We start from the raw sequence: 72,089 nt of genomic DNA on the forward strand, positions 1-72,089 counted from the left end.
TTTTAGCAGCCTTGACCAAATTATGCCTAGCAAGATCTACTTGGTCATGCTACTCTTGCAACCTTTTCCTTGCATCTGGACTCTCTCCCATGTATCCACTCAAAATTGTATGAGGAGTCAGTGGTTGCTGGCCTGTTGCCAACTCAAATGGTGAGAACTGACTCGATGCACTCTTCTGCATGTTGTAGCTGAACTGAGCTGAGTCCAATAGCCTTGGCCAATTGGATTGGTCTAACCAAACAAAGTGCCTCTGATAGTCTTCCAGAATACCATTGATCCTTTCAGTCTATCCATCTGTCTCCGGGTGATGACTCATTGACATGAGTAACATTGTCCCAATCAGTTTGAACAACTCTTTCCAAAATGTGCTGGTGAACCTTGCATCCCGATCACTAATGATACTCAGTGGAACACCCCAATACTTCACCACATTCCTGAAAAAGTAATCTGCAGCATCCTCCGCCTTACATGGTGCCTTGCACGCTACAAATGTGGCATACTCAGAGAATCTGTCAACTACAACCATAATACTTGTATACCCGTTCACATCAGGCAATCCTGTGATGAAATCCATACTTACACTTGCCCATGGTCTTACTGGAACGGGAAGTGGTTGCAACAAACCTCCTGGAGGTCTGGTCACCGCCTTGTCCTGCTGACAAATGAGACAACTCCTGACATACTCATCTACATCCTTTCTCATAGTCTGCTAGTAGAACCCTCTCTCAAGCAATGCAAGGGTCCTCTTCTGCCCTGGATGACCTGCCCAAGGACTATCATGACATTCATGTAGGACTTCCCTCCTTACATTCTTCCACTTAGGAAGGTAGACTCGATCCTGGGTAAAGACCAATAACCCATCTTGAATACTGAACTTGCGAGTCCTACCCTTTGATGCTTGCTTGAACAATTCAGCTGCCTGAGGATCCATTTGATATCCTTCCTTGACAGTCCTCATGACCTCCTCAGATAATGTCACACGGCTAGCCCCTGGCTGAGCCCCTTGATCCTCCTCAATAATAGCTAACTGTCCCTTTCAACTTAGAGCATCTGCCACCACATTTTGCTTTCCTGGATTATACAGGATCTCAAAGTCGAACTCTACCAGAAACTCCTGCCATCTGGCCTGCGTCGGTGTCAACTTGGCTTGAGTCTTGAAGTAAGTTGAGGAGACGTTGTCTGTCTTCACAATGAACTGTGTCCCCAAGAGATAATGTCTCCAAGTCCTGAGACAATGTATGATCCCTATCATTTCCTTCTCATGGGAAGGATAATTCTTCTCCCTGTCCTGCAACTTCCTAGACTCATATGCAATGGGATGTCCATCTTGCATTAACACTCCCCCAACTGCATAATTCGAAGCGTCACACTGAACTTCAAATGACCTTGTGAAATCAGGTAATGCCAACACTGGTGAGGATGTGAGTTTCTCCTTCAGTCCCTCAAATGCATTCTGACACTTATCCGACCACCACCATTTTCTGTCCTTCTTCAAGAGATCTGTCAAAGGGGTCGCAAGCTTGGAATACCCTTCAACAAACTTCCTGTAGTAGTTTTCCAAACCTAGAAACTACCTCACTTCATGAACATTGTTCAAAGGTTCCCAATCCCTGATGGCTTGCAGTTTCTTTGGGTCTGGACGAATCAAACCGTGACCCACTACATGACCCAAGAAGTGCACCTCTTCTTGAGCAAAGGAACATTTTTCCTTCTTCACATATAGTTTGTGCTCCCTGAGTAGCTCAAAAAATTCTGCTAATGTTGCTTGTGTTCCTCCATATTCTTGCTGTATACCAGGATGTCATCCAAATACACCACCACAGACTTATCCAATAAAGGGCGAAACACATCGTTCATGAGTGTGCAAAATGTTGCTGGCGCATTGCATAGCCCAAAGGGCATCACCATGAACTCGTATGACCATATCTTGTCACACATGCAACCTTCTCTTCATCCCCTATAGCAATCCTCACTTGATAATAGCCCTGCTTTAGATCAAGCTTGTTGAACACCCTCGCTCCTGATAAGCGATCAAAACAATCTGCAATTAGTGGGAGGGGATACTTGTTCTTGATGGTTAACTTATTTAGAGCTCTGAAGTCGATGCATAACCTCAATGTTCCATCTTTCTTCTTTTGAAACAACACAGGAGCTCCATATGGAGAATGAGATGGTCTGATATACCTCGCCTCAAGCAATTCCTCCAACTGCTTCTTAAGTTCAACCATCTCAGGCCCTGACAACCGATATGGTGCCTGAGCAGGAGGCCTTGCCCTCGATATTAACTCAATCTTATGATCTATAACTCTTCTGATAGGGAGTTGTGCGGGCAACTTGGCCGGCATGAGGTCTCCAAAATCCGATATGACCTCCTCTACTTCTGTTGGAATCGGTGTCTCCTTGACTCCTTCTAACTCATCCCAACCACCAAGTAGTGCTGCCAAGAACATGGGTTCCTTATCTTTCTTTCTGGCTGCCTTCTTCATGCTCATAGCTGAACTTCAGACCTTATCAAGGGAGCATAACACCATGATTACAGACTGTCAGACTTTGGCAGCAGAGGTGCAAAGGTTAATCAAAGAGGTTGATTTTCTGAAGGCAGTCTTCAATCAAGGAGGAGGAAGCAAGGCCGGGCACAAGAGGAAGCCCCCTGAACCCTATGATGGAAAGAGGGATGACAAGGTGCTGGAAAATTTTGTATTTGATATGGAAAGATTTCTGAAATCTCTTAGGGGTTACACCGATGAGGAGAAGCTTGATGACACTCTCTTCTAAACTAATATTACTAACACCTTGTGGAAAGAAAGTCTTCTTTATTTTGCAGGAAAGTTTTGAAACATTATCTCAGGAGGTACATTTGGCAATAGTGTGGATCAATAATATTTGTCATAAATCGATTAATGTAATGACAATCTCTTTGGTCAAGCAAGATCTGATTAAACAGAAAAAGTAAGATCTAATAAATATTAAGTATACTGGGTCTCAGGCAAGACTTGGGTCTATATAATATAGGACTTGGGTCTCAGGCAAGACTAGAGGTTTTCTTGCTCTGTTCTTTCCTACCAGTGCCCATTTGAACGAAGAACAATGTAACTTTTATTTATCTAATACAGTATAAAGGCTTCAGTTGTTTATCAATAAAATAATAATAATAATAACAATATTACTATATTAATAATAATATATAATAATAGTCAATAATAATGATTTCCACACTTCCCAAATTTTGGTTTCCCTTCAAAATTTGGGCTATGAATTTTTGGAAAAAAAATTGGCCGCCATTGTTTGGGTACCTGATTTCACATCGGGTAGCCAATCTAGTATCAAGTACCTAATTAGGCTTGGTATTTACCAAAATTGTTTGGTCAACTCAAAAAACATGTTTGAGATAGGTTTCAGTGACATTCATACTTCAAGTAGCCATTTGACAATTTTTTTCCATCAAAATTCAATGAAACGAAAAGAGTTTTTTTATAACACTCTCAAGATTCCATCGATATAATTGCTATCAAATTCTGAGTTTCATTAGTATTGATTAGTTAATTTTTAATGAAGATGTCTGCAAACTGTTGATTGACATACTAATTGAAAAATAATTTTAAATTTTAAATGGTATAACATTTTTAAAATCCAAAATTTGCGTCACATTCTATGCTTCGCCTAATATAAGAAAAAAATAAAATTGTAAATTTTTCAATTAGTTAAGGTGGTTAGACACAAAAGTTTTTTTATTCTGGAAAAGTTATAGTAGAAAATTTATATTTAATTATTTATTAGGAATAAAAATACCCAAAAATATATGTCACATCCGAGCATGAGTCTACTTTTTATTATCTATAATTATATTAAAATATTATCATTTGATTTTGATTAAGGTAGTTAGACATACATTTTCTTTTCTTTTTTGCCCTAAATTTTTTGTAGTACTGCATTAAAATCCAAAATTTTGATAAATCAAATAATATTTTCTCTAGATAAGACCTAGTAGTTTAGAAATTACATTCAATTTCGTACAGATTATTTTCTTATAACTCTTTGATATAAAGCCTATAACTACTTTAAAATTACATGTCAAGTTAACATAACCCTAATTTGTTGGTTTTCCACTGCCACTTAAGGTCATAGTTTGGTTGACCATGATCCTGCACATACCCAGGTATGTGAATATAAACAGGGCAACCAAAAATTCTAAGATGACTTAATTCAAGTTTAGTTCATAAACTTCTTCAAATTTTATGTTTTCTAGTATTGAGTGCGAGCATCTGTTTTGAATGTATACAACAATATTGGTGGCTTCTATCCATTATGAGAATTGTAGGTTTTGACTATGAAGCATGGCCTTTGATGCTTCAATAATGGTTCTATTTTTTCTTTTGGCTACCCCATTCTATTGAGGATTATAAGGTACTGTATACTCCCTCTTAATCCCAATAGAGGTACAAAAACTTTAAAAATTTTAGAAGTATATTCTGCCCCATTGTCTGATCTTTAGGGTTTTAATTCTTTTTGACATTTGATTTTCCACAATTTCTTTGAATTATTTAAATTTTGATAGAACCTCATTTGATTCTTTGACTTTTAGAAAATAAATCCAAGTTTTCCTAGCTTGTAATCATCAATGAATATTATGTAGTAAGAGTAACCTCCTAGAGAAAGTGTTGGCATAGGCCCACATAAGTCAGAGTGAACTAGTTCCAGAACTAATTTAGACTTCTGTTCACTAGGAGGAAAAGGTCTTTTAGTGTTCTTTCCTAAAGCACATCCTTTATAGGTGCCTAAATGCTTTGAATTTAGGCTAGGTGTTCAAGTGGTGATTTTCTCTACATTTGGAAGTGAACTAAATCTAATATGTCAGAGTCTTATATGCCACACTTCATTAGAATTTGTCATTTCGTGGTTAAGAGCTTTCTTTTGAAAGTTGCATGGTTTATATAGGGTCCCATCTCTAGTCACTATGGTGATAACATTTTTAAGATTTGAGTTTTTAGGCCAGTACAAAACTTTATCTTCATTGAAGGTGATTTGAAACCCTTCATCAACTAGTCCAGAAATTGATATTAGATTTCTTTTTATGCCCGATACAAAGAGATTATCTTTTAATTTTAGCGTGACTTGAGTCCTCGGTTGTATAAAATAAAATAGGTCCCAATTCCTTTAATTGGATAAGTGGAGTTGTCTCCAATGGCGACTCCTTTAGTGAGATAATTTTTGAAAGTTTCAAACTTATCTCCGAATCCTGTTATATGTCGGGAAGCACCACTATCTATTATCCACACATTTTCATTTGATTTCATCTCACTTGATAAGGCAGAGTAGAATGATAGATTTTCATCTTTCTTTGTTTCGGCTAAAGAAGCTTAAGATTTTTTCCCTTTCTGGACAATTTCTGAAAGTATGTTTGAATTTCTCACACTTATAACATTTAACTTTGGAGAAGTCATTTCTTTTTTAATTATTATTCTCTTTCCTTTTTTCATATTTCTTTCCTTTGAATTTCTTCAATTTCCCTTTGTTGTTAGAGACTGAGAAGAGAGCTTGATTTTCTCCCTCTTGATTTGAGATGAACCCTCTAGAGATTAGTCTTCATTCTTCTGATGTGTAATCATTTTTTAGTTGATCAAAAGATGGTATTGAAGGTATGCTGACAACTTGGATGAATGATTCCCAAGATAAGGTTAATCCTCTAAGTGTTATTATTGATAGTTCTTGGTCTTCTATTTTGCTTCCAATAGAAGACAGTTGATTTTTAATTTTGGAAATCTTTCCAAAGTAGGATGAGATTGTTTCTCCTAAATTCATTTTAGTATTCATTAGTTGATTTTTTAATGTAATCAATCTACTTGAGTTGTTGATTTCAAATGTATCCTTAATTGTCTTGAGTACTTCAAATGTCTTTTTTAGATTTGAGATGGATGGAAGAATATGATCTTTTATTGAATCCACAATAATTTTCCTGGCTTTATTATTTTGTCTTTTCCAAGTGGTTTTTTTTGCCTCATCTTCAAGTATCGAAATGTCTGATTCAATAAAAAATTCTAATTCTAATTCTTCAAGAATTGTAATAATTCAAATTTTCCAAGAAAAGAAATTTGCTGGTCCTTCAAGTTTGTCCTCTAACATTATTTGACATGTTGTCACCTTTTGATTCAAGATTAAATTTGAGAGTCTCTCTACCAACTTGGCTTTGATACCATGTAAAGTTTAATAGATCTTATTGGTGGAGACTAAGCAATTATCTTTTCAGACTTGAGAGGAATTAAATCTGGAGACCTTGAAGTTTACTATAAGAAAGCTTGATGATTTATGTAAATTCAAGATATCTTCCACACACACACACACACACACACACACACACACACACACACACACACACACACACACACACACACACACACACACACACACACACACACACACAGAGTAGTATTCTGATATAAATTTGAGATTAAATATGCCAATGTTATTGATGAATGATTTGCAAATTGAATAGAACTCTCTCTCTCTCTCTCTCTCTCTCTCTCTCTCTCTCTCACACACACACACACACACACACACACACACACACACACACACACACACACACACACACACACACACACACACACACACACACACACACACACACACACGCACGCACAAATATATATATTGAAGCATAATCACCTAGGGGCATGATCCTACGTGATCATGTCTCAACATAACCTTAACTACACCATTTGATAACCACACATGACAACCCAAAACTGAATCAATGTGATAGATAAGACAAGGTGGCCGATATTAATCGGTGTGTTAGGCAAGAAGATGTAACTGATATTAATCGATGTGTAACCACCTGATAGTAATTATGTGAATGTAAACCAAGACACTTGATAATAATGGGGGTGAATATAAGGCAAGACTCCCGATGGTAATTGGTGAGTAAGAACAAACATGGATAATATGATCTCTAATTCTATTAATGACAAGGTAGGAAGAATAGACTCTCATCGATAATCAATATTTGCAGTATAAGGTTATGACAAATTTTATATATATATATATATATATATATATATATATATATATATATATATATATATATATATATATATATATATATATATATATATATATATAGAAGCATAATCACGTAGGGGCATGATCCTACGTGATCATGTCTCAACATAACCTTAACTGCACCATTTGATAACCAAACATGAGAACCCAATACTAAATCGATGTGATAGACAAGACAAGGTGACCGATATTGGTGTGTTAGGCAAGACAATGTAACCAATATTAATCGATGTGTAACCACCTGATACTAACAATGTGAATGTAAACCAAGATAAATAAATAAATAAATAAATAAATATAAATATATATATATATATATATATATATATATATATATATATATATATATATATATATATATATATATATAGAAGCATAATCACGTAGGGGCATGATCCTACGTGATCATGTCTCAACATAACCTTAACTACACCGTTTGATAACCAAACATGAGAACCCGATACTAAATCGATGTGATAGACAAGACAAGGTGACCGATATTGGTGTGTTAGGCAAGACAATGTAACCAATATTAATCGATGTGTAACCATCTAATACTAACAATGTGAATGTAAACCAAGACACTCGATAATAATCAGGGTGAATATAAGGCAAGACTCCCGATGATAATTAGTGAGTAAGAATAGACGTGGATAATATGATCTTTGAATCTATTAATGACAAGGTAGGAAGAATAGACTCTCATCAATAATCAATTTTTGTAGTATAAGGTGTTCACACACACACACATATGAATAGTCAATACTTCATTAGATGTTTCAATTCACTAAACAACTAACATTCTTAAAATTTAGTCTCTTATATTTGTTGTTTCTACTGCTCATTTAGTAGTAGATATAAAACATGTGCACTATCCATATAAAAACACACAATACAATACTTGATGCCGTAATACTATATGGAGCGGAAAAAACTATATGGAATTTCCCTTGCACATTCAAACACAAGGTCATGTATATTCTGCCTTGGAAGATAAGTTGTATATCTGTTGTATTTCTTATAATCTAAGAGTTAAATGGATGAATGTCTTTCTATTTTTTATGCTGAATTGAGCAACTATTTTGTGGTTAATTATTAACTCACTCAAGAATAAGGAAAATTATAGTTGTCCTATTTTATATAATGTAAGTGTAAAGTTTCAATTATATATCTTAAGGAGATCATGGAAGTGCAATATTGAGTTTCTCTTGAACAATATACACACCGACATAAAGAGTAGTTTATTGTTTGAATGAAATCCATAGAGAAGGTGCTTGCTGCCAAAGTGGTGGGAAGCAGCTCTGTGGTTGCGATTCCATGTTACCTGCCACTAGGAAAGGGTAAGGAGGAGAGCAGTAAATATGCGCTCAAAATTGAGTGAATGCATGTTGCAAAGAGGTCAAGAAAGTACCTTCTTGTCCATAGTGGGAAAGACAGGTCAAGAAAATACCGTATGTTGACAACATGAGACAAATCCAATGGACTGTGTCCCTAGTGAAAAAGCCTATCTACTAATGAATTTTATTTGTAAATATAGATTTGTTAATATCATAAGGCTAGTGTTTACACAATTATCAAAACTTAAAACTTACCAAAGAAAGTTGAAAAAAAAAAGTCTTTATATCATAGGCTAGTGTTTACACAATCATGAAAACTTAAAACTTACCAAAGAAAGTTGAAAAAAAATTAAGTCCTAATATCATAAGGCTAGTGTTTACACAATCACAAACTTAAATCTTACCAAAGAAAGTTGAAAACAAATTAAGTCCCTCCTAATAAGTTTTAAATTTCTCCATTCATGTCTACCATAATTTAATTTTTTTTATCAATATCTACTATTTAAAAAAAAAATACTAATTAAAAACTTATAATGAAAAATCTTTAAATTAGGGTTCAATCGCTCTGAAGGCTTTCTAAAAAGCTATGTCTCACTTCTCCAGTTATAAATTTTGAATCTTAAGATCCCGTAAAATGTTTTCGTCTGTCCATCTTCATCTATTTTATTTAAATCAAAGAAAAAAATCCGAAGTTCTTGAATGCTATTTAGGTACACGAGTTTTTCATCGACCTTTCTCCTTAAGATTTGTGGGCTATAGCTGTTTTCCAGATTAAGTGTATTTGAGCCAAGAGGAAGTCTGCATGCAGCATAATCACCCGCCGGGTGGTGTTTAGAAGCATCCAAGCGAAACAAAATCAGTCAAATTTGTACTCAACTAGAATCAACCTTTGTCAGCAGGCCGTTTGCTTGAGTAGCTGGTAAGAATTGTAAGATGCATTCTGTAAGCTGACTTTATGTCTCTGTGTTCCCGTAAAAATTTACAACTTAAACTTTCCTAACATTGCTACGTTTTCTTTGACAATCGTACTTTTCAGGAATATGGTAGATCTTCTAATGTCAAAGTAATATATTTCCTCTATCATCCCGTTATTCTTGTTTGTTTCTTTCAATCATGATGTTTTACAGATGAAACTAATGAAAAATTCGGAAAACATATATGTTCGGATATAGTTCTTTAATTAAATTGGTTATTTTTTACACTGGTACCTCTTTATTCATAACCTGCGGCTATTCAACTTAATCACACCATGTGTTAATGTAGCACAATTCTTAACCCTTCTTAATATATTGACTGCCCTATTCATTTGCCTATCCTGGGCTGTTATGCTTTGATAAGCAGAAAATGGTGAAGTCTTATCAATAAGATCAGTTTCTTGAGCACTGATATCTTCCTTATGGTGGGGGCATGACAATTTGTGCCTCTAGGATTTCATAAATGCATGAATTAGGCCTAAATTTTTTCCTAATATTGTTCAATGTATCATTTTTGCCTATATGTACAGTTCCAAAATCATATCACTTACACAGATATATCAGGACTCCCTTTTGTTAATTGTGTGAATTCTTAAATGCATCTTGGAACCCAAGTTGTGTTGGGTGTTTTATATTATTGTTTTGTTATTTTCGTGTATTTTTTTAATATCAGAGATATCTAATGCAAATTCGAAGAAATAAAATCTGGCATTGCTGTGTAGGAAAGCTTGTTATCACCTGTGTTATGTATTGTCAGCATTTATATTACTGATTTTATTCATAAACAAAAACAATTATAATTTCAATAATTTATGTTTGAAAGTAATTGTTAGTGGAAAATACTGGGAGGAACAGAATGCCTTATGGATTATAAGAGTGCATATATTTCGCTCAATGTATAAAACATGTAAATGAGGGAGCCATGTCATTTCAAGAGTTCGTAATGATGATATGATGCATTTTGGTTTTGCAAAGTTCCTGTTTAAGATTAGAAAATGTTATATTTTCAGAGTTGCGTCCTTGGTGGTTAAGGAATTCTAATTTAATTAATAATCAAATAATAGAGGAAAATCTATGTTTTTAAAACATTTTGGAGATATTTTATGTCAGACTTCTAATTTATATACTTAATCCTCGTGTGCTCCTCTGGTACCAGCGTTTTATAACTACAATACATTTATAGTCTTGAAGACTCCATGTAGATTTTTATTTTCTACTTTGTCTAATATGATTTGTTGAAGTTAATGTTGCATGATTACATGTCCATCATTGCTTTAGGATGCTAATACTTGGTAATAATCATTGGAATTTAATAATAATTTATTGAATGTAGATAGTCCTTGATTGTTTGATTGGGCAATGCTCTTAGGATCTGGTTTCTCTGTTTGTTTGTAATATATATGGTATGGGTGAGAATTAAAACATTGATGTTTTCTGTGCTTTCTTTGCAGTTTTTAATATTTGCAGCTTTGCAATCATGTCTTCACTGAGAAATGCGGTAAAGCGGCGGACTCATAAGGAACGTGCCCAGCCGTATGTAACCTTATCTCTAAATGAAATAAAGTGAAATTCATTGTTCAGTTTACATCTTCTCAAGTTTATTGTTTGAAATGAGATTTTCAAATCACAAACAGAATTCAGAATTTCTACATTTTTGTTTATTTAGGGCTGCAAGGAACAAACTTGGATTACTAGAAAAACACAAGGACTATGTAGTTAGAGCTCGTGATTTCCATAAGAAAGAGGAAGCTATCCGGGTATGTACTACAGCATGGCAGCATTTTTTTCTCACAATGAATTCTAGCAGTCGTGTATAAACTATAAAACATTGAAATGAAGTAAACCATTTTGGTTTAGTTTTAAAAATTCATGTTATTGACAAAAGCCTGTATCCTTTATGATGTATTTCTTGTTCAATCCGTTCAGATGAAATTGTTTACTGCACAGTCCTGTAATTGTTCAAATACATGCATATTTCCTCTTTTGTTCTCTTTCTGATGGTTTGCAATTTCAATGCAGATACTTCAAGAGAAAGCAGCTTCGAGAAACCCTGATGAATTTTATTTCAAGATGATCAAGACTAAGACTGTGGATGGAGTCCACCGCCCAGAGTAAGCATATGCTTTCATAAAATTTCACTCTACTTTAACCCAGATTAGTTTGGTGGAGATTTTAAGCATTTATTTTGTTATTTAGGAGCCTTGCAAAGCATTATTCAGCAGAGGAAATGTTATTGATGAAGACTCAGGACATCGGGTATGTCCTTCAAAAAGTACAGAGTGAAAAGAAGGTATGTGCATTATCATCTGCATCATGTTATTTTTACACATTAACATATTCACTTATTGTTTGGCAATGACAATCCAAGTTTGTTACGAATTATGCAGAAAGTTGAACGGCTTTCCTCTGTGCTGCATTATATCAATAATCCTCCTTCAAACAAGCACACTTATTTTGCCGATGACAGGTAACAATAGTTACTAGGTGTTTGCATGTAAAATGATACATTTGGCGTTGCAACAAGTTTCACAAGTTTTCTACATCCAATTGCATTGTCAACATTAATACTTGCTTTTATAAGGCATTCAACTTATTCTTAATTAAAGAGAGATATAGTTCCGAATTATGAAATGTTAATAATCCATAATTGAGTAAATAGTTTAGTGACTCTTTGCTTTGACTCTGTCTTTCCATCACAATTTAAATTATCGTCAGTTTTTATCTGAAACTTTAATGGGCTTATCATTTTGAAAGTTGCATGGATATGGATATGGATATGCAAATATAGGTACAGTATAGGACAGATAGGGCCATTTTTTAAGACCCCCAATATGGATACGGTTGGATATGTCAGTCAGAAAAGCAACTACACATATTTCATAGAATTTTCTGAGTTATTAGAGGATATTTTCATTACTTGAAAAACAATACATACATGTCATTGCTACATATATAATTAAAGATGACTTAACTATTACAATATTTTAAAATTGATAGAGATGCTCTGGAAGATAATCCAAAAATGGTTAGCTGAAATAGAAAAACTTTTCTGTTGTATTCTTCATTGGGTGTAGGTTTTTGTTTATAGTTATACCAACAAAAAAGGGTTGCATGATTGAAGGTTTTTTGAAACCTTTAAAAAAAAAATTAAGGATGATTTATGTCAAATTTTTAAAAATTAAATCACGTAGTATTTGGCATAGCCGGAAAAATAAGGATTTTTTGGCATTTGTGTGTAGGGAATCTAATGTATATGAATATCCATACATGATATGGATATGGATATGGATATGGGGATATATGTGCCCAAGGAGGAGCAGGGGAGTTTCCGGCTACTCTGATCATTTTATTTGTCAAAATTGGTCAAGCTTTGTTCTTTGCCAATGTTATGCTATTTTTAAGCCATTGATTGGGCGATGTAACTGTTAGTTGTCAGACCATGCCAAGCAGATTTTGCTCTCAGAAATCTTCATCATTAATTGTGGAGAGCTAAACATAAGTAACTTAAATAAAAACAGCCAAATTGAGTACACTAATCCACAAACACGTACTGCTTTAAAGTGTGAACAATGAATATACCGAATTAAACTCTCAAACCTTGTTGACCATTTTCACCCTTCTCTGTGCTGTGACCGAACTTATCAACCATTTAAGATTTTAGTACCCACTTGCCATTGCCAGCAATCCCAAAGGGCAGTCTCACCTGGGGAGCACAAGTTTGGAGACCCACTACTCTTCCTACCATGGAGGTTACAAACTTAAAACACAGCAGATCTGAGCATACAACACACATGCAAAGACGATAGTAGAGTAACACATGAATGCATAAACATTAAAGATTCTCATTTATATCACCATAGTTGGAAGATTTGGAATCAGGAAAAACTTGGCAGAGCGAAATTATTTGACTCGCAAAATGGCAGACCCAAATTATGCATAAACATTAAAGATTCTCATTTATATCACCATAGTTGGAAGATTTGGAATCAGGAAAAACTTGGCAGAGCGAAATTATTTGACTCGCAAAATGGCAGACCCAAATTTTTTGCCTTGGCAATAACTCGGCAAATTAAAAAAACTTCTTAAATTTCTTTAGAACACATTTTTTCTGCAAAATTCAATGACAAGACGTATCTAGTGACTCCATAAATGAGGACAGAAGTGTTTCCTAATAAATTTGAATGATTTGGATTGTATCAGCATACAGAAACCTTATGGGTGATAGCCTGATGCAGTAGATAGCTGACAAAATAAAAATAGTAAAACTACAATCAAATACAACGTTATACAGCTTCCTCTTCCCTCGTACTGAAAACTAGGGTAGAGGTAGAGGTTCTAGTTCTTGGAGTCTGCTATGGCTCCTTGCACGGCATGGGAGATTCGACCTCTAATTTGGTAGCAGATGGCAATGACTCCTTAATCTCATCAATGTCATCGAATCCTACATCTGCTTCTGCCTCCACATCCTCCTATGCTTGCTTCTCCAAACCAAGAATCTCATATTTAGTAAATAGTGGAGGCTTCTCATCCTGTCCTATCGAATCACTGTAAGGATCTATCTCATGCAAATCAATGGGATCCTTTGATTTGTACTCTACCCTTCTTGTGTGCAGCCAAAGGTTGTATAGCACGAAGTAAAGGTGATTGAGGTGTATTTGGGCTAATTTGTTTCTCTTCTTTGTGTAGATAGCCTCTAACAAGCTCCAGTTGTGCTCATAGCTGGATACACCACAAGGTTGGCATAAAATGCATAGGAAAAATTCTCACGCCCTGTCATAGAGAGCACAACCCTTATTCAAGTGGAGACATATTAATAGAAAAGCTTGGTGAGGAAATTGATAAAGGACTGACCCATATTTTAAAAGAATATAACTACTAGCAAAGGGCAGACTAAGGTTTATGGAAACTGGACGATGAATAAGGGGACCAACCAAGGTAAATAATTGCCAGTGCTTAGCTAACAAACAACCTTATGTGAAGAGTTGGTTAGGTAGCCGCAGGAGCTATCTCTATACCTGTGATGGGTTTTGTTGGAGCCAAGGGCTTGATGGAGTAGAACCCATGGTGTCCTCTTTACCACAAACTAATTTAAAATTATCTTGTCGCTGATTTTGCGAAAATATGTCTGGAACAGTTGTGATGACTATCTGAGCATGATTGAACGAAGGCAGTTATCCGTTCAGACAGATATGCTAACAATGTAGGTATGTGCTTCAAGCAGTGCATAATCAACTTTAAGAATGCCGCACAAATGAGACACATCATCTGTGTTAGTGATTAAAATCAATGTGGCATTGTATAATCTGATTATGTAACGACAACTATTTGTAACGAATCACAGGTGCAACTGCCGTCCTTTTGTCTCTTATGATAGTTGAAGTTCTTGGGACTATGTTCGATGCTCTCTTTGTATTGATGCTATGTTCACTCCAAAAGACTGCATGGTGTGTTATTGACAGCTGTGTGTACTCAGTTCCATGTCCATTTGGCATTACCGTGTACTTCGATCATTTTCCCTAGTCGAGCATTATAATGACTGGAATCATTGAAGTATGTGGGGGTGAGGAAGATAGTGTGCGACTTCTGACATTTTACTGATAGACTTTCTTTATTGATATTACCTCCGTGATTATATGGGGATTATTCTGTTGTGTATGACGGTGTGTGGGAAGAAAGGCATTCTGTCTTCACAACTTTCTATGAGTGATTGTTGAGTCTTAACAATCTCCATGAAGGATTCATTCCAGATTAAAGCTTGAAAACTTTGTCTTGGGTAATATGTATGACAGTGTGTGTGAAGAAAGGCATTCTGTCTCCAGTACTTTCTATGAGTGATTGTTAAGTGTTAACAATCTCTGTGAAGGATTCATTCCAGATTAAAGCTTGAGAACTTTGTCTTGAGTCCCTTTGATTATTCAATAAAGAGGATCTTTTGATGTGGCTGGGGTTTTTCCTCCAGTATGAGGGTATTTTCAGGGTTATATCTCTGGTGTTCTAGCATATATGTTTTACTTGTTTCTGTTTACTGTTTATTTTATGCAATCCTGGTTCAAAACGTTAACAGTCGCATCCCTTGTGAATCGAAAAGTTGTGACTCCCACACCTTGAAAGATATAAGAGGGAAAAAGCATTTTATTTGTGACGGGGAAGGAAATTAAAAGGGTTCATAAAATAAGCACATATTGACAGATCAATCAATCAGACATAGAGCGATTTGATCCTTTATAAATCAATGAAGGATTGTTCATGGAATGAGCTCATCAGCAATTGCAATTATTAATAAGGATTAATGCTAATAGCGAATTGATCATTGAATCATACAGGTTGAAATATAAGTAGCATATAAATTCTTTAACTTTCCCAACTGAATAAAATTGTCAAACACTTAACTTGTATGTCTGATTTATAATGCTACGGTGATGTAGAATCTTTGATAAGTTCATTTATTCATAGCAATATTCTGATACCCCTGAAAGAATCCTCATTGAATCTTTTTCACCTTTCCCTCAGTAATTTCATGAACCATTTGGCATGCTCCAGTTTATGAAGAATTTTCAATTGGAAATGTAAATGCCGATTTTGAGGTAGATTGTTTGCAAGTTATCTGTTTGCTATTTCGCAGGAATAATAAGCAAGGAATACCTCATTTGAAATGCAAATACAATCCAGTGTTAATAAATAAACAGCTCAGAGATTTTTTTAAAATAAACTGACGTTTATTGACAGAAGTTCTGATGCATGAACGTGATACAGTCAGGGTCAACACTTGACTCAGAGTTCAACAGGGATAAGCATAGAAATTTGACAAGTGATAATGTTAATTAAAGCCAGTAGCTATTTAAACTAGTGTGGGAACCCAAGCTCACCATACAAAGCATCCTATGAATTTACATCCACACCAAGACTCCATTTTTCTGTGTTTGAAACCCTGGTCCAAAACCACATGTCAAGACACCATATCTTCCAAAGGCTTATAAAACACAGCACATCTAAATCACAAATGGAGTTCCCAACCAAGGTCCTCATTAACAATAGAAAAGGTGACTCAACACCAGAGAAGATAGCTGCTACTCCATTTTGCACAAGGGAAAGGAAGCACCAGTCAAGACAAATAAGCATTTGCCGCATTAGAACAATGGCTCACATTTCCTTCAGTAGAGACCCATGTCTTATCTAGGGGCTGGACATAACTGTGCAAAATTGGACAGATTAGTAAGCCACAACTTGAAACTTCTCATTGCAAGTTTTCTTTTGTCTTGATATGCCTTTGTTTTCTGCTCACACCATGATGGAGGAAGCACAGGGCTGGAATCCATCCACCGTAGGTTTCCGGCAAATAAATCTCTTACAATTTGACAACGTTAAAACAAAACGCTTTATTTCAAACACTCAACAATATAGTCTAAGCTTTAACAAATCGAATTATATATTCCCCTCCGCATCGACTTATCTTTCCAAAACAAAGCACCTAAACCCAAATATTTTGATGGCTTCCTTTATTACTCATTTCAGCAACCTGTATTTTTGTAAGTAATATACAACCTGATAAAATATGATTCCGTTTAATTAATCAATTCACTGTAGCTGCTCATACTTTCTAAAATCAACTCGTCATAAAAAATATTATTTCACTGCAAAGAACAATATAATACTCAACAAATGTAAAGGGTAAATAATAATAAATCTCCACATCTGCAAATTTGTCATACATTGGGACTTTTGGAACTCAATATGATACCTGCTGTGAGATTCCCGAATGGAATCTCCAATTGCAACTTGGGGTTTGTCCAACTGAATAATTCCAAGGGTCTCTGTCCTTTAGCTTTCCTGAACCAAAAGCTAAGCTCTCTAGCTTTCCAAGAGAAAATAACAAATCCAAGCATACAGAAATGAGATCCAAGCTGTCTTTGACAACTCACCAAGGAAGCCTCTAGAAGACCTTTCAAAATTTTCACCCCAATATATTTAACTTTGCAAATAAGAAACAATAAAGTGACCTTTTATAACTCTCCGTTGGCATAAAAACCACTCAATAGCATTACTAAATAATTAATGAAGTCATCATTAATGATTTTTTTGACAACTTAAATTGTGATAATTAAATTAAATTATAAGGTCTCAATAAAGGGGACTTCATATATTTATATTATATATAAAAAAGATTCTTGAGAAATATTTATATATTCACACACACATTGATATTGTTGGTGGTTGTTATTGTTGTTGATGTCAACCCTCTGTCTGCTTGATGTTGAGAGCTTGTTGATGACAATGCTGTGTTGATGATGGTATGTGCTGGTGTTACTTGGTGGTATCTTTTTGTGTCAATCCTTTGCTTAGTGTATTTGTGAGACTGTGAGATGAGATGTTGTCATTGATGTTTGTGATGTCAACCCTCTCTGAGTTGGCTATGAATATGTAGAAAGTTTGCTCAAGGCCAGATGTATACCAGACGCGTTGTTGATCTGAAATTGGTATGTCTCAGAAGATGAAAGTGCATGCTGATGTTAGATGGTGGTTGATGGTTACTTATGGCTAAATATTCCCTTTTGCGGATGTCCACCTATTTGGTGTTGAAGTTTACACCATTGCATTAAAGATGCTGCTGTTTTATTGATGATCATAGTTGGAATTTAGAGATGGTGACTATGACATTATTGAGATGAGGACTAGAAGCATGACACTGTTGAGATGAAGATTAGAAGCATGAAACTAACATGGACGGTGGTATGAATGCTATAATGAGCAATTGAGTCTTTTTGATCATTGAAGAATGTGTTCGCAGAGAAATGCTTTGGAATCTGCTTGGAAGAATGCTCCGCATTCCTCTGCATTTATTGGTATGGCTTGCAGTTTGGAACATAGATTGTGTGTTATAAGGATGTTCCATTTCCATCTAATGTCACTGGAGTTCTCGCTGACATTTCTAATGTATGTAGTATGTTGGCTGTTTGGTAGTATGACTGTGTTTTTCTGGTTTTCCAGTTATGAAGAATTATGTGTTGCAATGATTGTGGCAGCTTGATTGTTGAAACAATATGATATATGTTCTTGGGAATGATATTGGACGTTCAAGGAACATCTCTGCATGATCCGCATAGCAGTAATTGTGTTCTTTGGTGCTACATTGTGTTTGGGGTTGGTTTATAGGGTTGCTTGTGGCTATTTGGACAACATGGTTTGTTCTCTTGCTTGTGACATGCTCTTGATTGTAGTGGATGATGTGTTGAGTTGGTCTTGGGTCTCACCTTGCTGTGTTAAACATTAAGTGGTTTCATGTTGAAAATGTGTTTTGGGCCAACTAACTGTTGTAACACGTTACTCTATTCCTGACTTTGAAGGTTGTGCACCAAGTGTGTGCGATGTTTGGGATCACCTTGGATATTGTGTTATGATGTTTTGGGTGCATTCACCACAGTTATGTTTTGGTTGCCAGCTTGTCTGGATTAACCGTTTTCCCTTGTCCCTTGTCTTTTCCAACCTAATTGATGTTTTATGTTGATCCAAATAGTATAAATAGAAGATCAAATTAGTTGCAAAGTGTGGAGAGTGTGTGATGGGGAAGATGTGAATTTGAGGGAGCAACAGTGTGTTGTGGAAGTTATGGAGCTGAATTGACAACGTTTGTTTGAGACATCATGTCAAAATCATCTACATTTTTAGGAGAATGCTGGAAGCAGTTTCCAGAAGGCTTATATTGTTGTACTTCATTTCATGTATCTTGTGTCGAGACAATACGTCTATTCTTTAGGTCCTTTTCTAACTTGCCTTGAAGAAGTGATCTTCAGTTTGCAAGTTATTTGAATATTGCCCGGACCCTAAGACATTGTGACTTACTATCAAGTTTGGTAGTGAGTCTATTGTAATAATTTTCATATATTGTGAGATGATATTCACCTTGGTTTTCCCCTCCTTGGTTTCTTCACATAAATCTGGTGTTCACTAGTGCATTGGTGTTGATTGTTTTATCTTTCACTACTGCTATTCAAGGTTACATTTTTGGAATCAGAGTAAAGGTTAAAAATCTATGTTTCGTGATATTTCAGGTGCGGGGACAGGGGGATGCGTTTTTGGGACATATATTATAGACAGAGAGGGAGATATGTCAATAATTGATTATTAACAAGATCATATGCAAATAAATCACCGATTCCCGAGTTACAACAGTAGTATAACAACATAAATGGTAATAACAGCAGTACAAATTTGTTTAACAACATTATAACAGTAATCTCAAACATCAAAACCACGGTCTATCAATATAAATATCCAAATCAAAATATCTCAAACATGTATCCAAAAGTCTCACAACAACAAAAAATAAAAGGCTATAGGGACAACCTATGAAAGAAAGCTTCATTCTAGCTATCAAATATTTAAATGCTCAAAAACCTGAGTTACTACCTCCCTCTAGCACAAATGGATAATCCAATGAATGTTAAATTTTAAATTCAATGGCCTTAAAGTCTCTCCCTCTCTCTCTCTCTCTCTATATATATATATATAAAACATTAGTTGAATTGTTTTTCGTCCTAATAATTAAATATTTAAAAGCTATTAAAGGAAATTTATAATAATAATATTTTTTATTAAATATAAATTTTCTAACATGTGTTTACTAATATAAACATTAAAAAACTTAAATTAAATAATAGTTTTATAATTCTTATTTCATAAAATTTGTAAACAATTAATCATGAATTTCATTGCCAAATATTATATCATGAATTCCTGAGTCACAGGATTCGGTGAATCTCAAGCATGAGATTTAGATTTTGCCGAATATTAATTTTTCCTAAAATATTTGATGAAAATCGTCAGTATTCGCCAGCAAAAATTGGAGATCTTTTTTATTGCTGTAAATATTTAAAAACTACTACTGTAGGCATTTGGCAACATATTTTATAGGGTTTTGGAACCATTTTTTCGGCCTTGAAATGCATAAAATTGTGAAAACAAAGAATTCAACAGAGGTTTCAATGAAAGTTTGTATAGTCTTGTAGCGGTGGAGTGTGCACATGCGAAATCTCTAGCTCTTGTAGACGAGTGTGCATAGGCTCTTGCAAACGACAATGATTTTCCTTATGCCTGCAATTTTCCGCTCCCGTGTCTGCGAAGTCCTCAAATGTCTCTCAACATCATAGTCTTTCTTAAATTTATTTTAATGTAATAGCCTTTGTTAACTTTATTTAATAATGCTATGTAATATTAGGTTCGTTTCATTGTAATGTATAAATGAATTCTTTGTTATATTAAATTTAAGTACAAATGAAATAATATTCATGAATCTTGGTTTATTTCTTTATAATGTAATAATAGATATATTACATTATTCATTATAAATAAATTTTTGTTTTATTAAATTTGTTGATTATAAATGAAATGTTTAAAAAAATATATTATTTTTTAAGTAATATAATTGATTCTTTGAATTTTAAAATCTTTGACTAGTAGGTCATTAGATATATATTTAATCAGTCTATTAAATTAATGTAAAATAAAAAATTTGTTTTATACTTTATAAATGTGTCATCATGTTTTATTTTTTAATTATTTTGATAATTTATAGGATATATTACATATATTTTTAAAAATAATTAAAAATATACAAGGCAAATTTAATTCGATTTTTTTCTCGAATTTTTTCTCTTGCCGAACTCCGTTTGAATTTTATAGTCGTCGAACTCGAACTCGAATTCGAACCTTGTGACTTAGATGAATTCTATCATCTACAAGCACAATTTCAAACCTTGTGCCCCCCCCTCCTATTTGTTTTCGTATAACATAGTCTAAAATTGTTAAGGGACTGATTCAACCCCACCAAGTCTAAAATATGGAGTCTATGTTTACTTCCAAGATATACAAATTCCTGAATGATATTGATATATATATATTCACCTACATGAAAGATAATTATTTCATACATAGAATAAAGTATATCTAATATGATTTGCGAGTTTGTGAGGACGGAAGAGGGCTCTGCAATTGGATCTCTATAGAGCCCTCATAGATTTTCTCCGTGCAGGCATTAATGGCATCGTCCTCGCCGGGGACCAAGAAGATGGAGCATTTAAGGCACCTGATCTTGGCTGCCATTAAAAAAATTAACAACAGGGAAAAGAACGGAGGCATTAATTCCTACAACCATCATTTGCCTCTTCATCGAACCCAGGGTCCTTATGGAGAACAAAGGAAAAATGCAGAAGGAATGATCGAAGGAGGAGGCAAAATCTTGTTCAAGCAGGCTCTCCAGGGCATTCCCTCAGTCCTAGACGGAGCCAAGTTCGTCAAGAGTCCCTTCTCCATCAACGCTTTTGCCCTTCCAGACTGCCAAGGAGATGGAGGTAAGATTTTTTCTTCATCCTGTTTTGTTGTTAGGCCTAATGACTAGATGGTAGTGGAATTGGCTAAAGAAAAGACTGGGTTAAAGAACATGGCTATTCTTTTTGCTGCCATGGATCCTCTTAAATTACTTGCTAGGAATTATCCATAGTTATACTAGCCTGGGAGATAGGGGGACAGCGGGACGAGGGGACAAGTTTTCGAGACGGGGGGACAGAGGGGCCTTGTTTTGGGGATGGCGGTAGGGGACGGGGGGGTGGCAGAGGGAGCAGGGGTATTTGGTACTTAAAATGCTATTTACGAAAATATGTACTACAATTATACAATATAAGATACAAAGATGTAAAAAATTTAAACATTGAACATTGCATTGAAGTTTTCAACTGGAACATCATGATTCATGATCAAATGACAAATAAACAATGAACATTGAACATTGAACATTGAACATCAACAAATAATAAATATTATCTATATATCAGTGTTCAGATCAATAGTATGAGTATCTAGATTCTACTATCTAATAGTAATCAATGATCATATGAGTCATGACATAAAGATGATTACAATAAGTATCATGTGCCATGAATCATGATATCAAAATAAGTATTTAATGCAAACAAAAACTACAAGTCTCCAAGAGTCCAAATCAAAATGCCAAATCAATGATCAATGATCATCCCTTGGAGGCTAGAAGTTGAAACTCATCGCCATTGGAACTATCAGTCTCTCTAAGATCAAGAGCTGAAAAGGGAACACCAACTAGCCCTATGGTTGGATCTAAAGCATCCTCCTCCTCATCAATCCGCGATGATTCCTCAGGCTCTACATCCCATCGTGATGCTAGACTCTCCTTCTACACAGTTGTCTTGTAGTCATCGATACACAACACACTGTGTACAACCACTAGCTTCTCTGCTCTCTGAGAGGTAAGCCTATTCCTCTTAAGAGAGTGGATGGAGCTATATATAGACCAATTCCTCTCAGAAGCCGAGGAACTAGAAACCTGAGATGAAAAATAATTGGCCAATGTGAGACTTGGGAATTAGAAGTTGACCAATGATGATTGAACAATGAACAATGAAAAGTTAAAAGTTGAGGAACTAAGTGCCTGGGACAGCAAACGAATAGCTAGTGCGGTGGTTGTAGATTTCGCTCCATAAGCTGACCACCACAAAATGGGATCCTCTTGTGCCATAGTCTTGATATCCACCTTTGCCGCTTGATTGTAACCCCTAAGAGTAGCAAATTTGGTCCACTCAGTGTGAACCTTAACTGCTGTCTCAAGGTCATACATCCTATCTATGCACTTGAAGAACCCTTCCTTCAGTTGAAAGAATTTAAAAAGTACAAATTATTAGCAAATAGAAGAATCAAGATGCTAGTAATGTAAATGATTTTAATTTATAAAATGATAAGAATCTAAGTCTTAAGACAAAGTTTTAAAGTGTTATATAATATAAATCACGTCATCATTGTGAAGTGGTGTAACTCTACCAGGCCTAATCATGTACCACCTCGGATTCAATGCATTTGCGGCCATGTGTAAGGGTGTGTTAAGTTTGTTCCATCTACGCTGAATAATAGGCCGAATGTAATCATTGTAGAAGGCTAATGTGGGGTTCTCTTACAAAATTGCCCTCATCTGCCCAAGCATAGAATCGATGCACTCGTACACCTCTCCAACTGTAGACACATCCCCATCTCTATACTTGATCACCTCGAAGACTAGCCTAATAATAGAGACAATGTATTTTGCATCACTCCAAAATACATCACTCTTAACTATATCCTTCACCCTCATCCCCTGCTTTGACCTGGAACCATCCCACCTATTTCATTCATTTGTTATAACCATTAGTTGCAATGGCTCTTGCAACTCAAACATTCTCTCCAAGAGAGTGAAATAGGATGCATATGGTGTCTCAACTGGCTTTAGGAACTCCTTGACAAAGCTCCTAAATAGTGTATGTGAGGTGTGGTGGTTGCAAATATACATTTGCACATCTCTACCATCACTTACCACTCTCTTTATCCAACTAATCTTCCCCATGTCCTTTAGAGCATTGTTCATAGCATGCACACAACAAGGAGTCCACCAAATATGCTGATATGTGGTCTCAATAAGCCTCCCTGCAGCTCTACACACATGAGCTGCATCTGTCACTACTTGGACCACATTTTTTGGCCCAATCTCCTCAATGGCTTCTCGAAGAATCTGAAACTGAAAATCGGCATCTTTTCGATGCCTTGAACAATCAACCACCCTAAGAAAGAATGGGCCCTCTGTACATGTGACTATGACATTGATGAGTGGACGGTGTCTAATGTCTGTCCACCCATCCATGATAATGCTGCATCCCGATTCCTTCGAAACAACCCTCATGGTCTCCATGGACTCACTAATCTTGGCATACTCATCATCCAAGATTTTAGTCCTCAAATTGTGCTCACCTGGTGGCACATATGATGGTAACCCCGCCTTCGCTACTTTGTGAAATGCCTCCTTAAAATAAGGAGACCAAGCAAATTGAAGTGGAACACCATTGGCAAATAACATTCTCTCAATGCATGCATCTAACTTCTCTCTCGTTTGGGCTACAAACAATTCTGCTACAGGGTTGTTACCACTAGATTGTGCCTTGTGTTTCCCCTTGCTCATCTGGGCTGCTGCTACACCTGTAGAGCTATAAGTAGAGGAAGGTGCGGAGGCTACCCCTAGCAATGTAGCAGATGAAGCTCTATGCTGTGGTCTAGAACAAGACATGGGTTGGTGTTGTTGCCCCTGTATTTGTTGCTCATGCACCTCCTGTATAGTCTGAATCTACTGCCTACCAGCCAAGGTAGTAGGCATTGGAAGGCCCAAGTCCTCTGGAACTCCCCAAAGCTTGTTGAATTCAATTCTGAACTAAAAGTTTTTGGATTCAATCAAAAACTGACATGGTAAGACACTTTTACCTATCCAAAAGAGGAAGTGTACATTCACTCTAGTGATGTTACCATACCATACATCACCACAAATATTGCATCTCCACTTTCATGTGCCACCTGTTCTTGATTCGCTTGTTATTCTAGTGGCAAATTGTTTAAAAGGAGATTTTGGATCAAACTTACCCCTAATCCACTCTGCCAAAGATGGGGAGGGGCAATCAATAGATGGAGTACCAGATAGTACAAATCAGTATGCATGGAAGTGGAACTAGTTTGGGCCCCTTGCTGATTTGGCCCAGCCCCAATGTCACTCTCATGCTCACCCCTCTCAATAGTGTCATCATCATCATCAGCCCCAACCTCAAGCTCGGGTTCATATTCTGATTCATTGCCACTATCTAAATGAAATTACATCTCATCATCACAATGAGTATCAATGTGGGAGCCCATTTTGACACTGCATTTCACAAAATGAAAAAAAAAAAATTAATAAAGTTAACAATTTAAATTTACGAACTTTCAGCCTATGTCCTCCTTTAAATTTTCTAAAATTTAAAACTAAATAGTAAATACTAAATAACAAGAAATTGCAAAATGAAACATTGAAACATCAAGAATCTTAATCTATTATTTAATATTTATAAAGGATTCAATGAATGAATGATAATCATAACTATAACAAAATGAAACAACGCACATTTAGAACTAAAAACATTGAGCAATAATTTATAAACATGCATTTGAAAATCAGAAAAACAAGTTAACAACTCTACCGTTTTCTTGAAAAGCTCTTCAACAAGATGGTAAACCCTCCTCTTCTTCTTGTTGCTTCTAGGCTTTCTTTTTCACTTGCAAACACCTTCTTCACTCTTGCACAAACCCTTATCTCAGCTCTTCACTCTTCTTCTTCTTGCTGTTGCAAACAATGAGAAATGCAAATGTGAATAAAAATGAAGAATAGAAGGCTTTTGAACAAAGGAGAAGGACGGAATGGGCCCCACAACCCAATAGCAGGAAAATAGAAACATCAAAACAATATAAAAATACCTTAAACTTTTTAATTTGTAAATTGCCTTTTTTGCTTACTGCGAGAGACATCTTGGCATCCCCCCCCCCCAATGAAGGAGACTCCTTCACGCCCCCCCGGATCCCCACAATTGGAGATGTCTCGCCGTCTCTGGTGGTAGTGGCGCTTAGTGGCACTGCCCGAAATGCCGAGATGCCGTCCCTCTATCCCAAGGAGGTCCTCGTCTCCGAGATTGCCCAGTTTTGGTGGGGAGATGCGTCCCCGTGTTACACTATAATTATCTCAATGACTGGTTTCATAGGGTCTGGAGCCTCAAACTAGGGCATCATTTTTCATTCTGCCGTATGGTTCAAAAAGGTCTTTTCATTGTTATTTTTTGTAACCACGAGTCCCAAAAAATGGTTGTGGATAAGCAATTCTGGAAGGTGGGCAATGCCAAATCTAGGGCTTTGCCTTGGTCGTTGGATTTCATTAATGATGAAATTCTGGCCTTAGCCAGTCCCAAATGGGTAACTGTTAGTAACCTTCCCCTTTTTACTTGGAATTTCATCCCACAACTGTTGGAGCTGATTGGGAAAGTTTTGAAAATCGACCATTCTAACTATCTAATCCCTAATGCTGATATCAGAGTCCTCACCTCCATTCTTCCGAGTGTTGATGCCCTTGAGAAATTATGTCTGGACGTGGCCCCTTCTCCTATCTGGTGTCCCATTGTTCATATGGGTGGCCTAAACGCTTTTTATCTTTGTAGAAGAGAAGGGCACAAGAGGAAGAATTGTCCTATGCTAGCTGTTAAAAAGGTTTCTTCTATAGCTCCCGCTCCTGTTCCCCCACCACCTCCCAAGCTTAAATCTGTCATCCCCTTGGCTCAAATTGATTCTGTTGAATCTTCCTTAGACCCGCAGGCGTCTCTATGGATGGAGGACTCTGATAAGTTACTGGCTTCTTTTGAGGTTTTCAAAGACCAATTTGGTAAGTAACTAGCTTCTTCAAGCGTCTTAAATCTCAGGATTCTCTGGATATTTTGAAATCTCCCGGAAGCTCAGAATCTAGATTTTGGCCTTGACTTTGAGTCTAAGGATGGTAATTTTAGGAGACTCAATATCCAACAATTGGCCTTGAGGTCTCTAAAGGATAAGGCTAGCAAGTATAATAAGAACAGACCCTCCTCCGGTGTTAGACTCTTTCCCACCTTGACCATGAGTAGAGATGAAGTTGCCCCTCCTCTGTCAACTACTCCTTCTTGTGAGTTTGGTTCGGATAATCTAGATTGTCTTGATGAGGCTCCCCCTATCATTCATAGTTTGGACTGCTTGAATGATGAAGAAAGGCTGCATAATTATTCCCTTGTTGTGATCCCAATTGAATCTAATTGACCAACGTTGGTGAAGGATGGGGATCCTCCAGTCAGTCTGGATCTTAAGGCTTCAGAAGGCAAACCTATTATGCTAGAGGATAGTTGTATTGTAGAGGAGGGACAACCTGATGTTGCCCCTGAAGTTAGAGATGGGGAATGCACCAATATGGATAGCATCACCGAGGATGAAGTGTTTATATTTAGTGCGGATAAGAGGAAAGATAATATGAGTGGGAATAGAAGTGGGATTGACAATGGAGAAGTTGTAAAAAAGAAAAGGGGTAGACAACCTAATATCAGTGGTAATCCCAAAGCCTTCAAAAAGGCTAGGTCCAAAATGCTTGAATGCTTCAAGGGGTTTTAGACCCCAATGGACACTGACAAGTAAGTTTTGTCATGGATAAGCTTAAGCTGGCTTCCTAGAATGTTAGAGGGTTGGAGACTTTAGATAGGAAGTATATAGTTAAGAGATTCCTAAGATGGGTCAACAACATTGACGTCTTGTTTTTACAAGAGGTCAAGGCAGTGGGATTCAATCTGGAAATTGCTCTAAATTGTTTCCGGAAGGATGCTGCTCCCTTTTTTACCAACCAGCCTAAGGGGAAAGGGGGAACAACCATCCTTGTTGGACCCAACTGGAGAACGAAGATTGATAAATGGGGTAATTCGCCTTGCAATAGAGCATCCTGGATTTCCATCAAAGTTGCTGGCTTTGAGTTTCGTTTATGCACTGTTTATGCCCCTAATGAACATCTGGATAGAATCAAGCTTTGGCAGTCGATGGCTGACCTTCCTAGTATCCCTTGGATTATAGCAGGAGATTTCAATATGGTTGAGAGGCCACGGGACAAGTCTGGAGTGATTAAGTTTGAATGGAAAGGACATGAGCAAATATATTGGTCTAGGATGTTGAACAAACTTAACATCATTGATCCCCTTGCTGATTTGAGGAATCATTCCCTAGGTATTTGGTACACTTGGTCTAATTCACAGAGAGGGAATAAGAGAATATATTTAAGACTGGATAGAATTTACTTTGGTAGAAATGTGTTTAGTTGCTACAAACCTACTGATGACAATCCTGTGCAAGTCTTGCCCTATTCACTATCTAATCATCTTCCTGTTGTGATTGAAATTCTTAAAATTGGTTCTTCTCTTCCTAAGCATAATAATGTCCAGTCCTTTGCTCTTAACTCTTCCTTGCTGGATGCTCAAGATATCCTGGCTGATGCTAAGATAATACACTGGTATAATGATAATATTTGCAAGCATGAAAACCCCATTAGTAGTTGGGATCAGACTATCAAATCCTGCCAAATGTTATTTAAGATGGTAAGGCCAAGGATGGCAGAGCATTGGAACTCTCCATGGTGGAGGCTCTTCAAGCAATTGAAGCTTCTCTCCAAGATGACCCTGTCGATTGCCAACTGTTGGAGGTGGTCTCCAATTCTAAGCATGAGTTGAGGAAACTCCAGACTAAAAGGATTCAAGGGGCCAAAATTCGGTCCAGGGCTAACTAGTTGGAAAAAGGGGTCAGAGGTTCAAAGTTCTTCTTTATGGTGCTAAAGGTGAAAGAGGTCAAAGACAAGATTGAGTGTGTGTGGGAGAATGGCTTAGTGTTCACGAATCCTGTAGATATCCTTGATGCCTTTACCCAATTCTACAATAACTTGTTCTCCTTGGAAGATAAAGGATTGGACATGGTGAGTGCTCAGAATAAGGTGAAGGGGATTATCCCCAAGAAGGTGTCAGATGCAGACTCGAAATTGTTAAATGATCCTATCTCTCTCACAGAGGTTAAAGATTCCATCACCACCCTGCACAATGAAAAAACTCCTGGACCAGATGGGATTACAGTTGAGTTCTTCAAAGTGAATCTTGAGTGGATCAGCCCCATCTTGGTTGATCTTTACCTATTTGCTCTTGAGAAGGGATTGTTGGGGCCTAGTATCAATTCAGGCCTCATCAAACTTATATATAAAGGAGGGTATAAAACTTTGATAAAAAATTGGAGACCAATCACTCTTCTGAATGTAACCTATCAGATTTTGGCTACTAGGTTGGTTCTCATCTTGCCCAAGATCATTAGCAAAACTCAAATAGGGTTTGTCAAAGGCAGATATATTTTGGAGAACCTCATCACATGTTGGGAAACTATGGCTTGGGCTAAATATTCAGGGCAGAATATTGGTATGATGTTGATAGACTATGAGAAAGCCTATGACAGGTTGGAGTGGGGGTTCATCTTTATGATGGTGGAAGCATTAGGGTTTCTAGATACTTTTATTAATATGGTGGGTATTCTTTTGAAGGATGCTAATGTGGCAACAAAAGTTAATGGTATGAGATCAGAATGTTTTGATTTGTCAAGATCTATTAGACAGTGATGCCCCCTTGTCCTTGCTCTGTTTGTCATTGCGGCAAAAGCTTTGCTTTACTTGTTAAGGGATGTCTCATTGTCTCCTAAGGTTTTAGGTCCCATCCTCCCAGATAGTAGTGAGATTTTGAATATTCAATTTGTAGACAACACATCAATATTATTCAAACTTGAGGATAACATGATGCATTTGATGGCCAGTTGGATCTTTTTTGTTCTGCCTTGGGCAGTAAGATATCAGTTGCTAAATCCATAATCCTGGGATGGGATGCTAGTCCTCTAGGATGGTGCCTCAAATATGGTCTCAGCTGCCTAACCAGGTAGTCAAGTACCTCGGTATTCCTTTTTCTATCAATCCTAGCATCAATGACATGTGGAGTTGGGTCAAAGAGAAAATCAGTGGCAAACTTTACAAATGGAACAACTTTTATTTATCTTTAGCTGGCAGGGTGTAGGTTTGTCAGAAGATCTATCATCTTACTCAGTTTATTTCTAGTCAGCATGGTTGTTTAATGTTAATTAGTTTGACTATTTGTAAAAAATTATCCGGGACTTTCTTTGGTCAGATGGAAAGGGCAATGGTAAAAGTCATGCAGTTAAATTGGATTGGTGTACAAAAATTAAGGAACTAAGGGGACTTGGTCTGAAAGATCTTAGACTTCAAGGTTCTCTAGCTGTGAAATGGATTGCTAAAGCTATTCAGGGAGATGAACCCTGGAAAGTCCCGCCCTCCAATGTCCCTATACAGTAAAGGGCCTCAATTTGCTTTTATAGGGGGGGCTTCATGTGCGTGTAGGGGGCTAAAACTATAGTTTCCCGCCCCCCAAGAAATAGAGTCCCTACCATTCCCCTATAATTTTATGGGGTGGGGCCCCTACCTAAGCTATTTAGGGAGATGAACCTTGGAAAGTCCTCATTAGACATAATTTGACTAGAGGCCATCCGTGTGGTGCCAAGCATTGGAATAATCTGAATATATTGCATTTCCTAGCTCTTGAATGTAAGACAGCAGTCAGGGGGTCTAATGTCTTTAAGGCAAATTGGAAAAGTTGGGGCAAAAATGAGACCTCTGTTGGTACCATTCCGAGATTGGAATTGGGCAATAAATGGTGTGGAAACTGTTCTATTTGGTGGAACTTGAAGATAAACTCTAAGCCATTGGCACTGGTTCAGGGGTGTTCAACAAAGAAGTGGGCCAAAGTGGGTATTAGAACTTTTAGGGACATCCTGAGTTGTGATAGTCTTATTGATTGGTCTGAACTTAAGGCCAGATTTTCCTTGTGTGATTCTCAGAGGAAAACCTATTCTATGATTGTTAATGCCCTAGATTCTGTTGGGGTCAGAAGAAGTTGTTGTACTCTTGAGTCATGCTGATTCTTCTCCCTTACATCTGATTAAATCCAAGCATGTTTATTCCTCCCTTTCTTCCAATACTGTTGTCCTTGAGCATCTTGAGTCCAGTTGGAGTCTATCCCTCACTCATAATGACTGGAAAAGGATTCTCATACAGCTATGGGCCAGGCCTATTCAAACCAAAATTCTTTGTTTTATTTGGAGAATGTTGCTACAGAGGTTACCATTCACTAGGGAGCCTAATCGCTGTTCTGTTTGTTCCCAACCTGAATCTGTTGATCATGTTTTCTTTTAGTGTCCCTTTGCTCAAGCTATTTGGAATATGTTTGGTTTTGTGTTTGATGAAAATGTCTATGTTGAGAACATTATTTTTGGCAAAATATGTTGTGGCAGCAAGTATCTTAATGTGTTTTGGTCTATCTTTTCTTCTTTCATACTCTGGTATCTTTGGAAAGTTAGGAATAATAATGTGTTTTAGGGTAAAGAAAGGATTCTGGCTGAGTCTCTAAGGAGACTCATAAGGGCTGACATTGCTGTGCAGGTCACAGCCATCTTCAAAATGAAGGAGGAACAGTTCCGGAAATTCATGCAGGAAGGTGAAGGTCTATTGACCAAGAAGGATCTGAAATATGGATTCACTACTATGAAGGAGAAAGATTGCAGCTCCGTTGAAGATGACTTCAATGCCCCTTTGTCACAATTGGTGTAGCAAATCCAAAGGGAAGGCAACTAGAGGGCAAGAGGATCAGGTGTGGAGGGGCCAAGCATGACATTTATGCCTTGTCCTCTGAGGTTCACAACTTCAGAGTCTAGTGGTGAAGAGGAAGAGTAATATAGTTTTACTATTATATATGCTGTAGTGTCATTTCTACTGATATAATATGCTGTAAACTCTTCGTTCCAGCCGATGTGCTGATTTTGTGGTTCATTGATACTCTGAACTGACTTGTATTCTCTTTTTGGCTCCTTGATATGCAATCGTAAGTATATCTAATATTATAAACTTCTCTTAGTAACGGGACACTTAAACTAATATATTTCCCTTTCACTTTATCCTTCCGCTTTATACTCCCTTAGGTGCCCCTCTTATTAAAGAATTGGGCCCTTATTACTCAATTAACCACCGCTTATTCTCTTACGTTATTTTGTCACCTTATGCACTTACTCCCTTATCAGGTTTACCTTAATATATCTTCTATGTGTGTTCCTATCTTTCAAAGGTTCCTTATTACCTTTAAAAATCCCTTTCAAAAATTTATACCTTCTAATGCTTTTTCCTTCCTTTGTTATTGGCACTTTACTCTTATTATTCTTCGTTGGTCTCTATTTTTTATATCGTCCACCTTATGTCAATTACTACATCGGTGCTCACCTTATTTGCTGCTGCTCTTTCCTTTTAAATCCTTGTCTTTTCCTTTACTCCTCGTATGCATTAGGATAGCATATTAATATGGACCGATGAGTCTTTGAGAGAACTGCGATCTCATTACATGTGAGGCCCCTTATTAACCATTGCTTTTTAATCTTTAAATCCTTTATTATTTTAAGCCTCCTTTATTTGCTTAATCCCTTTAATATTTGTTGATCCTTTTTATGTTGTTCCACCCTTCCTTGACATATGTCCCATTAGGGACTTTACTAACTTTATTAAATGGAAATATGTTGTTTCATATCATGTCACGTGATTGGTATTTTAAATTTATTGTTAGTTTAAATAATAGTGAAGTATTACTATTTCAATAATATGATTTGAATGGTAAGTGATTATTATTAAATTTGAATAATTAAGAGGAAGTATAATATGTGAAATATAAAATTAATATTTTGTATGATAATAAGTTACAAATATAAATGTTATTATTTTTTCCAATTTCTTTATGTTTGATCATTGATTTGATAAATTATTTCGTTATCTTATTAGGGTAACAATACAATCAAATGGTATTGTTATTTATATAGGATAGAGCAACAATGATATTATGAAGTTATATTTGAGTCGGGTGCTATATTATTATATATTTATATAGCATTTTAATCATGTATAATTGTGGGGTTTTATTTTAGGAGGGTTGTGACATGAAACTATTTGCCATTTTTTTATCAAGTATGCCACTCCAAGATGGATTGGTTGGAGGTCCTGCAATGTTCATGGGTCGAGATTTGAATGAGTTCTTTTGGGCTCGTTGAGGAAGGTAGCCTTGATACATCTTATCAAACATGCCATCCCGAGATGGATGGATTGGAGGTCTTGCCATGTTTGTGGGCTTGAAGGCGAATATGTGCTCTTGGGCTTGAACAAGGAGGAAGATTAGCCTCTAATGTGGGCCTTGCCATCTTTATGGGCAAGGGGATGTTGAGGATTAAGGATTCAAGCATGCCCATGAGCTTGAGGGTCTTCTCAAGTATGGTATCCCAAGATGGATGGATGGGAATCCACCCATGCTCTTGTAGTACACAGACAACTATCCTTGAGATTGTAGCTTGCAAACATTCCTAATGATTTTCTAGTATGGTTGACTATAAGAATATGCATTGATCAAAATAGTAATTATGTTTATGTTGTATTGAATTAGATATTAATCATTAATATATGTAAGTTTTATACGTTTTAATGGATTATTAATATTAAATTTCCTAAAACGTGTTTCTAGTGATTAATGGTTTGCGCTGATGTTGAATTATATATATTCCAAAATGGACCTTCCAGTTGACAATTTGGTTAAACTTCTATTTTAAAAAAGATAATGTGATTCTTGTCTTAACTTGGAATTATTGTTTGAGGACTAAATTTAGGTTAACCCAAATGGCACATTGCAATTGGTATCAAAATTTGATCCTATTGGCCCGAAGATCAACAAATAGTATATGCAATTAGCCAAAGAGCTTGTAATGCCCCCTTTTTACCCTGTGATTTTTGCTAGCTCATTTGATATATAAAAGTTATGAGTGTCTCTTCTTGGTGTAAATATTCCTTTATGTATTTTATAGTGAGAAAGGATGTGTCCCTTCATATTAACTTTATAATATTAATATTATTATTATTTATAAATATTACTATTACTAATATGAAATTATATAATATTAGAATATTAGAATACTATCATATTTATATTATTATATATGTGAATCATATAATATTATATGATTCGATTTATAATTTGATTATTATTTAATCATTGCTCGGAAGTTATATCTTATTATTGTAAATGACAATAGTATCATTCCATTATCAGTTAATTTATTTCCATACTTTAATATTACTATTATAATTTAATATTATATGATACATTACTTATATTATATTATTCTCATCTTATTCTCATTGGGATATCACAGTTCTCCCTGCTCAAATTTTGCTTGTCCTCGAGCAAAGATTAGGTGTACCAAACTTTTCTCAAAGCAAGTAATCGGGTCCAAGAAGATATAAGGTATTGATGGATTTGTTTTAAAGGTATGAAAACATAATGAATACACAAAGTAAACACATGAATGCATGAAGACACAAAGTAGACATGATGTAGACACATAATACATGCATTCTTTATTAATGCCTTATAATTTACAATTTGTAATGAACTAGGGTTAAGAATTTGATTTTAGTTCTTCAAATAGAAAAATGCAACCACAAGTAATTATACATTTGTATATAATATTTGGAGGAAATGTGAAGCATGATAAATTTTGTTCCTAGCCAATCTCATAGCTCAACAGCGGAGCCTTTGGCTCTCCTTGGTCTCAGTGATAAGTGTTAAGCATCCTCCTGAGGTGGCTTAATTAGTGAAATTGATATTTAGTTTTTCTCTTATTATTATTCTAGTTGAGAAGAACTCTTAGTCACCAAAATCAATAGTTTCCTCAAAGTTTAGAGGTCCAAGTCCACATCTCGAAGGCTTACAGATTGCTGACCCCCACTCTATCGTGGAATAACCAATTGGTTGGATTTTAAATATTAATTATAATATTCCCTAATAGGATTTTTTGTTCAACTCTCATGTCAACCTCAAAATATGCAAGGAGTTGATGTTATCCAAGTTGCCTAGACACCAAATTTGCAATGGATTCCCTCAAAGTTTATAGGTTCAAGTCCGCATTGCAAAAGATTACAGATTGCTGACCCATACCCTATCTTGGGACAAAGATCTAGTTGCTTGGATTTAAACAAGCCCCTCCTTGGAAACATCAGTACCTTCTCTTATTAGTTAGAGAGGAATAGAATTAGTATATACATGTAATTGTATGTAGGAAGTACCGTTAATTCTTGTATATCCAGTCATATTATTATTTCAACTTAATGAAGGATAAAGGAAGTGTTCATAGTAGTCATTTCAGTTGTCAAATGATATCATTATTTGGATTTACGAATAGAGGATATATATGCTATCCAAGTTGCGTAGACACCAAATTTGTAATGGATTCCCTCAAAGTTTACAGGTCCAAGTCCACATTGCAAAAGATTACAGATTGCTGATCCCTACCCTATCTTGGACAAAGATCCAGTTGCTTGGATTTAAACAAGCCCCTCCTTGGTAACATTGTTTGCTTCTTATCATAAATCAAATAGTAGTAATATTGGAAAGTACTTCCATTTTCAATAATAATATCTGCATAATAATGTTTAGATCAATCAATAATATAGATTAAATAAATACCAAATTTAAATTTATATTTGAATATTTATAACATACACATTTTTAATATGTATAAACCTATGTTTTCAATATATAATTTCCTTGTTAATACCAAATATATGTCCCAGCAAAATGTCGATCTATAGTCACTTAAATTTGTAAAATAGGTAAATACTGACCTTTAATAATAAGAGTGGCCCACAGGCTGTATGGACCTGCACAATTGGTTTATTTCCTTGTTAGTGGAATTCACGCAGGAGGCACTAGTTATTTGGAGTGATCTTTAATTTTTTTTCCGCCTCTGATGATTAACGGCTAATTTAATACTTTGATATGGGATTTGCCCCCATTTTTAATAATTCTTAATCTTTTTTGAGAATACTGCCTTCAATAGTTGTAGTTCTCTTTAAATGTTGGAATATACATATATATTTTAGTCTGTATTTGATAACATATAAGGGTAGGTCAAATTCATATAATTGCCCTTAGAACATGTTTTCCTTTATTTCTTCCCTCCCTTGTCTTATCCACTTTTCTTTGCTTGGTTGTGTATTGTCTTATTCCAAGAGTATTGCTTAAACCTTGTTTCTAGTCTATTTACTTTATTTTCCTAATATTATTCACTTTATTTCTTTACGTGCTATGCACTGTAAATGTTACTGAGGCCTAATATCATGCTCAACTTATTTGACTGCAACTGTTTTCTTTAAAAAACAAATGTCTCTCCTATGTTCGTGCTAATTTCCTCTCCAAAATATAACAGCAGGCCGTCTCAGGTATTTCTGTTATGTAAAATAATTTTATTATCTTTTGGCCTTTCAGTGATAATAATCATGTTATTTACTGGGTACTTATTGCTGTGTGGTTTGACTTCCTCTATTATATTGATTTGAATTTCCTAATACCACTTGGTAACATTGTACGTCTTGCTAGCTGGTGCCACTGTAACATTGTATATGTATAATTAGTGGGCCACTGATTTCACACAGACTTGGCATGATTTTTCAATCTCTTTCTTGGTGTGTTCATGTCGGGTATTAATTATAATGCAAGGTAGTGTGATTTTATCCCTTTTTAATTTAAGTAACATCATTAATATCATAATAGGGGTTGATTACATATGATGACCCCATTTTACTGTCCTGACTATTTTATTTTATTTGTTGCCAGATCTCCCCCTTATTAGTATCTCCTTTGATGAACTCAATTCACTAGAACAACAGTGTGTTTTCCAGAGATGAATATCAGCATAGGAAAGCCACATATAAAATACAGTGCAGATCGCCAATATGTAAATGAATGGAAATATGGAATGTGTCTTCCATAATGTCTAGGTCTGTAACTGATGATTCATTCTTTGATTATGTTGGGCGCACATGTTTTTGTTGGCAACGTACTTGATTAAGATCTTTCTAAGATGCATTTTTTTGCAAACTCAATTATATCTATGGAAATGAATAGTTTGCTATCTCTTGTTACCTTCAAGAATGAATTGTATAGTTGCAGCCTCCAAAGATATTGTGGTTCGCCATAAGAGATAGGAATTCTACTAATATATGTGTGTGTGTGTGTGTGTGTGTATTGCCACTAGTTATCGTCATGGATGATTAATAACACAAATACATCAATGGTGTCATTGTTTGGGTAGAAGTGATTTGTTCCTCTATTCTATCAGCATTATAATCTTTATTTAATTTATTATGATTCAATCCCAATACTTGATATTAGTCTCGTAGTTATCACTGAGAACAAATTCGTTATCATTTTCTTGATTGGCCATAACAGTCTATTCTTACTCAATATATATGACAGTATGGAGGAAGAGTCATGATGGGAGGTTGAAATAATGATATCTACACCCTACAACTTTGCAGAGATTGCAATGCGTATTGCTTAATTTCTCTCTCCCTTTTATGAATAAGATCTTGATCTCCCCTAAATGATTATCTTCTGACCATTTCATACATCACCTTTCTGACGGTATGTGGATGTCACGGATGGTAACAGATGTAATTTCCTCTCTTTAGAAAAACTGCAAGGGTGATCAATTATATTATTCTATTGGTTTGATGGAATTCTCCTTCTATGTATATCTCCATTGATCCTTTTACCCTAGAGGATGGCAGGAACATGCTTTGATACCAATTGTAATGTCCCCTTTTTACCCTTTGATTTTTGCTAGCTTATAAATAAAAATTCTGAATGTCTCTTCTTGGTGTAAACATTCCTTTATATATTTTACTGTGAGAAAGGATGTGTCCTTTCATATTAACTTTATTTTATTAATACTATTATTATTTATTAAATTACTAATACTAATATGAAATTATTTAATAGTAGAATATTATTATATTTATATTATTATACATGTGAATCATATAATATAATGTGATTTGTTTTATATATTTTTATTATTATTTAATCATTTCTTGGAAGTTATATCTATTAATGTTTTAGCATCAGTAAAAGTAAAACATTGATTATTTGATATACTAATCTGTGTTTATGTTTTTTCGATAAATTGTTACTGGTGATTCTTATACATATAATATATATTATATATGTAATATAATACATATTATATATTATGCATTATATATCTCACATATAAAATATATATATGATATATGTAATATAATATGTATTATATATATTATACATTATATATTATTATATAATAATATAATATTATAATATTATATTACATATATGGTTAATATATTAATATTATATATAAGATGAGTTATGCATATAATTATTTATAAACGAAATGGTGATTAACTATATAGACATGTCTCTTCATGTCTCTTGAAGAGACATGTCTCCTCCTCCCATATTATACATATATGAGATCCAAATCTGCATTTGGAAATCATTAATTACAATGGCAATGAGAGTATATTTGCAGAAATGATCTCAGTTATTTTATCATGGTATCAGAGCCAACTGCAAATGTAATTATATGCAACAATAGATAGAAGAAAAGTTGCTGAAAGGGTGTGCAACACAGAGAATAATGAGGGATGGGGCAAGGAAGCCTCAAAGGTGTTATGCAGAGAAGCTTTAAACCTGTAGATGATGGACCAAAAAATCTTGTGTTACCACAAACCCCGAGGAAAAATAGTTGCACACAAGTCAGGGTTGATTTGGTTGTAGATGCCGACACCATACTCACCTGGGTTCATTGTAAAGATTATAAATATCGGAAAGATTATAAATATCGGCAAAGGTAGGGTTTACTAACCCACATGCCACACACCAGATGTGTTGACTCACATTCTTCAAACATACAAAGGTTGGCACCCATTAAAGATGGGCACCTAGGCGAGTTGTAGGCAACAATTTCGTTCTCTGAAGACAATTGTTACATATCTTAAAATAACATGTTGCAATTTTCAGAAAATGCACGTACTATATGTAATCCTGAGCCTATGAATACAATGTTCTTAGTATTTTATATTCATGTTTGCGGATTTTGGAAAGTTTGTGCACTATAAATGGTACGAGTGAAATTTCTGTAAGGGTGCAATCATAATAATATTTTGAAGTATTGAGAGGAATCGTATCACCAAACTGAGATAATCACTGTCAAGACTAATTCAACAGTGAAGTAATGTTACCGTGGGTTATAATGTTTCAGATGAGTGATATTGAATATTTTGAATCCAATGCAAATCGAGGAGCGTGACATGGAAATTATGACACGAGAGGCATCACGATGCCACAATGAAGAGATAATTGAACCTAATAACCACCTCCATTCACCTTGCATTGTCATCGAGTTTGGGAGGCATTTGCAGGAAGGTGATGTTGATTATGCAAAGAAAAATCATACGACAAGAGAGATAATTTAAGAAATAAGTTTCCAACATAAATTGTCTCCCCTTGTATGCCATGAGGGCAATGATGGTCCCACTGCTTACTATGAAAAGTATGAAATAAAATAGAATGTAATATACTACATGTTTGGAGTCAGACAACTTGCACCATGATTTGTGTGCAATGAAACATTGAAGAACGCAGGTAAGTATCGCAGTTTAGAATGAGGAGTGGAGCAGTAGGGACTTTATGCATCGAACATTTCATAGGAGGTGATATTACATAATACACGTTAGCAATGAAGGAACGATCAAAGCACCCACACCATTGAGAATTCAATAAGTAAGCTGGGCGGATAACCACTGAAAGCCCACATCAAGACACAAGAATCAGTAATCGATTATGCAGGTCGTACATGATAAAGGAAACATCGAACTCTGTGTAAGGAATAGAAGGGAGATTGACCACATATGGAGAAGCACTCCATAACAAAATAAGGATTAAAATTAGGATGCACATCATCAACGAATAAGTGAGAGGTCCTAAAAATAATCTAAGGTTGATGTTTTGCAAAGATTAATGATACCATTCCAATATTAAACATCAAATGAATAGAGCTTGTTAATAGACGAGCCATACGCTTGAAAAAAAAAGTTTTGAACTATTAACAAGAATGGATTCCAATACTCTCGAAAGCAAAAAGGCAATTATTAATGCATGGAAATCACGAGGCAATACAAAGGAAGACAAACAAAACATTGTTTATATTAAATGAAATCTTCATAACAATGCCCTCACTCAATGTCAAGATTTTTGAAGACCAATTTATTAGTGATTAAGTGTAGCAAGCCTAAATCTGAGGTGATCCATCATGGAATTTAAAATGGTAAAGTGAAGGTATGATATATCTTGTGTTTTATTCCAATGTTATAAATCAATTAATTCATATTATATAATATATCTATGAATTAATTATTATTGAGTATTATGTTATGAATAAAAATTAAGTATTTTGTTATCTTGATTTTATAATCAAAATATATAAAATAAAGAGTGTGTTATAAAAATTTATGTTGTTAGTAATAGATATGAGATAAATTTACTAACATCCTAATCAATATTTTTTGGTATTTCTATATGTTAAAATATAGATCATAATATATATAGAAAATGGAAGATATACTTTATGTTCAAAGTATACACATTTATCTATATTATATTGGGATGATCTTATATAATTTTGCAGAATTATTTATTATCCTTGAGTATTATCTCCTATTTCTATATGAGCTACGTGCCTTGATCTTTTCCTCTGAGATTGTTACTACAAGAAGATGGAGATTGAGATTTAGAGGGAGTCTGACATTTCATTAGAGACAACCTCAAAAGAGATAGAGTAGATAGGGGATGTGATTCAATCAATCTTCAGTGATCTCGATCATATTGATTCAGAGGGAGTAAACTATGTTGTGATAGAATCTTAAATGATCAATAAATTGTAACAGTCAAGAGGATTATAATTCATGCAACACTGTTATCTTAATGGGCCTACCTTTGTGTACATCATATGAAAGTGGTGACTTAATTTGAACCATCTACAAGACATGTACTTGACGTATGAGTTATAGAGTCATTCAAGTGGCACAATCATACTCAATCAAGATATTGGCATATTATGGATGAGTTTGTGTTTGTTTCTAAATGAATGTTTGGATTTTCATTGGATAAAAAGAGCAAGTTCGAACTTAAAAAGAAGTTATCATATTTGATACAAAACAATATAAGAATGAGTGGGAATTTTACTTTGTGGGGGGAATAATAGTCAATGTTCCATTCCCACTTAAACCATCCTTAGAAAAGGAGATATTCCATGATCCTCATGGGCAGATAAGAACTTATATCTTTTGCATTTATCTATTCATTTATTTGTAATTCTATACATACTATAAGGGTCATTTGCTTTATATTTTCCTTTATGTTTGAGGATATTTTTACAGGAAAAGAAGGTTTGTACTTCAATATGCTACCAAATATTGTACAGACTAAATCTAATGATAGTAGTCCCAAAGACCCTGATGATCAAGATGGATAAAGTGTGGCTCTTAATGCAAGTATCTTTGATGATTGAGATTATGAGATCCTTCTACATTAAGAGGGAGTATGACACTTCTTCAAAGGCAATGCTGGAGCTTAGAAGATTGATACTTAGAGGGAGTCTAGAAATCCATGTGGGTGACTGTATGATGTTAATGGGCCTACTCCTACGTATATCATGAGGGAGTGATGAGTTTGACAAGCATCCTTGGGAAAAGAGAGTTTTTGAGGAAGTAATAGAGGACCTGACATCCCAGGATCAATATTTAGAGGGAGAAATTTTGAGATGCAATCCCTTATGGATGATATCTTCTCTATGAGGAGAAGTTCTAAAGGGAAATGTTAAATTGAAATATTTCAAAGGTAAAACTTGATATTTTGATTTCAATCTATATTTGGTTATATAATTGTTGTTTCAAATATGTAATGAAAGGTGACGATCTTTCATTGGCCTATATAAACAGAAGGTAATCATTGTAAGTTGACGATCTTACATATGATAGGCCTATTATCATGGTTCTTTGGGCTGGAATCTGCCGGACACCATGATAACAAAAAGAAGGTAATCTTTGCAAGGTGACGATCTTACAAATGATAGTCCTGTTATCATGGACATCTCTAGATATTGTTTTCGGACAATTAGAGATCATGGGTAACAAATCTATTATGTCATCATGGACATCTCTAGAGATTGCTTAAGTGCAAGTAGAGATCATGTGTGCATCATGGACATCTGTAGACATTGCTTAAGTGCAAGTAGAGATCATGAGTGTGTTATGGGCATCTCTAGACATTTCTTAAGTGCAAGTAGAGATCATATGTGTATCATGAACATCTCTAAACATTGCTTAAGTGCAAGTAGAGATCATGAATGTGTTATGGGCATCTCTAGACATTGCTTAAGTGCAAGTAGAGATCATGAGTGTGTCATGAACATCTCTAGACATTGCTTAAGTGCAAGTAGAGATTATGAAAATTTTAATTACTATGGACATCTCTAGACATTGCTTAAGTGCAAATAGAGATCATAGGAAATACTTTATGTTGCAAAGAGATTTTAATATACATTATGTTGATCTAATGATGTTTTACTTCTCCCTTGCTAAAGAGGGAGTGTTAATGCTTTAACGTCAATAGAAGTAAAACATTGATTATTTGATATACTAATCTGTGTTTATGTTTTTCAGATAAATTATTATTGGTGATTCTTATACATATAATATATATTATATATGTAATATAATATATATTATATATTATGCATTACATATCTCATATATATAATATATATATGATATATGTAATATAATTTGTATTATATATATTATACATTATATATTATTATATAATAATATAATATTATATTACATATATGGTTAATATATTAATATTATATATAAGATGAGTTATGCATATAATTATTTATAAACTAAATGGTGATTAACTATAGAGACATGTCTCTTCATGTCTCTTGAAGAGACATGTCTCCTCTCATATTATACATATATGAGATCCAAATCTGCATTTGGAAATCATCAATTACAATGGCAATGAGACTACATTTGCAGAAACGATCTCAATTATTTTAACAATATCTTATTACAATATACGACAATATTATCATTCCATTATTATTTAATTTATTTCCATACTTTAATATTACTATATAATTTAATATTATATGATATATTATTTATATTATATTGTTCTTATCTTATTCTTACTGGGATATCACAGAGCTTAGATAGTTGTAGAAAGAAAAAGAGGGAAACTTTAAGCAAATACAAACCAATTTAAGGTGATATCATATGGGTGACAGCCAGAGAACAAATTATGGGCCCTAATGAGATATCCCCGACAGGATATTTGCCTCTTTAAGCACTAAATTTCTTAAAACTTCAGAGGTTTGACATTTCGTCAAACAATTAGCAATCGTCTTACTACTACTGGAATGGTTTTGTCTCTGGAACTACTTGTAATTAAGATGGTAATACAAGGAATGCTATGATAATTGGAACACCAATACTATTGAACTCTTTGTAGTAATGCAATGATTACAAACCCGATAGAGATGCCGATGCTGAAGACGATGTTTAGCTGATAGTTTGCTGCCTTCGTACATTTACAAATCTCGATACCACTTCAAGATAAAGTCCAACCTGAATCCGACTGATATAAATAATGCACCCGCATGCAATATGATCAGCTGTGATGAGCTCCCGGACCTCCTGTAATGCGGATCTGTGTTTTAATCTGCTGTAAGACTGCGGCTTTGACCGTCCACGATCTCATCTATATTGACAATGGGATCGACCAATTATGGGAGGACATATGTTTATTGCTAAGATAGACCGATTTGAAATACATTGAGTTCGATCTGGGTTTCGCAATACCAGCAACACACCCTCTTAATACTATACCCTTGATGGCAATATGATCCTGTAAAAACACGTTATCTGCTAACTCAAAACTCCACCAGGTCTCCGACTTGCCCTCTTTCCTTGGTTCGGTGATTCAACCCGTAATCCGCGGTTTATTTTCGTTATTGCCTATACTCTGCGTAGGTTTCGTATCCCGATTCTGTAGTCCGTGTATGAGCATGCATTAATTCCCTTCGTCTTTCTTTTCCCACGCTGCTGGCCGGTTAGATGTTTTGCCGCTGATGGGTTGCTCGGTTGTTCCTACTTCAATCCTGCGACTACTTTAAACATTCAAATATATGATTGAAACGCGAGAGTTCCCAACTCCAGCAATATTAATGATCTTCGAATAATGGCTGACAGGAGAAGAAAGACGCCGCAGATTTGGTTCTTGGGGAATTAATTCATTGTTTGCCGCCACCTATAAATTAATCCCTCGAACTCTCTGACCTTCGATCAGCAAACGCCTGGCTTGCAGATTTTCCAATTCCGCTAGGTTTTGTGCAGCTATTTCGACTTCAACAATTCCTTAAAACGATCCGACTTGGTCCCACTCCTAATCCCGGCTTCAACGACGTTACTTTGTAACCTGATCTCTGTAATCGCCCTTGGTTCAGACTTCGTCCTCAGCAGTATTCGGAAAGAGCTGGCTGAAAGGGAAGTCTTAGAAACTCGTTTTTGCCTTCAATCCGCTTCACACTGCAACTTCCTATGGAGTCGTCTTATTCCTGGATAGAAAACTCCAACTCTACAAACCCTTAACTTATTTCATCAGAATGATCCTCCAAAAAACTCTACAATTCCTCAATTTTGCCCTTGAATCTTCAATTCTGCTATTAACCTGATAATTTGAATCCAATCCTTCAAAAGATAGTGCTGCAAGAACCACAAATTGGCCTTAAGCCACAAATAGATGCCCTGATGAAATGACTGGCTGTCACCTCCAATCTGCAATAATTCAGATGATATTTCACACCCTCAAAATTGCGTACCAATTGAGAGTTATCGTTCTCAATGGCCAACTGTGACAATTGCGAAAACCCTAGGTTCCACAATGCACCCGTGATTGAATCACAATCTGAAAACAAGAGAGATAAAACAACTGCCTGATTCGAATGGAGCCCCGGGGTGCCTATTTATTCTTTTCCCTCCATCCTCTCCAGAGACTTCTAGAACCTTTTTGATCTTATCCCTCAAGTGACTTTATTAAATACTTTCCAAGTCACTTTATTAAATACAAAGTTATCTTTTAATATTATTTATTTAATTAAAATAACTAATTAGTCGTCCTTGGACAACCATTAATTAAATTAATTAAATTGAACTGTCACCAAAAATTTGGGGACATGACACCTAAGGGATCAACATGAGAGGATGACTCAATAGTTCTCCTATCCCTACAAAATATGAATAGGACAATCAATTTGAACCAAACCAATAGAAGTGGTGTCAATTCTAACTATTCAGTGAAAAACAACAAACATTGGTAGAGTCAACACCTAGGATAACAAGATCCTCATTCTCACCTAGAGAAGTGCCAACAATAGGAGATAATGGTCTACTAGTTAAATTACGTTGACAAATGTGTAGAACCCTACTCAATGATTGAACTTGAAATTAGGGCTTTGTGATGCTAGGATGTGAAAATTTAAATACCCCTAGAATGGAAAGATGGCAACCAAATAAAGACTTGTGTCAAAGAATGAGTAAAATAACTTTTCTTAATTTTAATGGATAAAGAAAAGTCCTTGCACATTCACGAAGCCAAAATTTGGATGCCTATTTGTCCCTTAGTCCAATGACAGAAAATGATTCTATCAAAGTTGCCTTTTATACTTGGAAGGAATTGCACACAATTGGTGGCATCATAGTTATTATTACAAAACATTATAGGTTCCAAATTAAGTTAGAAAATCAAGTTCAAAGGCATTAGTTTAAATAGCTCAGAGAATGGTGTAAGGTTGGGCTTTGACTTGTGTTGCTTGCTATTAAATCTCTATTAGTTCAAAGTAAGGCCAAACAAATTATCAACTTGGGAAAAAGCAAGGAATTTCATTTCCATCATGAACAACCTTGATTTTGGCTTTGATTTTTTGTAGTATCCCTGTGAAAATATAAATATAAATGTTACCTGGTTAATTTAGTTCTTTGTTTTCTGGCATAGATGTAATCAATGTCTAATATTTAATTTAATAATAACTGAGGATTAATAAAATTAATATAAAGGTTAAATACATAGATAATATAATATTGATATAATAATGATTATAATATTCAACACAATATAATAATCAGTATAATAATATACTATCAAATATTAATAGTGGCGCTAAGACTATATTGCAATGATGACTTGATATTGAGAACTGATAAGGATCAGTCAAATGATAGACACTGATCAAATATTACCAGCAGTGATAATTAGACAAGCGATGATGTAATTCCCCCACCGTGATAACAACTCACATATGTCCTTAAAGAAAAATTTAGATATGTGTCAACAGGCATGAATCATTGTCAAGGGAAATCCGTTGTTCTCTCATTTGAACAAGAAGGGCTTCTTCATAATCGGCAACTTGTGAAGAAAAGAAATGTTAATCCTAAACAAATGAATGTTAACAGATTATAACAATTGTGATATTCCTATCAGGATTCAACTGTATAGTTTCTTGAGTCAAACTCATTGGCCCATATTTTATGAGTCACATTCACAAGAAACCATCTCTCAGGAGAACACTCATGAATATGGGTCAAAGAGTTTGACTCAAAAACCTACACAGTTGAATCCTGATAGCAATATTACAATTTGACTTGCTATGAAAATATCTTGTCATATTATAACAAGTCAAAATCAATTAGTTCCAGGCAGCCACATCTTGAAGGGACAATGAACGATAGTGGAAGAGACATCTCCTTATGAAGAAAGACGTCCTTTCGAAGAGAGATGACTCAAGCCTCCTCTTGAAGGCTATATAATATAAATTTGCATTTAAGTAGAGGAGCATGGAATAGGAAATTAGAATGGAATACATGAAGCATTAAGCAAAGGGAATAAAGAATACAATATCTAAAGAAGATATTATAAGTATATTCAATAGTCTTCACTATTGTTGTCACAAAAGTTTGCACCTTTGTCCAAAGTTTTTACCTAAGGACAACCTTGTGAAACATGGAAACAATCTCCAAGCTGTGGGACTTGAACTGTGAGGTTGAGTCTCTGGAGAAGGCCAGCTTCCTTTGCTATCAGGATGCACCTACTTGCTCTTGAGAGGAAAAGGGAGAAAGAGATGCAAGAAAATAATCTACCTAATCTATTCTAAGGAGGTGATGTACCAAAATAGAGTGTTCAAACCAATCTCTGCCCATATATGCACTATTGAACCATCATGACACTAAAAGATATACACATCCAAACTTGTTTTAATCCAACAATCACATGCAGATCAAAAAACCAAAATAAACGATGCAAGGAAAATGAGATTCACTTATATATCATTCATAGGCCAAAAAGAGATACAGTTATGCAAGATTGCAGATATTCACAATACACCAATGAGAGGCAAATAGTTCTTGCACTATACATCAATGGTTGAAGGAGATAAGGCAAAATGTCATACAGTTCAGAGGCAAAGGGAATTTACAGTAGCAAGCCAGAGCAATGCCATAGAAAACAGAGAAGAGTCGACCTTTTCAAAATTTCCAAAATCTACTTTTATAGATCAGGCATAACTAAGATATTTTCTGCCCTAAACCGAATTCAACCACTTTCATTTAAGATTATGGAGGACAATCCTGCAAATTTGGAAGAAATCTGATCATGGAACAACTCTAGATGCAATAGTGGTAGGAAGAAACCAAAATCAATGCATCTAGCTGTAAGAAAATCAAATCCAAAAGATTTGATCATTAAAAGCAATAAAGAAGCATGGAGATGCATTTATGATGTGGAACAATCTCTGAAATGCTGGTTTACATTAAAGATCAATCCTGGTGACATGCCACGGCCTCAACAAATAAATCCGCACTGTTGTCAAAGAAAATGCGGGATGGGATAACACGCAAGTTAACCCGTTGCGAAAATACAGAGTTGACTCGTGGAAAAAATCTGATTTGCCTAGAAAATGCATTAACCGTTGATGTAGATCTTCATGTAAATATGGACGGCTCAGATGCTGCAAAAAAATATCTCCAACGGTGATCAAAACATAGCCCTCGATCAAGATTCTTTACCTAACCACATAGACGGTTAAGATGGAGCAAGGAATCTCCAAAAATTGCATCTAAACCTGATGGCCATCGCATTTTCATAAGAGGGCCAAGGAAGGATGCAAAAACACGAGAACCATTAGATCAAAAGTATCCCAACAAGAAAAAGATACTGGACCCGCCTGATACATGGAAAATGCTCGCTATGTCGCATGAAATAACTACCTCGCAACTTTGCATAGCGACATAGCGACAACCATAGATCAAGATCTTCCTTAATAATCACGGACGGTTGAGATGCACTCATAATATAACAAAGATGCGTCCAGATCGAACAGCCATCCTATCTTTGCAAGAGCAAAGGGAAGCAATGTGAAAATATGACCACTGTCCAATGCAAAAATGGTTCACGTAGAATGTTAACCCCGCGTGAAAATGCGTGTTAACCCGCAACTCGGTTCATGAAGAAAAAGTGAGCCAACTCGGCACATGAAGGAATTGTGTTAACACGAGATGTTAACCCGCAACTCGAAACATGAAGGAATTGTGCTAGCTCGGCACATGAAGAACCCGAGTTAACACGAGATGTTAACCCGACCGAAAAGCATGTTAACCCACATCAAAAGAATCCAGCCCATTGAAGATCTCTCAGATCGTTTATCAGCGATGGCCTGAATGGGGGGCAAAAATAGCCAACAACTACCTATACAAGGGATGTTCAGTATCGTGATATTTACTAGGAAGAAGTGTAGTCATAGATAATTAAGAAGATTACACACACATTACTCAAATCATGTTACTATTTCAGTACCGGAGGAGGTGAGGGCTGAAGTGACCAAAGAGGGGCAGTCTAAATCCAACTAATAGGATAATTCCCAATATGAGGTAGGGATCAGTGTCCCTTTGAAACCTTGAGGGCATGGTCCCATGATACGATAAGGGCTTGGATCTGTAAACTTCGAGGGAACCTATTGAGTTGGTCTCTTAGCTTGGTTGAAATAAAGTCTTCTCCCTTCTCAAACTGAAGTACTAATAAGATCAGACTTGACATTAAAGAACTATAAATAGTACAAGGAACCAAATTACTTAATATGTTTAATAATATATATTTGAAAAAAGGTATCTTTGCCAATTCAGCATTAGGACATAAGAATACTAAAAATGGGGTAATTTGGTAATAACCAAGCCTGAACCTAGCAGGTGACACATTTTTTGGATGTCTTGAATATTGATATGAAGCTTAGCCAAATTCTGCACTTGGGAAGAAGCTTTGCCTTACTCCACTGGTGAGACATGCTTGCTACTAAAAAGGTAGAGTGCCCTGTAGTAATATTTGTAGCTTCGTTGTAACTATGTGAACAACATACAAAGAGATATCATTTCCCAGTCTTCTTATTAAAATGCAGAGGATTATTTAAAATGGGTTTAGCAGTCTCAGACTGACTAGAAATCTTTGGATGATATACACAAAAATCGAAAGCAGTGATACAAGGAGCACAAGTCGCAATCGGGAATGAGATTTCCACAAAATTGTCCCAAACATGGTAAAAATGTCTGCACTTTATGAAGTTCCAATGGCATTAAAGAACAACATAAAGATTTCCATTTTGTTAAACTAATGAACAAACTTAAAATGCAGTGATGCTGGTACATGAAGGGAAGACAATGCTCCAAACACAGGCTTAAGAGATACAGTATGATGATAGTGTACTAGACGACCAAGAGTAAAAGCAGTAGAAACTAGAAAAATAATAATTTTAAGGTAGGCCATGAGAGCAGACAACCTTGTTTTACTGGTTGTTTTTTTCCTATTTTATTTTTCACATCCATTCTTTGGCCGTGAGAAAACTGGTTGTGCATTTTGCCATTTCCAGTGAGCGTTCCTCAGGGTTTTCTAGGATAATAATTCTTTTGTGCTTTTTTCTAATTTTCATTGATGTTTATGATGTCAGTACTACTGTTTCCTTTTCAACACAACACTAATTCTATTCTCTAAGCATTCAAGCTTTCTATGACTCCATTTGAAATGAGTTCAAGTAAGTGTATAGTTGGTGGTTGGCCTATTCTACTAAATATGCATATTCTTGAAAGTGTACAGATCATTTTAGTAGACGTAATGAATTACCATATCTATGAAGTCTGTGATGTCCAACAAACATTTTACTTGACTTCAGTTAGAACCCTATTTACCTTTGTATCTACGTCTCACAAAAGCCTTAGAATTACTTGCCATTCACAATCTCTTGAAGGGCTGCTCTCACATCCACCTTCACCTGGTTACATTAATCTTTCCTTCGATTATCCTGCATGGTTCAGGCCAGTTTAGCAAAGCAATCTGCATCTGTATGCTGTTTTCTTAATTAGTAAACTACCATTTCTAGCCAAAAGAATCACATAGTGAACTGTACAAACTTGATGCAACCTAGACTCATTTGTCATGTTTTTGTATGTTTTGTGACACTTATTAAGATCAAGTACCAGTGGGTAGAAGTCCATTTAATAAGAATATTCGTACCATTCGGAAGCTCCCATTACATCTGTCAATTTCTTTCTTGAAGTAACTAGAGGTCAAGGTTGTAAGGAAATCAGAAGGCGTCTTAAGCCTAATTGCCCAGGGCCTGGTTTTCATCCAGTTATTTTATCCCCTTTTGATAGCACCCCCTTCATTCTTTTGATCAATTGCCTGTTTTTTAATGGATTGATTTTGTTCCATAGGTATCTTTTTGAGCCAAAAGAAAAAAATTTCATATCAAATTCTTGATTTCAGCATATACATCAAATTTGCCTAAGAGTTATTTGTGCTGTTGAAGAAAATAATTACTGTTTTCCTCTACCTTCTTAAAGATCTTTCTTTGTCCAACCTCTCCTTCAGGCTTAAAACACTCAATTTGTTAAATTTTATTTAGGAAATGATCTATTTCCAAAATTTCAAACTGAATGTCATTCCCTGTAAACATATCTGCAAAATAAACAATCAATTTCTGATAATTTCTTATCCCTGTGCTGGTATTGGCTAATAGCCATCTAAAACATAAATACTAAAGAACATAAAGATGTTTGAAAAAAAAAAAAAAAAGTGTTTCCCTTGGTAAGATACGTGTTTTAGTTTGCTGTTTTTTCAGTCTTGTCGAACTGGGCTTGCCCCCCTCCCCCCCTCCCCACCTCACAGTGATCACTTCGATTGAAGTCCTATATCCATGAGCTTCTGTTAAAAGCGAAGTCAAAACTCTTACAAGCCTTGAGAGCACGGATTCCTGTAACGAGGAACAATTTGAGTTAATAGCTTTTTTGCCCCCTGCAATTTTCTGTCCTTTTCTACTTCTGTCATAATTGTATTTGCCCTCCAGTTTATTAACTTCTGAGCATTTTACTTATTATCTGTATCTATTCTTAATTCTACTTCATTTTACATAACTTTTTAAGATCTGTATTGGGGAAACAAATAAAGGAACAAACATGGACAATTATCTTGTTCTGGCTGTCAAACTAAATTCTTTACTTACTACTATTTTAGCAGGGTTAAACATTCTTACTGATCAGAATAATTTTCATGCTAGTAATCTCGTATATTTTTATAAATGCTTTTTGATTATCATGACATTGAAATTGTGTTTATAATACTTTGATAATTACTTGTATTTTGTGATTTACAAGGGAGGAGGCAAAGGAACTTCAACGACTTGTTCATTCTTCAGAAGAAAAGGCCATTCCACCATCTGAGTTGCCAAGGCGCATTGAAAAGTGAGCTTTTCTTCTTTTCCTGGGAGTTTGTTAGTGAGAAAAAGTGGCTGATTTTGTGTGAAATGAATGAGTGTTCGTACAATGATCATGATATCTTTAATTAGTCACATGGATGTGCCAATGTAAACAAAAGACAAACTGTTGGTAGTGGCATCCGGTTAATTTTTTATTTAATAAGAAGGCTGAGATATAAAAACTATTTTTGAGCAAACATATGTCTTGTAGGTAACTGAATTATCTAATCTAGAAACTTCAAACTAAGCAATATTTAAATTGTTGGAATAGGTGAGCAATTAGTTCTTTTCTCTTCACTAATGTTCATGTTCAGCCTTTTCATATTATTGCACATCCTCAGAAATCTAGTATTGTGCATAACTCTAATATTTTGTGTGGTGTTTTTACTGTCCTGATATTGCTGAGTCCTTTTTTGTGCAACTGTTTTCTGTTTGTAGGAAAACCGCTAAAGCATACAAAGAGCTTGAGGAACGAAAGAAGAGAGTAAATGAGATGCAAAATGTGGTAATGGACATGAGTCTGCGCAAGGAATTGATGGTATGATACATTGTGTTAATTGACATGATTGTAACTTTTGATTGCTCCATGCTCACCCTTACATAACGCTCCTACAATTTTTTCACTGTAGGGGAAGGGTAGGAAAAGGAAACTCCGCGATGATGAGGTGGTTGTCCCAACATCTGCACCAGTTTATAAATGGCGCAAAGAACGGAAAAAGTGATATGTTCATAGTTTATCTGGATGTGTACAGCTGTAGTAGATTATTGAGTAGATTAGAATATACATGAATATGGAGAATATTGAAATGCACTATTAAAATTCCATTCTTGAGAATGTGGATGATAACCAAATTGATTTGTACTATGCACATGTTTGGCAAAGTCACACACATGAACTTGAATACTCATAAAATCACACTGTTCGGGATTTAATGTATTGGAGTTCTTTTATGTAATTCATAAATTTTGTATGCATAAGGTGGGATATGCCAGGAAGCATGTCTCAGTTGATTCAAATATGTTCTATGACAATCTCTAGACCATACAAAAGATGAACCACAGCTCTCAATTTATTTGACAAATGCTGGTTATATCTGGTTTTCATTTCCTATATATTGTATTTTAATAATGCTAGACAATTTTTCTCATATTGAACTTTTACTCAATATATTTAATAAATTGCAAATAAGTTTATTTAAGAATTCTTTTAATTTAAGGTTAAGTTATAAAAACCAAATTTAATAGACTAATTATTTGGATTAATTATATAATACAAAAAAATCTTATCTTTATCTTTTTATCTTTAGTTATACAAGATTTTAATTTCATAGTGTTTAATTTTTAATTTAATTTTTTTTATCATTACAAATAATAATTAAGGATCTAGATATAGGACTAAATTTATATATATCCAATAAATGTTGCATTTAATGTCAAGAATTAATTGCATCTTGCTGGAGGTAAGGGACAACACAATTGTTGTGCAAGCAACAATTTACAGTATCTTGATTAAATGTTTTTGGCAAGACTAAAGCCATAATCGTATTATCTTTGTCAGCATTTTCCAACTTGTGCTAATGGTTCTACACTCTTCAAGAGACAACCACTCAAGCTCAAACGTAGCTCTTGTTTAAATAGTGCCCAAGAGTTATATCTCAAACATTGAGAACAATTAAAATACTCAAACATAGCTCTTGTTTAAATAGTGCCCAAGAGTTATATTGCAAACAGTGAGAATAATTAAAATAATTGCCAAGTACTATTTCTATTCCACCCTCTTTCCAATGCGTGTCCATGGATAATGCCTAAAATGGAATTTTTCGAAGGAAAAAAAATGACTAGTGGCATTGAAGTTAAGAAATTTCGGTTCAATTGTAAGAGAATAGGGATGATCACTTTGTGAATAGTAAATTTGAGGATTTGGGGAAGGCTATTAAAGCAATTACTTATCAACGACAAGCCCTACCATTTTAAATTGCCCAAACAGTCCTATTGGTCCAAGCATCTCAATCCTTCCTTGGACTTGAGGGGCAGGATCTTCCATTCCCCAGGTTGCTATATCCTTGTTAAGAGGCAAAGTGGAAAAGTTATTTTAAATAAATTCCTCATCAAGAGATGATTTGAAGAATATTTTCATATTCTCAAATATTATGCACACCACTCAAGAGTCAGTGCTATGGAAGAACAACAAATGTAAAAGAGGAAAACATTATGAAATTCAAACGAGAATTAATGCCAAGTGTCAGTATGGACAAGTTGGAGATGGTGCTGGTCAGATTCATTGCATTTAGGGAAAGGAATTGGGCATGGGTAATTGTTGTTGAATGAGCATTTATTATTCAATGGGAATCTTGTTCCACTATTGGGAAAACATAACACTTTTCCGCTAATTGAGTGAACTCTTTTTAATTAGTTTGTGTGGACCCTCTCATTTATGAAGGACTCCCTTCTCTTGACCAAACTCTAATTAGGGCTAAGGAGGGGAGATCTAAGCCATTGATTTTATTTCAATCTTGGTCACCAAAATATGAGGCTTATATAAAGGGCCCACTTCTCATTTGTAAGTAGCACTACCGAGATAGTAAAATTTTCATTAAAGTGCGGTAATAGCTTGATGTGTTTTGACATTTGTATGGTTTCTCTATTTTTTCACTTAGAATAGATTCACATTCAAATTGTTAGTTGAATGAGATTGGAAGCATTGCTGTAGTGAAATTGTTTTGCTCATGCCCTTTGCTAAGATTGGGTATGGGTAATTGTGGTTGAATGAGCATTTATTATTCAATGGGAATCTTGTTCCATTCTTGGGAAAGCTTAACACTTTTCCGCTAAGTGAGTGAACTCTTTTTAATTAGTTTGTGTGGACCCTCTCATTTATGAAGGACTCCCTTCTCTTGACCAAACTCTAATTAGGGCTAAGGAGGGGAGATCTAAGCCATTGATTTTATTTCAATCTTGGTCACCAAAATATGAGGCTTATATAAAGGGCCCACTTCTCATTTGTAAGTAGTGCTACTAAGATAGTAAAATTTTCATTAAAGTGCGGTAATAACTTGATGTGTTTTGACATTTGTATGGTTTCTTTATTTTTCCACTTAGAATAGATTCACATTCAAATTGTTAGTTGAATGAGATTGGAAGCATTGCTGTAGTGAAATTGTTTTGCTCATGCCCTTTGCTAGTAGATGATTTATATGTGTAGTGTAAGGTTGTTCCTAAGCTTTTACACAATTGCTTAACTTCTATCACAAACTGGTGTTTACTTGTACTATGAAAACTATTTGCACAACCCTTGAAAATTGCACCCTCTTTGTTTAGTTGCTAAATTTAACAAAATAATGAGTGGTACATTTCACTTTGGCAACCACTTGTTAGAAATAGTAAAATTTCCTTAGTTGCATTTATTTATTTAATTGGGATAAACCAAGGTATCCCTTATGTAATTTTTGTCCTCTAGTACAAGTATGAGGTCATGTCACTTGTTTGTCCTTTTGCCCATGTGTGAGGACATGTCATTTGTGTAATTCTTTTTATTAAGGAAAATAGTTTATTCCTCCTTAAGAGGATATTTCAATATGAGGATGTTTCATAAGATTATAGTAGAACTCTTAAACCCTCATCTCATTTACTTTTTATTCCAACATATCACATAACATAAGTCTCTTTGTATTATCGACATATCACAACAACCATTGAACTTATCCACACATAAAGATAACCTTGGCATTACTCGTATATGCTTTTACAATCTTAATATATGCAAGATTTTGTTGAAGAGAGAACAAGATATCGTGGTATTTTATTTAGTGTTGGTGTGGGCACAAAACACCCATCACATTCGAAAGAGTAAAAAAAAAAGAAAAAAAAAAAGAAATAGACAAAGTTGTTTATGATTATAATTTTTTACTTGTCTATTTATTTAATCGATCAATCTTCATGGCAAAAAATGGACGTTCCAAACATTTTCTTTTTTATTTTCTTTTTGGTAGTAAAGATATGTTCTACATTTTTCATTTATTACGCAAAAAATAAAATAAAAAATTGTTGGTTCCTTTTTGGTCTTGAAGAGAAACTCAAGGTTTTCGTAGTAGAGAATGTAAAAGGTTTTGTTTCCAATTATCCTTGGTTCAAGGCTTCATAGGTTTTCCATGCTCCCAATGCTGGTAAGCTATTTCTCATTTTATAGGAGTTGATCGATCTATCTTTATCCTAGTTGGAGCAATGGTTAGGAGTGTGGTTGGGTTTTAACAAATCAAGAAATGGGTTTTTGATGAAGGAAATGATGAAGGACATGTAAAAATCCCAAGAGTTTTTTTGTGTTTTCATTTTCCTTTGTTGAGCATTGTGACAAAATTCTTATGAGTGGCTTTGCTTCTTATATTAAGTAGGTCTTCATTTATGTTGTTGAGAACTTGACTTCATTCCTAACAAAAAATGCATAGACAAGATTTCAATATGGCTTTGTCCATTTGAGTTTTTGACTTTCAGAGTTTTTAGGTAGCATGAAAAATATGACTGGCAACTTTATGGCCTTGGAAATGTATTGCTAGAATATTTTCACATTGATCTTTGCCCATATTTGCACTAGGACATCTTCCTTTTAAAGTTGGGCTCTTTAGTTTAAAGTATAAATTACAAAAATATTCATTTCAAGGGATAGGTTCATCGCGAGATGGGTCACTTAGCATTAGATGTAGTTTGTAGATGAATTCTCTTAAATGTAGCAATCATGTTAGTCACTAGGAGCATAAGGTGATCTAACCAAATAATATTTGCTTATTAAGTCAAATCTAATTTCTCCATCCACATCAAATAGGATGAGTTTTGGGGAATTGGAGGAGGATATACTAATTTATTTGTTGAAGTCATCTTCAAAGGGCTACAACTCTAAGGAAACTTAGAAAAACTCTCCATGACAGACCACCATAAGGAGAATGTGTGCAAGAGCTAGAAGAGCTAAGCACACCAGTGATCAAAGTACGAGGATTGTAGAGCCAAGAGGAGGCAAAGAGCAATTGTAGACTGGTCAAGAGAGCCAATCAAAGATCTACTCCAAGCTAAGTTGAGTAGATAAACTGTTAGATCACTTTCTATTGTTTTCTTACCTTTGCAATAGTAAATCCTAATGAGGGTGGACCCTAGAAGGTTATTTGTATAAATCCCTTAATAGGGTGACACATTAACTTGTTTTCTAAAGTCCTTTAACTAGGTTGCTCCTAACATGGCAAGATCTTAACATGTATCCAAATCCCCTAATAGGGTGGCACCTTATAGTGTCATAATCTTTTAACATGGATAAGCTCTTGACTGGGGGCACTTTAGAAGAGTGCAAATTTGTGACGATTGAATCACACACCGTGATTTTTACCCTAGCCAGGTTTCCATGAGATAAGTACTATGAAATGTGTTGCTAGTTTCATGTGATATATTTTTTCTTGGCCCTAACAAGTTGAGTTATAGTCAACACTAACTCGTAAATATAAGTAAATTGTAATTAAAAGTAAAAAGTTGACCATAATGGGTATAGTGATTCACCCCCTCATTCAGTATACCAACCTATAGTTGGGACCAACAATTGGTATTAGAGCCTAATTACTCAAAAGAAGAGAGTTTAGCAACTCGAGGAAAAAGATCAAGATGTTCAAAAGAGAGTCACCAAAGTTTTCTAAAGAAAACTACAACTCATGGTGCAAAAAGATGTGTCTGCATCTAAAGAATCTTGGAGATGCTTACTGGATGCATGTTGAGATCAAATATGTTGAACCACAAGGTTAGCTTACTCCAAAAGAGATAAAAGAAAAAGGAGATACACATGACCACAATGGATGCCCTAGCAAGCACCCTGTCGCACTTTGAATAGAAATATGTGGAGGAGATGGAGATAACCTACGAAATGTGGGAGATATTGAAGGTCATCCATGGAGGAGACAAGCATGTTATAAGGGCTAAAGTTGAAAGTTTGCAAGGAAAAGTTGATGACATGAGAATGTAGGATGGTGAAGAGATTGAAGCCTATGGAAAAAGAGTAAAGACACCATGCTAGCTATTTGGAGCATGTGGTGGAGTAATAGCATAAGATGAGTGCATAAGCAAGATGTTGAGAACCCTACTCCCAAAATATGCCATAAGAGTGTTTGTTATTCGAGAGCTAAGAGCAATAGACAAGATGGATGTATTGTTGGATACATTAATAGGAAAGTTTAATGCATTTGAACTTAGAAAATTTGACAATAGTCAAGCACCAAGGGTTGAGACAACTTTCAAAGCTTTAGTTTCTCTAGTTACTATACTCTAGGAGAAAGGAGAACCAAGTACATGCATACACAAGAAGAAGCTAGAAAGTCTATAAGAAGTAGAACAAGAAGAGATGGAGGCCCTGTTCATAGAAAGAATGGTCAAAGGAAAAGGGAAGTACAAAGGTAAGCTCCCTTTCAAATGCTTCAACTACAAAAAGGTAGGACACTATGCTACTAGATGTCCTAAACATGTTACAAAGGAGAAAAGAAAGTCAAGATAAAACAACAACTGGAAAGGCTCCATCAAGAAGTGGTCAAAAGAAAAAGAAAAGAAATGGTGCTATATTGCTGAAGAAGGTGTGAGTGATGAAGATTCATCTGGTGATGAGGAATATGATAAGGATGAGGTATCATTTGTCTCCATTACAAACGAAAGGGTAGAGAGAGCCCTGATAACCAACACCAATATCCAAAAGAACTAGATAGTAGATAATATTTTCTTCCACCACATGTCAAGTGATAGGAGCAAGTTCCACGAGGTTAAAACCTTGGATGGAGGAATGCTGAAGTTTAGAAACAATTCACTATACATGGTGGTAGGTAAGGGTATTGTATCCCTAAATGAATTCACTACTTATGAAGATGTATATCTAGTAGAAGGATTGAAGTACAACCTATTGAGTGTGGCCCAACTAATGGAAAAATGTTATAAGTTCAAGTTTGACAAAGGGTCTTGCAGAATATTTGACAAGATAGGCAAGTTGCAGCCACAAGAGAACAAAGAAGAGGTAACCTCTTCTACCTCAATATTTTTAATAATACTTTTATAGTAGCTAGGAATGATAATAGTTGGCTATGGCATAAAAGTCTATGTCATGTAAATTTTGAAATCATTGTTAAAGTAGGAAAGAAAACTGTGTAAGGGGTTTACCCTCGTGACCAAACCCGATAATGTCATGTGCAAGGATTGTCATCTAGATAATTTGAAAAGCTCCAGTGTCTCTAACAAGTCATTTACTTCTGAACATGTACTAGATCTGGTTCATATAAACTTATGTGGTCCCTTGTGACCAAAGAGTGTATCTGGAGACATATACTTTATCTTATTTACTGATGACTTTTCTAGAATGATATGGACTGTCTATTTGAAAGAAATTAAAAGTTAGAAGCCTTCAATTGATGATGTGGACTATCTATTTGAAAGAAAAGTTAGAAGCATTCCACATGTTCAAAGTCTAGAAAGAAAAGGTGGAAAGAGAGACTAGTAGATCATTGAAGTGCTTAAGAATAGATTAGGGAGGTGAGTTCACCTCACAAGAATTAGAAAGTTACTATGAGGAGCATGGAATTAGAAGATAAACATCAGCTCCTAGGACACCTCAATAGAATGAGGTCGCAAAAAGAAAAGAAAAACTATCATAGACTGTAAGAACGTTGATGATCCAAAATAACATTGCACAAATCTACCAAATAGAAGCCGTAAGAACAATTATGTACACATTGAAAAGGGTACAAATAAAGAAAGGGACAAAGAAGACTCCCTATGAACTGTGTTTTGGTCACACACCATCTGCTAGTTACTTCAAAGTATTTGGAAGCAAGTGCTACACTAAGAAGGATGAATACCAAGGGAAGTTTGAACCTAAAGTGATGAGGGTATGTTCTTGGGATACTCTACTAAGAGCAAAGCCTATCATTGTCTGAATCTTGAGACAAACAAGATTGTGGAATTTGCCAATATAAAGGTGAATAAATTTTCAGAAAAGAATGAGGAGGACAATAAGAAAGAACTAGAAGGCTATTGATAGTTTGAGTACATTCCACTAAATAATATAGTGGAAGGAGCACCGGTAGATGGGGAACCTATACAAGAATTTATAATGGCTCAAGTAGAAGAAGCTCGACCAGAAGAGTTGAGAGCTGAGGCACCAAGAGGAGAACTAGTTCTAGCAAAATATGTAGAAGACATCACTTAGAAGACTAAACCATTGGTGACAAGGATGCATGAGTGATAACTATAAGAAATGATAGAGAAACAATATGTCTTCTCTCTCACTTGGAGCCCAAAGCAGTAGGTGAAGCTTTGAAATACAAAAAATGGAGAAAGGAAATGGAGGAAGAAATAGATCAAATAGTGAATAATGACACATAAACTATGGTAACCTAACCTAATGATAGGATTTTCATCAGAACAAAATGGGTGTTTAGGAATAAGATGAACAAAGAAGGAAAGTTGGTTAGAAACAAGGCTGGATTTGTTTGCAAAGGATATGCACAAAAATAAGGCATAGACAATGAAGAACATTTACACTAGTAGCCAAACTGGAAGGAGTCAGAATGCTCCTCACATTTGTAGCTCACAATAATTTCAAGGCATACCAAATGGATGTGAAGTCAACATTCTTAAATGGAGTTATGGAGGAAGAAGTCTATATAGAACAACCTGAGAGGTTTGAAAATGAACAAGGAAATAATCATATATGTAGACTAAGAAACGACCTGTACAAACTTAAATAGACACTAGGAGCATGGTATGAGAGATTGCACTCATACTTGATAAATACTGCATTCATAAGAACCAATGACAACTGCAATTTGTATATGAAATAGGAAAAATAAATGGGCTTGTTGATTGCAAAAATCTTTGTGGATGACATCATCTTTGGAGGGGATGATAAGTTAAGTGAAGAATTTATAAAAGCCATGAAGAAGGAGTTCAAAATGTCTATGATTAGTGAAATAAAATTCTTCATTGGACTTCAAGTGTCCCGATCAAGAGGAGGAAGCTTCATCAGAAAAACTAAGTATGTGAAGAAGGTACTTTAAAAATTGGCATGGAAGAAGCAAAATTGGTAGGAACTCCAATGGTGACCAGTTGCAAATTTTCAAAGGAAGATGAAAGTCCTCAAGTGAATAAACTACGTTACTAGTCCATGATTGGTAAAATGAAATATGTGGTGCACAACAAACCAAACATTGCATAAGAAGTTGGAATAGTAGCTAGATTCTCAGCCAACTAAAGGAATCACACATGGTAGCTCCAAAGTAGATTTTCAAATATCTGAAGGGTACTAAAGAATATGGAATATGGTATCCTCATAAAGGTGTTTTTGAACTTAGTGTTTTTATTGATGTTGATTAGGTAGGGAATATAGATGAAAGAAAGAGCACAATCAATGTTGCATTCTTTCTTAGAGGAAGACTAGTAGCTTGGACTATCAAAAAAGAAAAAAAATTGCATATCAAAGTCAACTGCTGAAGCATATATTGCTGTTATAGTAATGAATTACATTTAAGTTGTTTGGATCAAACAACTACTTGAAGGAATTCAAGAGAAAATGGAGGAACTAGTAGTTATTAACTACGATAACACTAGTGCAATCACTAAGCACATAATCATCAAGTACCACTTTCTAAGGGAACATGTGAAAGAAAAAGATGTTAGGTTTGAGTATATACCAACCAAGGAACAACTAGCAGATATCTTCACAGGAGGAGGAGGAAGCTTCATCAGACATACTAAGTATGTGAAGAAGGTACTTCAAAAATTGGCATGGAAGAAGCAAAATCGGTAGGAACCCCAATGGTGACCAGTTGCAAATTGTCAAAGGAAGATGGAAGTCCTCAAGTGAAAAAACTACTTTACTAGTCCATGATTGGTAAAAAGAAATTTGTGGTGCACAATAAACCAAACATTGCATAAGAAGTTGGAATAGTAGCTAGATTCTCAGCCAACCCAAAGGAACCACACATGGTAGCTCCAAAGTGGATTTTCAAATATCTGAAGGGTACTAAGGAATATGGAATATGGTATCCTCATAAAGGTGCTTTTGAACTTAGTGTTTTTACTAATGTTGATTAGGTAGGGAATATAGATGAAAGAAAGAGCACAACCAATGTTGCATTCTTTCTTTGAGGAAGACTAGTAGCTTGGACTATCAAAAAGGAAAATAACTACATATGATAGTCAACTACTTAAGCATAATTTGTTGTTGTAGCAATAAATTACATGCAAGTTGTTTGGATCAAACAACTACTTGAAGGAATTCAAGAGAAAATGGAGGACCCAATAATTATCAACTGCGATAACACTAGTGCAATCAATATATCCAAAAACTCAATTATGCACTCAAAGACTATGCACATAACCATCAAGTACCACTTTCTAAGGGAACATGTGAAAGAAAAAGATGTCAGGTTTGAGTATATACCAACCAAGGAACAACTAGCATATATCTTCACAAAGCCTCTTCAAAAGGATATTTTTGAGAATCTAAGAGACAGGTTATTGACCTTACCCCTACCAACCTAAACTAAAAGCCTGATCAGGTGAACATTAATGCATATTCAAGAACTAGAGAAATATAAAGGTTTATTAATGAGAAAAAATGACTACTCCACATGGGGAGAAATCAAGCACACAAAGATAGTTGCGTTTGGCATTTTTGTCAAAGGGGGAGAAGTTGAGGAAAGAAGAAACATGGAAGATTGAAGAAGTTAAGAAAAGTTGTAGATGATCAAATGTGTTACCCATGAATGGTCCATATTTTCTTTTTGCATGATCATGTTAGTTTAAAGCTTGCTATTAAGGAAAGGTCTCCTATTGAATTTACCATTGTGAACATTGGCTAGATCAACATTCCTTGATTTTAAGTTTTCAGTTGAACGAAATCTTGAACATGAACATTGAACACTTTGTTCAATGTTCATGGTTTATAAGTTCATTAGTCTTCCTTGGTCGAGTTAGTTCAAAGTTGAAGAAGTCATTTATCCTCACAGATACTTTTGCTCGTCATTGAAGTTGAACATGAACATTGAACACTTTGTTCAAGGTTCAAAGTTCCTGAGTTCACCTTTGTTTCTAATTTTTGTTATCTCAGAGAGCATAGTTTCCAACATATCTTGACTCTTGAAATTGAACATTGAACTATTCTTGTAGTTCAATGGTTCATGTTTGCTTGGTCAGACAGGCATATACCATCAGTTCCATGTGTCTAGATGGGTGACCGAGCTAAAAAGTAACTCTTCTTTACCAAGATCTACAAGAAAGATACATATTAATTGGGAGTTAATGGTAATGATGAGAAGACATGTTGTGATATGTGCAGGCCAAATGATCTTTTAATGATGGAAAGTACTTGTCCTGTCACCAGTCTTGTTAGTCATCCGTGTGCTTTTTGATCCCAATTTTATGTTTTAAAAGAAGTTAACCTATTTTCATTCCTTTTTCCATTACTATTTTAAGTAAAGACTTGTCTACTATTTTAAGTTACCTCATTTTCATTCATTGAACCAAAAACTTAAAATCAAGGAATGTCGATCTAGCTAGTGTTCACAATGGGAAATTCAATAGGAGACCTTTTCTTAATAGCAAGCTTTAAAATACATTGATCATGCAAAAAGAAAATGTGGGCCATTCATGGGTAACACATTTGATCATCTACAACTTTTCTTAACTTCTTCAATCTTCCATGTTTCTTCTTTCCTCAACTTCTCCCCCTTTGACAAAAATGCCAAAGGTGACTATCTTTGTGTGCTTGATTTCCCCCCATGTGGAGTAGTCCTTTGTTCTTGTTAATCCACCTTTATATTTCTCCAGTTCTTGAATATGGATTGACGTTCACTTGATTAGTCTTTTAGTTTAGGTTGGATAGGGTTAAGACCCATAACTTGTCTCTTAGATACTCAAATATATCCTTTTGAAGAGGCTTTGTGAAGATATATGCTAGTTGTTCCTTGGTTGGTATATACTCAAATCTAATATCTTTTTCTTGCACACGTTCCATTAGAAAGTGGTACTTGATGGTTATGTGCTTAGTCTTTGAGTGCATAACTGAGTTTTTGGATATATTGATTGCACTAGTATTATCACAGTTGATAAGTACTGGTTCCTCCATTTTCTCTTGAATTCCTTCAAGCAATTCATTTATAATTTTTGTTATCTCAAAGAGAATAGTTTCCAACATATCTTGAATTTGGAACTTGAACATTGAACCATTCTTGTAGTTCAATGGTTCATTTTTTCTTGGTCAAACAGGCAGATACCATTGATGCCACGTGTCTAGATGGATGGCCGAGCTAAAAAGTAACTCTTCTTTACCAAGATCTATAGGAAAGAAACATATTAATTGGGAGTCAATGGTAATGATGACAAGGCATGTTGTGATATGTGCAGAGGCCAAATGAGCTTTTAATGATGGAATGTACTTGTCCTGTCACCAGTCTCGTCAACCATTTGTGTGCTTTTTGATCCAGGTTTTATGTTTTGAAAGAAGTTACCTTATTTTAATTCCTTTTTCCATTACTGTTTTAAGTAAAGACTTGTCTCCTATTGTCTGGAGATACACGAAGGTAGCTTAAGCATTTCTTTTAGCAAAGCTTGCATGCACCCGACATGATGAGTCTCTTACCCTTCATTATAAGCTGTTATTTCTTTTCCTGCATTGTTTTAAGGGTTGTGAATTCTTTCTATCTTGTTCTATTTTGGTTAACTTTCCCGCCATGGCTGTATTTTACCCTAGTTAACCAATAAAATTAAGGAGTCTATTATAAGCAGTGTCATGCCTAATACTGAAGACACATTCCTTGCAAAAGAAGACATGGGTAAATTATTGGCTAGATTTGCAAACCCAAAGCCTGGTTCTATATCCCAAAAGGTCTAAGATAATGGGTTGTTGCAAGTTTCTATTTTCTCAAAAGCTTATCCTTGCCCTGAATTGGTCCTAGCATGTAGAGATAGGTATGACATAAATGAGAAGTGTATATGTGCCTTTAATGGTGAAGTTCTGGTGTATGTTAACCAAATTGCTGTAATGGGCATGTTGAGGATTCCTCCACACAAATTCTATGAGGACTGGAATATTAGCTCTTCCTATAAGAAATTCTCTATGGATATCACTAAATTTAATAATACAATTGCTAAAGGCGGGCTTTTCAAATTTGAGAGAGGAGGTTCCTGCCTTCCGCGTCCAATAACCAAAGAACATACGATCCTTGAGATTAAAGATGTCATTACGCTACTGAATAGAGTGAAGGGGAACTCACATGCCATTCATTGGGAGAACTAGATGTACTTTTTCATTCAATCAATCTTTGGGGAAGATAGATTTATCGACTAGGTAGATATCATAGCTACTAGGCTTCAAGAAGAACTTTCTCAAGTTTTTGGAATTTTTGGTTTTTATATGTCTTCCTATTTATTTTATATCTTGGCTTGTGGCAGAGACTAGAAGGGTTTATCACACCTAGACTGGAATCAAGTAATGCTGATTTATGAATACTATCCTCTCTTGCAGAAAACTAAGAACCTAGAAGGCTTCAAAATAGTCCAAGACACCTTCTTGGCCAAGCTGGTGTTTAAGCTTTAAGGGAAAGAGAACACAAGGATAATTGAGAAAGCCGCTCAATTGATTGGCATTTATGATAGTTTCTTTACTCAATTTCCAAATTTCACTTACCTGAGGGTCAAAGGATATGAAGGAAAGCCTCTAAGGTTTCCTCGACACTACTTGGATCATTTGGTGCTAATTGAAATATGTAGACAACTGGCAGAGGTAGAAAAGAGTTGTAAAACTCGAAAAGGCTCGGACTACACCTTCCTTATTGGACTCGGACATTATAGATGTAAGACAATCCAAGATGCCCTAAAGATTAAAGATGGAATTAAATCCATGGACCTATTAACCTATTTTTCTAGACCTAACTTTGAAAGCCAAGATTTTTCCCTAAGGTACTTCGAGCTAGGTTCCTCTGCTCTGGACATGTTCGCCATCTAGAAGATTTCTAGGCTAACTATCAAGATGATTTCGAGGTTAGGAATAGGTTATGGTCTAGATTGTCACTAACCTAGATCAAGGAATTTGATCTCTCGCTAGAGACCTCTAGAGTAGTTGAAGAAGAAAATGAGGTAACTATCGATCCAACTTATATTGAACAAGTGGAAGCTTACCTATTGTTAGAAATTGACTAGAAAATACTAGAGGAGGATGACCTACATATAAGAACCTTGTCTATCCTAACTAGAATAGAAAAATGGATCATAAATAAAAGATAATCAAAATTGGTAGCTCGTAGTGTTCAAAGAGTACATGTTAGCCCCAATTCTCCCATAGTTGTTCTCAATACTAATGAAGTTGTTCCTTCTCCCACTATAGGAAAACTAAAGTCAAGAGTTCAAATTCAACTCCTTGTTCAAGGTTAAGTTCAACTCTCTCCTTTTGTCAAGTGGATTCACTCTTGTAGAAAAAAGAAATAGGAATAATCAAGCATCTTGAAAGAGACTTGTGACAAGTTTGTAACAATTGATTTTGATTTAAGAGAAGAAACTTTTGTTGGAACCCTAGGTGGTGAGATGGAACAAGGGAGTCAACAAGTAATAGAGGGAGCTGATACTTTAAGTTCAATGGTACTTAGTTCATCACCTATTCTGCAAACCCCTCCTCCTAAAGAGAATCCTTCTGTTCCTAATTGGTTTGATTTTTCTATGAGTAAGAAAAGGAGCATAGTGCCATCAACTCTTCTAGTAGCTGATATGGTAAGTAAGTGTCTCGGGAAGACTCCCAAAGCTAAAAAGGAAAAAAATGAGATTATACTGAATATTGATGAGAATACAGGCTAGTGTGTGGTCAAAGTGATGAAACCAACAACTAAAGGGTATAGGTGAAGTACTTCCCCAAGATTACACAATAGAGAAAATAGTCCTTGGTCCTGCTTATAGGACAACATATATGAAGATATGGACCACTAGAAACTCCATGATTTCACATCGCATATGGAAGGATCAGAGGGTCAAACAAGACCTGAAGTAGTTGCTACAAAAAATGGCAAAATATATTCATGAAATCCAAAACCTAAATATAGAAGCTTTGCCTATTGCCATTTTTTTCATTGATGTTGCATCATCCATGAATAAGAGTTTTATTGAACAAGTCAAGAGGGATCATTCTATTTCCCAAGCCTATGGTGAGTGGTTGAGCATGGTTCATGTCCAAGTAACTAGTTACTTCTCTCACTTTATAAATACTAATGCAAGAGTTGATAAATTGATGACCTCTTTGGAATTAGAGATGAATGCTTGCGATGAATATTTCATTGATATTTTAGAGGTCCAAGAATATGACATTGATAGTTTCTTGACTGAAAATTTAGAGGCTAAATTTGATGCTAATTTTCTGTTCATCACTAGAGCTAATTTGGAATGGAGGGATATTCTGATTGAACAGGAGTTAGAAGAATGCCCTAAACTATTAAAAGAAGTGGGGTGTCTAAAAGAAATCCTAGCAGCTAACATTAAGTGCATTGATGTCAAAATTATGGAAAATAAAGATTAGAATGAGAAACTCTCAAAAAAGGTGGAAATGGCCTTTTTCTCCAATGTGAAATTGTTGAAAGAAACAAGTGAAGTCTCCATCAAGGACTTGACCATTATTGCTAGAGCAGATTCTATGATGATCATTTTTAGATACCATTTGGATGTACAGGATAGAAAGATTGATCATATCTACATGATTATGAAGGTGGAAGCTTCACTTGGAGTAGCTTGGCATCCTTCAACAACATGAGTTGATCGGTTTCCTCACAATGCACAAGGCTTGGAAAGAAAATGGTGGTGGTTGCTCTAACTCCTAGGATCCATGTACCAATGGCAGTGATACAACTAGAGCTTAGGAAATGATCAAGGGGCCACATATCTTATTTTCTTGTTTTAGTTAGATTCTCTTTAAGACTCAGTTTCATTGAAACAATTGGAAATTCCTTAAGGAGTTAGTTTTAAAACTAATTCAGAAAGCCCTACATGGCTATATATGTTTTCTTTTAATCAACTTGAAGGGTTGGCTCTCTAGACTAAGATACTAATATTATTTTGATTTAGTTAGCTATTGTTTCCTTTTGGCTAAAGACAATAATTTGATGATAATTGAATTAATCATATGGTTATTTTTTGGGCATCTATTTGGAAATCATGTGGTTACCTTGTTAGATAGTAGTTTCATATGAAATTCATTCCTACATTGATGTTGTTTCATTAATCCAATTGGAGTTGCAAACTTTCTTTTATTTAGTTTGGTGAACCTGATCTCAAATAAGGAGTCTTTAAATATGTGTTGTGTGACATGTATCAAATATCAATGTTGAATTTACAACATTCTTTTGTGTTTATGGGAGAATAATTTTTTTGGCTTTCCTTAAGTTCTTTTAGGTTAAAGGAGCAGATGCTATAATTCATTTACAATAAGATTATACTGATAAATCATTGTAGAAGGGAGTTGTGCCTTTAAAACATAGAGAGTCTTCATGAACTTCCAAGATTCATTTGTGGTACAAACTATTTTTCCTATTAATCTAAATAGAAATAGCTGGGAGGGAAAAACTATTCACTAACAAAATACATGACAATGCACTACCTTAGGGGGAGACAAAGAAAGAAGGAAAGAAGAGCACAAGTATGTCCAGTTGACTAAGTGTTTCCATCAATGCCAAAGTGGGAGATCATTCTCCTAAGTGTTGTAGATAGATCGGCAATTAGATCGCTAGATGTAGTTAGTAAATGCATTGTCATTACTAGCAACACTTATGAAGAAAACATAACCGGTAGCAAGGCACAACTGGTAAGGAGCAACAATGTGAAATCCTCACTCACACATGTAGTCTAGGTATGAGAAGATATGAGAGCCCAAGAAAGGGAAAGATAAAGATGATCCACTTGGCCAAATGATGCTAAGTGAAGTCTGCAAGTGCAATAGGCAATTAAGCAGAAGAAACAATGGATAGATCAACAAGAATATCTAGCATGGACATCACGATGGACACCAAGTGAAAAAAATTTGATTTCTTAGTCATGAAAAGGGTAAGAGTACACTCAACATCAAATTTAATGGAAATGGGAATAGAGATCAAAAGATAGTTGGAAGAAATTGAATTTGAATTATTCTCAACCAAAGTGAACCATAAAAAACACATGGCACCCATGACTCTTGTGCAAACACACTACATCTGAAAGGAGTGACACACTACTGTAACGATAAGACAAGCTAGTAGTAGGGGTGAATTCAAAATTTGAATTCAAAGTCTAAGGATTCTATGTGAAGCTAAAAGTGTAGTATAAAAGATGATGGAATGAGAAGGCAAAAGGTTGGATTTCCAAGTGATTAGCCACAAAGCCAAAGATAGCTAAGCTAAGAGAGGCCATCTTAGAAGGGTAGCAGTGCTAAGAAAACTTAGAAAAAGCCACCATGAGAGAACAACAAAAGGAAATTGTGTGCAAAATCTTAAAGAGCTAAGTACAGTAGTGATCAAAGTTTGAGGACTATAGAGCCAAGAGGAGTCAGGGAACAATTGCAGACTAGTAAAGAGAGCCAATCAAAGATCTATTCCAAGCTACGTTAAGTAGCTAAACTATCAGATCATTTTTTTTTTTTTGACTTACCTTTGCAACAATAAATCTCAATGAGGATGGACCCTAGCAAGTCATTTATATAAATCCCATAACAAGGTGACACAATAACTTGTATCCAAAAGTCCTTTAACCAACTACTCCTAACAGAGCAAGATCTTAACATGTCTTATCCAAATCCCCTAATAGGGTGGAACCTTATAGTGTCATTGCAATCTTTTGATAGGGATAAGCTCTTGACTAGGTGCACTTTAGAAGAGTACAAATTTGTGAGGATCGAATCACATGCCATGGTGTTTAGCCTAGTCAAGTTTCCATGAGATAAATACTATGTTATGTGTTGCTAGTTTCATGTAATGTGTTTTTTGTTGGTCCTGATCGGTTGAGTCATAGTTAACACTAAATCATAAATAGAAGAAAAGAGTGATTAAAAGTAAAAAGTTGACCATAGAGGGTATACCGATTCACCCCACCTCCCCTCTTAGTATACCAACCTATAGTTGGGACCAACACACTTATAATATTTTTACCTAAAAGAATAGATAAAAGCTAACATCACACCTCTTGAGGATGAGATTAATGTAGTTGGGAGCTAACAATATTTATTGATTCAAGAGAAAGAAACATTTACAACATAACACATCTTGGTTATAAAAGATGATTTTATAGTTTAGTAGTTTCAATTTAGATTGGTTTATCTAAACAAATAGATAGCAAACCAAAAAATAACCCAATTGTACCTTGCAACATTGTTGAAACTTGATCATGAAAAGTATGATAGATAAGTTTTTAATCTTGAAGCTCTTTTCAATATTTTGAAAAAAACCCTATTCTTTAGTTATTTTGTCTATGACTCGAATCCTCAATTCCCCCTTTGTGGAAGATGAAATAAATACAACTTTTCTCTATCACTAGGAATAAAGTACTTGGATTTGTGAATTTCTGACGATTAATTTTATTATGAGAGGCTTAGAAGTTGTTCAAGAACCTTAGATAAATGACATTATTTTGTGTGAAATAAACACCACTTTTTGGGCCCTTGTCAAGAAGAAAAAAATATGATTTCAACTTCAAAAAATTCAAACCAATCAAGTTTTTGCTAAACTACTTATTAAACTTTCTTGAAACCTATAATATTTATAATCATCAAGAAGATTTACAAAAGAGAGACACATTTTAAATGGGCATTAATTTGATTCATGAATCTATTCACTTGTTAAAAAAAGTTAAGAACAATAGGATAGTGATCAAATTACTTATAAGTGGGAAAATGAGGGTCTTGGCCCTTCATAAAAACTATTGTAAGACAACATAAAACATCCCCCCAAAATAATAAACTAGTTACATAGAAACATCTAACTCACCTGGAGCTTTGGCTAGGATGTGTACTAGAGCTTCTACTAGGGTTTTTTCATCTTTTGGAGCTTTACCATCTATTGGGACATTCATTTCATTGATTGGGGTTTTTTCATCTACAGATGGGTTTTTTGTTTACTTGAGCTTCACTATCCATTGGGCCATCGTGGTTTTTAACTAAAGTGTTTCCATTTGACAGAGCTTTGATTGGAGTATTTCCCTTTGTGAGATTTTTGTCATCTGCTAGATCTTGGATGTCATTCATGACTTCAAGATCCTTATCATTTTTTGGTCAAGATTGACTATGGTCTTTCCCAATCAATCTTTGTCATCTACTAGGTCCTTTCCATATGTTGGAGCATCTTTGTCTATTGGGACCTTGTCATCTATTGGTAAGATCTTAGTTGGGCCTTCAACCCCTCCTTTTGGTGGGACTGCAATTGGTGGTGACATGAGCTTGAAAGTGATCCCTATTTCAAATGCTGTTCGCATGTCTTTGGTCTCTATAATGCCAACCCAAAAAGACTCTTATTGATATCTCTTACATTCTTTTCTTCCATTATGTTGTATTTCTACTTCCTATGGGGAATAGTGATATTTCATATTTGATATAATAATATACATATTATCATATGATCATATTGACCCTAGAGTTGGTAGATCTCTCGTATGCACTTTCTTTTCTCAAGTGTTTATATCCCTTGAACTATCCTCTCTTGGGGGCATTTCACAATAGAAACATTTATAGTGGATATATGTACACTTCAGATTATTAACAATATGAGAGACATGATCCTTGAAAGTTTTATCCCTCTTTCGATTACCAAATAGTCTAAGATGCCTATTTTTTGTGTGTGGATCCTTCCTTCAATTACCAAACAACTAGGGAAGCTTGATCTTGGCTCTTATGCATTTTTACAATCACTTAAGGACATACACATCCTTATGCTTGGGTCATTTTTGAAGATTTCCCTTTTGAGGCATAAGGTTCATTAAGTATGAATCTTTGATTGTTTTACTATCATGCCACACACACTTGCTAGACCATTCAACACCATATTTTACTATTGTGCACCTTCTTCATATAGTTCACAATAAAGAATGAAAGCCTTATTGGGCAAGTTGATAACACTCTATTATCTCTCTCTCTCTCTCTCTCTCTCTCTCTCTCTCTCTCTCTCTCTCTCTCTCTCATCATTAACATCTCTCTTGTTAAGGATTTGGAAATGGTGAAGACTCAATTTCATTGGGAGCTTGGTAGTTTCTTTGTCTCCTCAGTCTTTATAAGATGAACTCTTGCTTTTGATCTACTTTACTGTGAGTATGGGGTAGCACCATACTCCCACTAAAGTGGGGGATAAATATACCATCTTAAAATGGAATCATCCATCATTTAAGAATTTTTTTGCTCATGGTATTTAATTTT

The 72,089-nt window shown here is 35.2% G+C and overlaps 1 protein-coding gene across 1 annotated transcript; it reads left to right on the plus strand.

Annotated features, from left to right (window-relative positions):
- Positions 1-9,032: 9,032 nt before the first annotated feature.
- On the plus strand, positions 9,033-52,761 carry EDA14 (embryo sac development arrest 14). Its single transcript, XM_089787319.1, has 9 exons — positions 9,033-9,315; positions 10,822-10,903; positions 11,037-11,127; positions 11,390-11,481; positions 11,567-11,660; positions 11,758-11,837; positions 51,579-51,665; positions 52,118-52,217; positions 52,309-52,761. Exons 2-9 carry the CDS (start codon positions 10,848-10,850, stop codon positions 52,399-52,401), a joined length of 693 nt encoding a protein of 230 aa, XP_089643445.1. The 5' UTR covers positions 9,033-9,315; positions 10,822-10,847; the 3' UTR covers positions 52,402-52,761.
- Positions 52,762-72,089: the final 19,328 nt, after the last annotated feature.

This window comes from Cupressus sempervirens, chromosome 6, assembly GCF_028749045.1.
Source record: "Cupressus sempervirens isolate cs-2001-9-10 chromosome 6, ASM2874904v1, whole genome shotgun sequence".
NCBI lineage: Eukaryota > Viridiplantae > Streptophyta > Pinopsida > Cupressales > Cupressaceae > Cupressus > Cupressus sempervirens.

Coding starts and splice junctions, on each gene's coding strand:
- EDA14 (XM_089787319.1), top strand. CDS start 10,848: ATGTCTTCACTGAGAAATGCGGTAAAGCGGCGGACTCATAAGGAACGT. Junction 11,838..51,578: donor ACTTATTTTGCCGATGACAG/GTAACAATAGTT, acceptor GTGATTTACAAG/GGAGGAGGCAAAGGAACTTC. Junction 51,666..52,117: donor TTGCCAAGGCGCATTGAAAA/GTGAGCTTTTCT, acceptor TTCTGTTTGTAG/GAAAACCGCTAAAGCATACA.